A 62,302-nucleotide genomic window follows, 5' to 3' on the forward strand; every position below is an offset into this window, starting at 1 on the left:
TTCATGAGTTACAAGTAGATAAAAGTATCCAGATCCAATTGTTCCAAGATCTCGGTTCTACTATTGATGTATAGTAACAGAAAATTTGGAAAAGTATAGCTTCTAATATCTTATGCACGATGTTAGACAGACAGCTGAACTTTACACCGAATTTAGTAAGTTTTTATGTGACTCCTACATCCAATGAGTCCCAGACAATATAAATTACAACATCATGCACAATAAATGTAAGGAGTCCAGCCAAATCTACACCATGGGGAATCATATACTTACAAATTATGCGATTATCATCAATTAAATACGGAAGAAGTTATAATGATCGCGTTAAATAACTCGTACTTTCTTTAGAATCAGAGTTTAGAAAAAAATCAAGTTACAGTTTTCGAGAAAACTCCCACATCCACAAACAACCACAATGACACCTTTTTTATGCAACAACTTCAGAATGTGTAAAAGTGAGACATTGTTTATCATCTGAGATGTCATACTTTATTAACACTAGTAATGGGTGAAAAAAGAATCTAATTCACTCTTGCTAATACCAAACACCTAAGTTGTGTTATTGATTATCCCTTTCCAACTAAGGCATCTCCTCACAGACACACACAAATATAACATATTATAAACACACATGTATCTCTCTCTCTCTCTCTCTGTGTGTATATAAAGGTTTGTAAAAATAGACACTAATAGTCTAATATATATTTAAGTGAAAATCATGCACTAAATGGAGTGATCCCACGAGTGTAATTATAAAGCTAGGCTTCTTTTGTTCCCCAGTTTCTGAGTTTACCTTTTTAACTGTCCAGCTCTAAATCAACTACTTTATACAAACTTATGGACCAAATATAGTAGAAAATGCACAATATATTTGGGTAAAGAGAGTGATCAAAGCATATTAGTATACCTAAATTTAAGTACCTTCTCTCTTGAATTCTATGGCACTAACCAAGATGGATCCTGATTGCGGGGTAACCCTTTCACAAGCACATCCGGAGACGATGGATTTTCTTTCACTTGCTTGGTGCAACTTCGCTGTTCAAGCTTTTGAACATGAGATACAAGATCGATCACTTGTTGTTCAAGACAGCCCCATAAGGACGTTTGAGAACGATTCCAAACTTCCTCCAATGGTAAGTTGATTGTTGTCCTTCACCATAATTGGATGAACACCTACACACACGGGAAAAAAAAAGTCATTTAATGAGAGACTTAAACTTGCAGGGGATGGACAAGAGTGTGAAGATAGATGATGGAGAGAATTTTGTGCCTCCTTGGAAAACCAATGATTTAAAGGTAACTTAATGTTATTGACACGAAGTTAAAATAGTTCATCATAGTATTATGTACTGCATCGCCAAATCTGTAATACACGTGTTTGTGAGGCCAAGACAGGATTTTGACTTTCGGAAACGCCGAACAGAAAAACTTAAGAATTTTTCAAACACTATGTTGTATAGAAATACACACGGGCTATAGAACATTTAGAAGGAAGGTGCGACTATCCCAATAGCCACCCCTTCCCATTGACACTGAACGATGGAACAACAATTTTAGATGCACTTATACACAACACAGATATTATCCTTGGCAACAATTAACTGACAACTCTTCAGTCATGGATATGGATGCAACAAGCAATGCACCCAGAATTGAACTACAGCAGCTACTTCAAGAGGAAATGGGTAAGTTCTCATCTAAACTAACATTATATATTTATATCTGATATACAGATTCGACATATAACAATATGAATGCAGATGCCATGGAAAATCATGCCATTTAAAAATGTCCCAATAAAAAAATGGCTGAAAGATATAAAACAGAGGCGAAAAGAGGAGAAGAGGTTACAAAAGGCAGAGGTTCATGCAGCGCTATCTGTCGCAGGGGTCGCAGCTGCTCTTGCGGCAATAGCTGCCGAAAAGTCGCAAAATTACATAGAGAACACTGCGAAGGAGTCGGCTGTGGCTTCGGCAACCGCCTTAATTGCAGCACAGTGCGCAAAAGTGGCCGAGGCCATGGGAGCAAAGAGAGAACAGATCAGCAGTGTAATAAATTCAGCTATTAGCAGCACAAGTGCAAGTGAAATAGTTACTCTCACGGCTGCGGCAGCAACATGTAATAAACTAAAAAGTTAAAGTATCAGTTCTTAAGTTTTTTCTTAAGATCATGATTTTTTACACTTTATCGCTAAAATAGATATCTCATTATCAAATAATGGCTGACTTTGTTTCAGCAATAAGAGGCTCAGATACTCTGAAAGCACGATCAGGGTACAAAAACAGATTCAATGAAAGCTCCCCAGTGCTACCGCTCGAGGATAACCATGACCACGATTTCAACTTCGAGAAGTGCAGATCAATTCTAGCCAAAGGTGCAGAGCTCAAAATTGAGGGAACAGATGGTATGAAGAACCACAACATCATTCAAAATTATTATTGATTCATGAGTTTTCTTTATGCTGTATCTGCTGGTGTTCTAACAGGAAGGTATTTGCTGCAATTAGTAGTGGTGATCCTAAATAATGAAGCAAAGGTATTAAAATTAGTTTCGTCATAAAAATAAATCCAAGAAAGTTTACCAATAAAAGTATCCTTGGTTATTAAACCATTATCCGTTCCCTTCGAAAATTGATTAAGCTCCTATCGTTGCATTACACAGGTCATCATCAAAACCAAAAAGCCCAACATGCTAAATGTCTTCGCAAGACAAAAAGAAAGTAAGTAATTTCACTAACCAGGTCTTCAGCCCGAACATTCAATACTCACAAATAAAAATATCAAACATACATGATCAATGTAGAAGAATCACTTATGAATTTCACAACCATCTATGTAAATACAAATAAACATTTGACGTTATTTTCAGGTGTCATTCTTGACTTGCACACTGAGCTATACAGGGATTCAGAATTCAGGGACGCGGAGGCTGGTTACCTCGTTGTACTAACGACGGATAAGGGGATAATCAAGCTAGACATGAAGAATGATTATGAGCGTTACTGGACATGGTCCTCGACTATAAATCACATGCTAATGCTCTCAACTTCATTCACAAAGTATGAGCTCCAATTCCAAAGAAGCTGAGGTCTATATAGATTCAGTCTGTGTTCAAGTGCTATGCTATTTCATGTCTTGAATATTGTCATTCCGTGCTTGCCGAATTGAGTTACATACAAAAAACGAATTTGACTGTTTAATCTTTTATATTTATTGATTCTGAGATAATAAAACTAAAACAGAGTTGCAATCACCCCAGCTCAAGGTTTAAACTTGAAAGAGTAAAAATGTACTAGATGGAGGACACGAAAATGCAGATAGTTCACTCAGTTCTAGAGGAGCCAATTATCGTATTTCTTGTTCCTCACTTCCTCTCAAGTTGTTCTAAATAACCACCCACTTTCTTTAGACAGAATCTCTTAAATGGGCGTTCAAAATTATCATCAACGAAAAATTTTCGGAATATATATATCGAAAATTAAAACTTTGATTTCATTAGTATCTCACCCAATATGGACTACGAGCATCTGCGATTATGGGTCAGTTAAAAAAATAGGAGTGAGATAGAAAGTATTTAAAAAATAAGGACTCTGACTTTTTTTTTTAAGAAAAAAGGAGTTGACTTTTGATTATTACATTAACTACGATTAAATTTTTTAACTTAATTAATTCTCTCTTTTTTTTTTCTTCTCAGTCGACACACATCTTACCTCAATTAAAATTTACGATTCTCCAAATCGAGATATTGAGTAACACAACAATCAACAATGGTCGACCCTCAAATGATCGACCATTGTTTGGTTGACAATTTGGTCGACCAACAATATGGTCGATGGTCGACCAAATTGCTTTGGTCTACCATGAATGGGTCGACCAAAGCACAATTCATGGCAGACCAAAGCACTTTGGTCTACCATGCATGGTAGACCAAAGCACTTTGGTCGACCATATTGTTGGTCGACCAAATTGCTTTGGTCTTTGACCAAAGTTGGTCGACCAAAAATTGTTGGTCGACCAGTTTTGGTCTTTGTTTGGTCGACCAAACAATTGTTGGTCGACCAAATTGCTGTGGTCTGGTCGATCATCGGTCGACCAAACAATAGTCGATTCATGTTTGGGTCGACCAAAACGTGGTCGAAATTTTCTTCTTAAAATAAATGTATATATGTAATCAAATTTAATGATGTATTTATACTTAAAACACAAGGACATTTAAATAAATTGAGTTATGGATCTTTTTTTTAAAATATTTCACAATGCACTCCCTTCTCCCCAAATTTCCCCTGCGATTATCAAGAAGAGTTCTTGAGGGGGTGGTGATTTCAGATTTGACGGGCGAAGGAGATTGCCCACTGTCCACTATGGGTCGGGGATGCATAATATGGGCTCCATTAAGGTCCAGCCCATCAACCCGTGGCCCAATGAGAAACCCCTATCCTTCTCATCAAAACCAACATATTGATTTTCGGGTTTTCATATTTATCTTCCTTATATTTAGATAATATTTGTAAATACTTAAAAAAATATTATCATGTACTTTTCTTTTAAGATTTTTTTTTTACAAATTTATAAAGGAAAAATCACATTTTAAAACAGTTCCTTAATGTATGTGACATTTAATTCTTTTTGTATGCAAAAATGGTAATATGTAAATCTCAAATGCATAGGAGATGAATGTAAAAGATACATTAATATTTCGACGTTCAAAATACAAATGTACAATATATGTAGAAGCGAAATATTTTAAAAATAATGAATCGAATGTTTTGTCAATGACTAACTGTATTTTGTTCAATCATGATGTTTAGTGCGTCTAATTTTTAATAATTTGTACAAACAAAACTTGTCTGAGCAAAATGTATCACGATTTGAAATAGCAAAGTAAACAATTCACGTCTCCCAAAAACCCTAAAAAAAAGTCATTACCATGTGCAAAATCAACATCCTTGGGTAATTAATAAGAAAACTTTTATTATTCTATTTTTTTAAGGAAAAGTAAAACAAAAATGGATGGTTGTGCATTAAATTGCCAAAAAAGTGGATATAGCCCAAATTGTTCACTCACCTGGGAAAAACGCTCATACACGTTACTTGCGCAGAGATTGCATTAATTTCACGTCGTCTGGTCTACTGCTAATGTTCTCGTGCATGCATGGCAGAATCTTATGTTTTAATTAAATTTGATTCTTAAAATATGATATGACAGATCATAATTAATTTGGGCAAAAATTTGTGTGAGATGGTATCACGGGTCGTATTTTGTGAGACGAATATCTTATTTAGGTCATCCATGAAAAAGTATTACTTTTTATGTTAAGAATATTACTTTTTATTATGAATATCGGTAGGATTAACCCGTCTCACAGATAAAGATTCGTGAGATCGTCTCTACTCATTAATTTAATGATCATGAATTACCATTAAACAGATATATTACTTTGTGATAAGGTGTTTAGAAACTGAACTAAACTGTTAAATTATACCAAACTGTATGATTAAATAAACCAAACCGATTACATTAATATAAAAATTATGTAATACATTTTGTTAATTTGGTATTATTTTTCTTAGATTTACTCAACTTTTATATAAGGGTCAAAATTTCTTTTTTTCCTGGATTATAATATTTCATAGATTGATTCAATATTAAATTCATAATTTAAAATGAATTATCCAAATCAGATCAGATCAAATCGAAGTTGATGGTTTTGCTATAAAAAATTCATGATTTATTTTAGTTTGAAATTTTGTGAAAACGATATAATTTAGTTTTCCATGAAATAAATATTTAAACAATTCAAGTTAATTATGGGTCATGGTGATTGAAACCCAAAACAAGTCAAACACTCAATCAAAGATTGGAAAATAAACATAAAACGAAACAAAAACAAAATCGGAGAAAATCATGATGTTAAAAGAACATAAACACAACATATTCAAGCATAATTAGTTTAGTTCGTTCATCTTTTAGATTTAATACATATTTCAACTTCATCGTCTTTCAAAAATGTTGTTTTCAATTCTTACAAGAATGTGTTTTCCTTATTCTTCTATTATATTGGTTAAATTTCGATTAAATTGTATCCAAATCTGATAAAGTTAGAACTGACGATGTCTGATTAGAAATAAGGATAAAAATGTGGCTTGTTTAACCCATATCTTGTATTTAACATGTCCCTAACGGGAAGAGAGTCAGACCCGGTTAAGCAGATCTTGCGATTTAGTGGACCCGTCCTAAACCCGTCAGCAACTATTTATTTATACTAGTAAAAGATGCACACGCTTTGTATGTGTTATTATTATTATTCATTTGATCAAATAATACTAAACAATTAACACGAAATTATTTTCAAATTAAAAGAGTTGTTCGATTTAAAAGAAAAGTTTTGTTTAGATTTTTTTCTATATAAAATATGGAGTGACTTGAGGAGTTTTTTTTATTGAGGTAAGAAAGATAATTTATGAAATTAAATATTTTTATTATTAAAAATATATATATATTTTTTATTTTATTGAATAATGTATACATTAATACCTAATCTTAACTCATAATTTTTTTAGGATTGAAATATTTTTATTTTATAATGATATGTTTAATTAATATGAATATATATTGTTAAGTCATTTATACTCAAAACCTATTGAGCTACACATTGATTGATATGAAGACATTCTCCGCGTATAACAGGTACTCTCAGAGTTTAAAATTTAACATGATCAGAAATGATAAATTTTATATCTCTATAACATAATTAAAGAGCTGTTAGCTACCATATCTAGTTAGTGCCAAAGGGAATTTATTGCTTAGTACTATATTTGAAAATACCAAAGGACACGTGTCATTCTCTGAAGATTTGTTGGCTATCCAGTATAATTGTGAGCACCGTTCAAATTTATAAACGTTGAAGCCATGATCTATAAAAATATTAATGCATCAGTATGGGGACGATGACTGAAATTTTTAATCATTGCATCAAGAGCATTTTCTGAATTTCTATCATCACCTCCGAAAGAGTTATTATATCAAGATGATTTGTACACACTAAAAGTATATCAGATCGATTAAGTATAATTTTGTGAACATTTTTTTATTCTCACTTATCTTTGTATACTCGAGCTGATTTTCGTAGTGAGTAATACGTAACTGTCAGAAACTCATTTATTGACAGATAGAAGTTGTAGTGCATTTACTATATGTTTCAGCTCAATAGGGTTCTTGAACAGAGCTGGAGTGAGTTTTGTACAAATATTTGTATTCATCAAATTTTCTAATAGAATCCTTCTGGAAAAAAAAGGAACACATAGAAGCTTTGTCTTACAACTTTCATAAACAAACTCTTGACTCATTTTATTTTATGTCATTTATTTATTTGTTTATATTTTGTGTATAACTAGTTCACTAAGTGTGTCGACCATTTTCCTCACTTTAAATCTTTTTAGTTGCTCAAAACACGTAGTTTGATCGAGAAAATTAATTCAAGCTGCCAACCAAACGTGATTTGAAAAATCATCTAAAAAATTTTATTCATCTTCTCTAAAAAAAAAAAATTATTCTAACAAGTGGTATTTGAGATGGTTTTTTCGATCTCCGAACCTTGATATATACAAACGATATCTTTAACAAAATTCTTATGTTTTTTTAAAGAAAAATATGATGATTGAAAATTTTTTATACATGCACATTTGTCAGCGCAAGATGATGACACGTGGTATGTCATAACTGATGGATCCATGAAGATCATGAAGGTCAATGCTCTTGTAGCCATATCAGATGGAGCTCCACAGATGATCGAGAAATAAAGAATGAAGTGGACTGCCAAGGAAAAAAAAGAAAGCTAATCTAGATAATATGGCCAAATATATACTTTATAAAACTCTTGATTTATGAAGGGAATGATCAGACCAGAGAGAACAAGTTGATTGTGGTCATTCAGAAATTTGATAATATCGAGATGAAGGCTGAAGAAACCATGAATGATTTTTATGAGAGATTCAACAGCATTGTGATTGAGTTTGTTGTTCTTGGAAAGAAGTATAGTAACCCAGAAGTTGCACTAAATGTGATGAGAACTCTTATAAGAGAATCGTATTGTAAGACCATAGCCATGCAATAATCAAAAGATCTGAATATGCTCGAGCTGCATGACCTATTCGCTTATCTGAAGGATTATAAGTTCGAGTTAGGAACAATAATTGAGGAAGAACGCTCCATATCCCAAGCAACAAAAGCTCTTGTTGTAACCGAGAATCTCCATCAAAGTCCGTTCAACAATTGAGCAATGATGCCACATACCTTTTTGTAAAGAATTTTTGAAGCCAAAATAATTTTAAAATATAATGTTTTTTGTCTGTGTATATTCTAGATAGTAGCAGACTAGATAACATGTTTTTTGTCTTTATATATGCTAGATTTCAAGCAAACCCTAAACATCACATTACATTCCAGCCAAATGTTTTTTTTAAAATATCTAAAAGACACTCAAAATGTCAGAATCTAATATAAAAAAGATTCTGGTTTCAATTTAATTGGATATTTAGATGCTTATTATGCAGGTTGTAAGATACATAGGACAATACAAGTAGAACTTGTAAGTTCTTGGGAGACCGACTAATCTATAGATTCAACAAAAAAGCAAACCTTCATAGCCACATCAACGGTAAAAACTGAGTATTTGGCAGTTGTAAGTTATTGTGCACAACTACCTTGGATTCAATAACAACTAAGATATTATGGAGTTCAAGCAGTTGAATCCTCTATCTTATGTGAAAACACAAGTGTCATAACAATCACCTACAATCTAGTGTTGCACTCAAGAACCAAGCATGCAGACATCAGACATAATTTGATTAAAGACCATGTTATGAAGAAAAACATCGTTTGGAGCATGTCTCAATAGATCAACAAGTTGATCATATCTTCATTAAACCTCTACCGAATAGTAAGTTTTTTACTTTATAAATTCTAATAACCAAGCGAAAGCCGCGTATAATATATGAATATTGTCATTTTTAGAAAAATAAACGAATGAATAAGATTAAAGTTTCTAGAATTAGCAAATTAGAAAAACTAAAAATAAAATAAATATAGACTATATGGAATGAAAGTTGAGTAATTTTAATATTTGTTAGAAGTTATAACTATTAGTGGAGTAAAATTTGAAATAATATATATTTTTTTTACATTTTTGTCCATAAATTGTTAGTTAGCAATAATTATTTTGAGGGTTATATATGAAATTTTACATTTGTGTAACCAAGTCGGACCAAATAGTTTCTATAACATACTAAAGCTTTATAATATATATAATAATACATATACTTGGTCTTGTTGATTTAAGTTGGTTATTTATACATTAACTTTGGAGAATGTCAGGTCGAGCTAATAAGATAATAGTTAGACATATTAAGCTCAAGCTGATGGTCAGTTCAAGATTATGATCTGTCTGATCTTGTCTTATAGCTCTGATTGATGGCATCCGATTTGATTGAAGCAATCAGTTAAGAATACTCAATTTTTTTTAAAAAATTTTAAACATTTAAATTCTAAGTTAATTATTTTATTTGATTTTGACAAATTGAAGTTTCAAATTTATTTTACGCGCAAATTTACTCACAATCTTACTGAACAATTCAATTTTTTGAATTTTCAAATTTTCTCAGAAAACATGCTGACACATGGCTCGACATGTTTGTCCTTATGAGACCATATATATTATTATAATTTTCCATCGTTTCAATTTACCGTTCTTAATTTGTTTTTCAATCTCATTTCCTTGCAGTTTTTGCACAAATTTATCTTGCACTCACTAATTTACTTTGAAACTTTAACATGTCTTCAATCACCAAATTAAAGATCAATTAGCTACTACATCTAGCTAGTGTCTAAGAAAATTTAATTCTTAGTGCTATATTTGGAAATGCAACAAGGACACGTGACATTCTTTGCAAGATTTGTTGGATATCCATTACAATTGTGAGTACCGTTTAAATTTATTAATGTTGGAGCCATTATCTATAAAAATAGGAATGCATCAGTATGTGGATAATAACTGAAAATTTGGATCCTTGCATAATCAAGAGAATTTTATGAATTTCTTTCACCACCTCTAAAAAGGTTATTATATCAAGATCATTTGCACACGCAAAAAGTCTATCAGATCTACTAAGGATAATTTTGTGAACTGCTTTATTCTCGCTTAATATTTGTATACTCGAGCTGATTTGCATAGCGAGAAGTTTGTAACTGTCAGAAATTCATTTATGAACAAATAAAAGTTTTTGTGCATTTGTTAAGAGTTTCAGCTCAATAGGGTTGTTGAACTGAGCTAAAGTGTGTTTTGTACAAATGGTTGTACTAATCAAATCTTCTAGTACATAAAAAAAAAGACATAAAAGCTTTGTCTACGAACTTTCATAAACAAAGTCTCGACTTATTTTACTTTATGTTATTTATTCCTATGCGTTTATATTTTTTGTATACTTAGTTCACTAATTGTGTCGAGCTGTTTCTGTAATTTATATCTTTTTATTTGCTCGAAACACATGCTTTGATCTAGAAAATTAACTCGAGCTGCCAACCTAGCTTGATTTGCAAAATCGTATACAGAATTTTAAAATTGTTTATTCAACCGCTCTAAATACATTTCCGATACTAACATATATAATTACTATTAGATTGAAAATATCATAAGTTTTGGTGATCACAAATAGTTTCGAGTTGTTTCAGGATATAGCTTCTATTGACATGTATTCTTAGAATTCTAGCTGGTCGCCTTGAACTCAAGCCGATATGTACTGATTATATCAAGCCGTTCCATTTCAAGCTGCTATTCAACCTAATTAACCACTTCGATAAGATCATGCCGCAGACTGATCTACCAGACAAAATACAATGGCAGATCATGAACAATATCATACCAACTCCCGATTAATAGAAATGTTTCCTAATATGTCAAGACAAAATCAAATTTTCAAAAGCCAAAGTAACAGAAGTCGTAAAAATCAAAGAAGCAATTAATGGACATTAAATGCAATGTATTATGAAGAAAAGTTGACAATGTCATCTTATCATATGTTAGTACATATGATCATTGAAAAGTTTTCGGCCACTGGAATTGTTCTAAATATAAATATACAGATTCAAGATTGAAGAAGACACGCTACTGAAGTTTTTGCAATTTGCAACATAAAAGATTTCAAGCACTCTTATTCTTTCAAATATCAAATTGCTCACTAGCACACAATTTGTTTTCATATCAGATTATCAATGATCAAATTTTGTTACTTCACAAACTCTAGTCGTTCAAAGTTATCCATTGAAGAGTTGTGTTGTATATGTCTGAACCAAGAACCAAGGGTTCCATAGACAATCAGATTCATTTGTTGTGTTTTTTTGAGTTTTCATTAAGAGTTTCTATTTGGACAATATTAAATCTTAAAAGAAGTGGGTTGTACAAAAATTGTATAAATCAAAGTTTTTTTTTATTGGATTTTATCTTAAGCCGAAGAAGATATGACGTATGAGTTGTTAATATCCGAACATCCATAAATATTGTGTCTTATTTATTCATGCTTTATATTTCAGTTTGCTTCATTATCCTTATTTAGCCTCTTTGTTACACACTTGCCTATATTAAATATATTGTATCACTAGTCTAGGGCCGTTAATTTCCATACTCAAAATCTTCTAAGTGGTCCCGTTACGTCTAGACATTCAAGAAAATATATTAACAACTAATAACTGTTAATTTCAGCTCGAGTTGAATATGTCGTTTTACACCATAGAAATCCAAAATGCAATTTAACCATAACCTTTAATACTTCCTACCAACCCAAATTCTGCGTATTCGCACTTTTATTTACCTACACGAGTTTCATGTTAGTTAAACTAGCTAGAGTGTTACATTACATAGAAAATGTTTGAAACCATCCGAATGAATAGTGGTACTTGTTCAACAAGTGGCTCAGACACAGGGCAATTTGTTCTTTCAGATATTAAATTAAAGGAATTGCATTTATGAGGTACAGATCTGATAGGATACAAAAATAAATATATAGATAACAGCAGAGGTCTGCGGCTATTGGAATAATTGCCTTAAAACCATATTTACTGCTACTTTGATAGTAACAACACGAAATATGAATTAACAACACAAAACCCGATTTTTATTTATTTATTATTTTTTATGTACGTACGTATTGTTTTTCTTGCACTCTACGTAGATCAGAAAAAGGGAATTCGAAATTTTGTACTTGGAAATTTAATTAAATAAAAACCTTTTCACATCATGCATGGATATTTCCTATCCAATATTTTTTCAAGGTAAATGCATTTAGCATACCCTTTTAATATATCTAAAAAAAAGTACAAAACTCTTATACAAAATTATAGGTATTTTGAAACCCTGTGTATTTACAAATTTTCACCATTTACAGAAGTTTGACGCTTCTCTTTTTATAAATCACACAATTTTAAAAGATCATTGATTTCATATAAAAATTACGTGTTTTTATTTGGGCTTTTCACTGGTGACTAAAAGAAATACAACATATTAATATAGTTTCATCACCAAATATAGATTGTTTAGGATATATATATATATATATATATATATTATCGAAATAAATATAATAAACTACGGAAAGCAACAGTGCATGGCAGAAGCCTATATATATATATATATATATATATATATATATNAAAATAAAATATTTCTGTATTTCTTAAATTCACATTTATTTTTTTTGGATTAAAATCAATATAAAATATTAAAATGTGATATTGATATATGATATTTGAATATCAGTTGTTTCAGATTTAATACTTATATATGATTTTTGAGTACCCAAACATCTTTAAAAAATATTGATATTAATGACATGTCTTTTCGGATGAAAATAGGTATAAAATATTAAAAATATGATATTAATATATAGTATTTGGATACAAACTATTTAAATCTGATACAAAAGATAAGATTTTGAGTATAAAATTAGAGCACTTTTATTAATGCCAAAATTTGCTACACATATTTAAGCACATAAAAATCATATATTAATATCATAATTGAAACAGTTAGTACACAAATAGCATATATTAATATCATGTTTTCAATGTTTTGTACCGATTTTATCCGAAAAGACAAATATGTAATTAATACCAGTATTTTCTATACATGTTTGCATACTCAAAAATCATATATTAATATCATATCCAAAATATTTAGTACTCAAATATCATATATTAGTATCGTATTTTTAATGTTTTGTACTTATTTTCATAAAAAATAAATAAATATATACTTAAAGAGTACAACCACATTTTATTATAGATCAGATAATATAAAAAATAAATTTTTTTAACATAAACTGACAAATAATTTATGTTAAAACTCAAGGAGTGTAGAATAATTTAACCCATATTCCTTTTTTCAGATGCATAACGTAAGTAAGGAGATAAAAGATGTGTTCTTGCCGGACTTGAGAGACAGATGCTATTTCTTTAGTTTTGTTAGGTTCACTTTTCATTTCACTGCCATTTTTTGTTTTTTAATTCTTTATTACAATAGTAAATGTAATTTAAAAAATAATTTTTTTTTATTATATACTTTTTTGTGCTAGAAAAGAAAATCCAACCTACAAAACACATATTTTATAATTTTTTCATATCGAAAAGTTATGTTTTTTTTATGGAAAGCAAGTATTTTTTTGCCAAATTACCCTTTCTCATTTAATTATGTTCAACCGTAAAGCTATAATCAAAAAATTTAAAATTTTTATTGACAGTAATGTTCTTTTTTTTTAAAATTTTTTTTCCCAAACATAAAATATTCATATCCATGTACTTTTTTTTAATAAAAAAATCAATATATAAGATTCACCTGTTACAAAAACTCATTTTAATAATAACTAAAATTATATAAAATATATTTCATTCAATTTTGATTTAATTTAAGTAATTTCACTTGCAACAAATTTTCGTTAAAATTATATTTTGAAAATGGAATAAGCACTTTCTTTTCCTATTAGCTTTGTATTTGTTTCTTTTGGACTCCATCCCCTCTATATATAAACTAATCAGGGGCATCGATTTCTTTCGAAGTCACAGTACTCTTATTTGCCATCTTTCTATCATTCGACAACACACCTTTTTCTCTTCATGGCTGTCTTTTCTAGGTCACCTGGAGTTTATCCATCGATTAATCCTGTTACCATGCGACTATCTATCCTGGATAAACATTCCATGGATTTCTTTTGGCCGAGAACCCGACCATCCGCGATGAACAGACTGTGCGAAAGATTAGAACATTGGTGATCTTGTTACGGTGCTATCCTCACTGAGCTTAAAAATAATATAATTTTTTTTAAAAAAATTATATTATTTTTTCTTGATCTTGCAAGATTTCTTTTGTCTAGTTTTTATTTTTTCATTTTGAAAAAATTATAATATTTTTTCTTGACCTTGCAAGACTTTTCTTTTGTCTAGTTTTTATTTTTTCATTTTGTCCGTTTTTAATAATTATATGATTTTATTTTTATTCTGTTCAAACCTTCCACTTCTTTTTGGATTGACTACCCTCCTGAGCTTTTATGGTACTCTTCGTCTTTTTGTTAAACGATATGTATTTTGCTAATTTTTTTATTAATGTAAATATTGTAAATTATTGCCCCTTTCATGAGCAATTATTGAAATTAATTGGAATGGGCGATTTTACTACTTGTTTTTGTTTTGTGCAATGCGGTTAGAACATTGAATATGGAAAAATATTGTTTTTGTTTTGTGCAATGAAATTATATGTTGAATATTGAAAAATATTCGGTGTAATATTGAATAGAAACAAGAAGCATCAAGCATGGATTATTCAGGCGTTATTTGATTTCCTAATTCCAATATACATATTTTATTTGTCAAGGACAGAGTAAAAAGTTGACGTTGAAATCATATTTGAGTTACACTAAATTAGTTGTAGATCTACTCTAGACTTTTGGTTAATTTTGTAATAAAAACATATAGGAAAATAAATCCGAAATTTCTTTTTTTAAAAAATTATTACATTATGGTAATTAGTGCGCATCAATGTTTGGCTTACAAGGTGGCTACGTTAAACTCCCATTGTTTGAACGTTGTTACATGAGTGTCCATTCATGAATTTCAGGTAAAGATTGTCGTAATTTATAATTGACCCACAAATTTAATTTTTTAGATAAAATAATATAGTTTTGCTAGCTGACCCCTATGGTTAATCAAGTGGGTCAATTATTTTATCTAAAAAATTAAATTTGTGGGTCAATTTAACCATAGATAAAATAACTGAAACCATAGGGGTCAGATAGCAAAACTGTATTTACAAATTATATGTTAAAAAAATGTACTCTATATTCATTAATTTCTGTCCGAAGAGAAAGTTCATATATAACACATCTAAAGATAAGTCTTTATTACACAAGTTATAATTAAGTCGTATCTTGAAAGAAAATTGGTCATGTTTTACACATTACACCGTGTCATATGTAAGGAAAATTATCCATAGAAAGTTAAAAGTCCAACTCTAGTATCGATTTTACCATATTTTATCGACGAACATGTACATACAATCCATAATATAATTTGCTCTGTTATGTCCAGTTGGTAAACACTTGAAACGCACGCTGCCGACTCTCTAGCACTCAACCTCGTTCTTGTCTTATTGCAAACAAAAATAATAACAAAAAATTATGGATCTTTGCACAACTTGACTTTAACGAAGATTTTGGAATGAGGGTTTGATCCAAAATAGGATTCTAACCTCTTTAGTTGTATACAAAATAATTTTTCATCAAATTTCATGCATATAATTAAAAATCACATTATTATTTTTGTTTAATTTTAGTTGAGTTGTGTTATTTTTAATGACAATTTTTTTCGTACATTCAAATACGTAATATGTGAATTACATATTGTCCTAATTATTAAAATGTGTACATCTAAAATTATGAAATTGAGGTTATTTGAGCTTCTTTAATTTTTAAAAAAACATAAAGAGTTAAATGCCTATTTATTTTTCACAGGGGCATCAGCTATTTTGAAATTAAACAAATGATTCTATGCAATTTACCCTTAGGGACAATTTTGGCATGATATATGGATTATGAAAATTGTTTTTCATAATCAACGGCTCGTAAATTATAATATATATATCCCATTACACATAAGTAATTAAGGAGTTTCATGCGATACTCGATGCTACTTAATTAAGGAAGAAAATAGTTTGTAACGTTTTTTTTAACATTTTGGCAAAAGATGTTGTAAACCTTATTTTTGAAAAATAATTCTTCTCAAATATATTTGAGTGTATAAAATAATAATATAAGATAATTTCTTTTAAAAAATGTTTGATCAATGTTATTTTGTTAATTATCTCATATTTGAGAACTATCCCATATTAAATCTGTATGACTAACACCTAGTAGAACTAAATTGTCTTTTAAATCCTAATTAGTTCATATAGGTGCACTTAGTATTCCAACAAATTCCTTTGGAAACATAAGAAAAAGAAGTAACCTATAAGGTTTATTTTTGGGGAAGTTGGTGAAAAATCCTCAATCAAAATATTTATTTGGGTTCACTCCCTACCCACAAAATTGTGGTACTATGTCATACAAAATGTGGTACACTTCATGTGGAAATGTGGTACTAAAAAAGTACCCAGGAACTGAACACAAAAAAAATCGACGGCTGGAGACTGAAGGTCAATTTCCCGTTTATTTTTCAAGTTGTCCACTGAACTATTTATTGACACTCTCTTTTAAACATCTCCACTAATGCTAACAAGGTATCTACCCGAAAAAGTGAGTCATTGTACTAAGAATTCATTCTTTTGCACCTCTAACGAATAAAAGTATATCTAATGTAAATAGGGATATGTAGAGGTGGGGGAAATCAAATTTCAAGTGTGATGATCATAAAGAAAGTCATTCAGGAATTATTAGGGAAATATTTCTAAAGATATAACTATTGTTAATGATTTCCTTAAGGATATTGAAAAGAGGGTTGTAGGGTGAATTTTTATGTGCTCTTGACAAGTCTATCTTCAATGAGTTTTTTATGTGGAAAAAAAGGGCACAATAAAAGCATGTTTTTAAATTTGATGTTATGAGGTTAATTTATCTTTGGTATCTAGACACATGTAGTAGATAGATTTTGATGCTCATATACATTTCTTGCAATGTAATTTCGTCAATTTACGATTTAATCATCTATGTTATCAAATTTCAGAATTACTCGTGTATTTTCCGATTTTTGATAATTTTATTCATTTTTCATCAGGATTGTTGATGTGACAATATACACGTCAAAACCAAATCGACGTACATTGTATTGGTCTCACGTCAACAGAGATTTGGAAATGATTAAAATTTCCAAAAACAACATATAACTAACTAAAACTGAAATTTGATAACATAAAGAACCAAAATCGCAAATAGACAATAATACCGGACCAAAAAAGCATTATTCTCTCTAAAATATAAGCTTATCAATTTTTTACATTTACTTGGTCTTTGTTTTCATATATGTTTTAAGGTTATTTTTAGTTTTTTTTTTTAAAAAAAATTGAAGAATGATTAATTATAAATCAAAGGAACATTTGACCGAGGTCATTTTTCAAACTGTCCTCCTTTGAGGTGGAAGAGCATCAAAAGCTTGAGTTTTATGCACCTCAACTGCCTCAATCGACTTTAATTTCTTCTTGTCTTAACCGATTTGACATAGTTTTGGTATCAAATATATTTGTGTAAAATGATTTTGATTTCTTCTTTTGTTATTTATAGAGGAGTTGTCAATTTTTTGTACTTTGCTCCTCTTTTCTTAGCGAAAGAAAATTATTTCTTCTTAAAAAAACATTTCTCCTTCGTTACATTGCTCTATTCAGATAAGTTGAGTTTCTCAAATCGGGTCAATTATATATCGTGCCGTTATTTATTTAATGTGATTTTTTATTTTTTTTTTGTTTTAATTGATTTGGTTTTTTGTGTCCGAGATTTTATAATCTTGTAATTTGTTTATTTGACTCGTGGACTTTGTTTTAACCAATTCACTAATAGTTATTTCTTGCATCTGTTAGTATTTAAATATTTAAATTTGTTTTGTGACAAAAATCATTATTATTTATGCATCTTTATTTTAATAATTATTATTTTGTTTGTATTATACATATATTCATTTATGACTCGAGAGATTAAGCCTAGAGAGTTAATTCATTAAGTTTTTTTTTTATTTTATTTTATATGTCTCATTTAAATAATTTAATAAATGTACGTAGCATATTGGATATTTGTGATAACTATGTGTATTTAATTATCAGCTCATATTTAATAAAAAAAAATTATATAAGACCTTCTCCTAAAATATAGCCTAGGAGACGGCTGACGGCCCTGCCATGAACGGATCCAGAATTCAATAAAACCAATATTTTCATAACAAAATATGTCTTTAAATTCTTCAACCGATAAACTAAAACAAGAGTAGTTTTCTTGTGAGACGGTCTCACGAAAATCTTATCTGTGAGACGGGTCAACCATACCGATATTCACAATAAAAAGTAATACTCTTAGCATAAAAAGTAATACTTTTTTATAGATGACCTAAATAAGAGATCTGTCTCACAAAATACGATCCGTGAGACCGTTTCACACAAGTTTTTGCCCTAAAACAAAGTGTGAGGAAGCTTTAGTTTTTTCCCTAAAAAACATAGAAAATCCTAATTACTTGGAATAAAATTGAATTTAAAAGACCGATCAATTGTTACACTGCAGCTTCATTTGTTATTCAATTTTTTTTAATATATTTTCAATTAAAAAAAGTTTCATCTTGACTTCATGATAATTGTCCTAAAATTTCTGTAAATATATATGTGTGTGTGTTTTCGAAATATATATTTTCGAAATCCACAATCACATTCTTATTTGTCGAATTTGTTTCTCTTGAAATCATTTAAATAATTTGGTACCAAAGGTAGGCTTAAATTTGGACACATAAACAAGCGAATGTGATTGTTTTATTTATGAAGAAAGTATTACAAGGAGAAGACAGTACTAATTTCTATCTTCAATTCGGTCATTTATTCAACGTTCGGACATATATATTTGTTCTCTCTTGAAACTTCCATATTATGACCTGCAATTTAATACAAAACGAATATCATCAATAAAAAAATAAACTCTGATCAAATTAAAATAAAGACAAAGAAATTCAATGATGATTATAACTATATTAGTATAATATTAAATTAGCAGCTCACGGGGTATAATCGATTAGGATCTTTCCGGCGTTAAGGTCTGCGATAGTAGAGAAAGCTTCTTGAGAAAGGTCAAGCTGATTATCGACGCATCCCGGGCAAAGATCGACGATTTTAACCCGGACTACACCGTCCTTGCATGGCTGTAGTACACCTAGGTTGGTGCGACCGGTGCATCGGACGTTATAGAATTTTCCACATGCGGCACCATTGTTGTAAAGGGCTCTATTAGCAGCTGCTACCAGTACCCCCTGGTCCTGATATCCATAGCATGCAGATGCTGCAACCATTTACAAAGAGTAGCGAGTTTATGATTATATAAAAAGCTCGAACAATTATGATGATATGCAGTTGAACCCTAACATCAACCAAGAATAGCGTATCTTTAAATATGCAATATATATATATATATATATACCCCACGTTAAAATTTTGAAACTTCTAGAAAATTTATTGAGTTGGGGTTAAGGCTTTGTTATTTTCACAACTTGTACGCAAATTTTCATAAGAGCAATATATAAGACAACCCTATAACCTCTTTAACTCCGAAGCAGAAATTAAAGAAACTGAGCTAAGAAAAAGGTACTTACGAACATAAACAGTGTAGTAAGATGCAGTTCCAGCGATAGCAGACGCCACAGAGATTAAACTAGTGGCGATTAGCGCCAAGATTATAACTCGTTCGATCGCCATCGGAAGATATATGAAATTTATGCTAACTAGTTGTGTGTATATGTTTGATCTTATAGAAATGTGGCAATGTTTTGTGTGCTAATACATAGAAATACTGTCCTATTTATAGCAACTTCAGCTCGTGAAACCACCCAGTTAACAGTCCCCGCACGTTGTCTTGGTTTTTCCCTTTAATAATATTGTGAACTTTTAACAGGTATTCAACGTTGAATATTTTTATTCCTTGCAAAGGCAAAGAGTTATTTTGCAAAATATTCATTTTTTTCCTTTTTGGGTTAACAGAATCAGCCTGCATGGTATGATTTGAAAAGGAGAAAAAGCATCAGTGCCCTCTTTTTCCGGGAATAAATCTGCTTAAATTGATTCAAAGAGGATTGATTATTCAACTAGAATTTTCAGGTCTAGAATTTGCACATGATATCGTGGTGAAAATTCAACTATGAATGGCGAGAAAAGGGGCATATTTGTTTTTAATCGGTAAATTTGTGTTGTGAGCGTACAAGAAAGGGATAGAATAATAGATTATAAAATAATCTATGTTGATAGATATGACCCTGAAATATTTTACTTTTTGGCAATTGTTTTATATGTATGTTCGAATGAATGCATGATGTCTATTATTGAAATTATTTTCATCTTATTAAATAATTTCAGCTAACAGTTGAAAATAACTTTAATATATTTTATTACTAGTTAAATTAAATATCTATGCAATGAAAATGAGAACTTAGTCATCGTAAATGTTAGTAAATGTCATTATAGCTAATGATATATTGATATAATCCTCTCAAACAAGAGAAAATTGTGGGTTCAAACTAAAGTTAAAACAAAAATATCTCAAATGTAACAGAATTTTTTTTAAGGTTCCGTTTGGACAAGTTTGATAAAACATTTTTATAGATTTTTTTTTTACAAAAATTTATAAAATATTTTAAAAGTTTTTTTAAGAATAAATATGTGTTTGAAAAACTATTAAAAACATTTTTAGAGTTCAAAAGTTATGGACATTGGCTCTGTTGGAACATTTTAAGTTTTGGTGATTGAATAAAGTTGTTGATCCAATGGATAATTACAGAACCTAATCGAACTGAATTGAAAACTTAATTTTCATAAGAAAAAGTTTCCTAAGAAGCCTAACTGATTACAAAGCCATATAGCTAAAACATAATAAGAATACTGATAGTCAAACTGATTCAAGGTTGACTGATAAAGCCCAATTGTTAGTCTATTTAGTCGATCAGTCAATCAAAATCTATACATTCCCTGAAGAATCAATGTAACCACTGATTAAAGATCATAGTCCAACTGAAATGGCAGATAAAACTTTTCGTACTAACAGTAACTAAACCTTAAAAAAATGTCAGGCTTCGACGCACTACCAGAACATGTCATAAAGGACGATGACATGACAACAACGACATCTGTATTTGGAAACAGATATATTTTGAAAAGATTACTGTTGTAGATTAAACTATATATAGATAGATCAATTGAACAATCTCTGAAGGTTACACAGCTAAACCATATATATCTGGATTATCAAAAAAAAAACTGATCTTCTCTGAAAAAGCTTTCTGTGAGCCAAACTGAAATGGCCAGCACACGATGATAAATAATTATCCGATCATTTTGAGGATCAAATTTGTGTTTAAAATTTCTCTGTAAAATCTGTGTAATTGAGAGTAGGAATTCTTACTGCTCAAAGTGTTTATGTGAACTATATGTAATTGAGAGTAAGAATTATTATTGCTCAAAGTGTTTAGATTGAAATTTTATTAAGAGTTTCAGTTAGGCAGTGTTAAGTCCTACTGAGTAGGTAATTTCAAATTTTTTGCAATTACCAAAATCTTTTAGTGCAAACGTTCCATGAAGAAGAAGAGGTGACGTAGAAGTTTTGAAATTTTCGAACATCTAAAAACAATATTGTGCTTATTTATTTTTCAGTCTACCTACCTTTCTGCTTATCAGCAAACCCAACTGATTTTCTTGATAAGTCATTTGTTCAACCATTTTCAATAACCCAACCGAAAATTTTTTGAGATAATGTATTCACCACCCCCCTCTAAATCTATTTTTGATCATAACAAATGGTATCAGAGCAGTTTATTCTTGTCTTTGAACACAATATTCTACATGGAATCATTCAGCAAAATCTCAATGTTCTCTAAAGAAGATTTTTATGACTGAGAGATCAGGATGTAGACCCATGTAACTGCTCAAGACGATGATATGTAGTATGTCATCATAGACGGATCAATGAGGATAGTGAGCAAAAAATAGCTATGCGAGATTCAAAAGACCTTAACAAGCTTGAACTCCACGATCTGTTTGCAGATCTCAAATCATATGAATTCGAATTGGAAACAAGAACTGATGGTGAATCCTCAATAAAACAGATAAAGGCTCTGGTTGCCGCAACTGCAGAACAAAGTGCCTCAAAAGAGAATTTAGTTGAGCAATTCAGTGATGCAATGTCATTATTTGTAAAGAAATTTTGGAAGTTCTTAAGAAAGAATCAGGGTAACTTTCAAAGCCTAATCAGACGCAATTCATTGAGGACAACACATGTTTCAACTGTAGGAAAGACAGACATTTCATAGCCTACTATCTCAAGCCAAAGAAGGATGTGAGTAGGCCAACTAACAAAGAAGGTCGACTTCATGACAAGAAGAAAAAGTCCAAGGATGACAAGAGGTCATTCAAAAAGAAAGGAAATCAGAAAAATTATTGTTGAAGATAGCAAAGCCAAGTGAGTTGATTATGAGATTGACTCATCAGAGTCATACTGCTCCATCGGTGAAAGTGATGAAGAGATGGTACAGTGCCTCATGGCTAATGCTGAGCTTGAATCTATAGGTGATGAGGTATTTGACTTTAGCTCAAATGATTTTATACAAAATGATCTCATCAATGCACTCAATGACATGGTAATAGAGTTCAAGAGACTTTCTCAATCATTTGAGGAAGTGAAAACAAAGCAAGTAAGACAAACTGACAATGACGTTGAGCCTAAGTGGGACAGTCAGGTGAAGTATTAGTTCTTAAGGCAAAAATTGAAAAGATAAAAACTGATAATGAAATAATACTGAATGAGCATCAGCAGCTTATTTCTGAAAATAAGAAACTAACTTAACTAATTAACATTTGGAATAGGTCGTTAGTAAATCTTGTGTTCGGATCCAGCGCTTACAATTAAGTCTAAAGCTATAGCTATTAGCTAAGGCGTAACTTTATTTTCTTATACTTGTGGCAGCAGAGAGTGCACTTACTTGGGTGGTAATGGGTCGGGCTGCTAGGCTCATGGGTCCAGGGAGGTGCGTGTCTATCTGTTGGTGCTGTCTCATATTTCTTAGAGATTAACCTAACCATTTCCCTACTGTCGGCCTTGTCTCCAGAAGAGACAGTATTACCTATTAATATCAAATGTCACTCTTTTACGGCCCACTTAGTCAACCAGATCAAGCGACGCAACGTCAGCAGCTTGTGGCAGTGCAGAGTGCACCTACTTGTGTGCTAATGGGTCGGGTTGTTAGGTCCATTAGTCCAAGGAGGTGCGTGTCTATCTGCGGTGCTATCTAATATCCCTTAAAGATCAGTCTTACCATTTCCCTACCGTCAGCTTTGTCCCCAGCAGATACAGTATTACCCGTTAAGATCTAGTGTCACTCTTTTACGGCGCACTTAGCCAACCAGACCAAGCTGCGCAATGTCAAATGTTTGACGCATGAGATCTTCTCAGGAGGTCATCCATCTCAGTACTACTTTCACTCATGCATGCTTAACCCATCTTGAAAAAATGCAAGAGCTGCAGAAGCACTCAGGAGACAAAACTAGTCACGGCTTCAGCGATAATGATAGCAATCCTACTTAATGTAGTACCCAATTGAAACTGAACATGTGCAAAAGGAAGTACATTCAATTTGTAAAGTCCAGTACGATAAACAAACATCAGAAGCCAACTGATCAAGTTGAGAAACCTATCGAACTAATGAAGAAAGACAAAAAGTTTGGTATTGGGTATACATCAGAGACTTCATTTTTCAAGCCCAACTTGTATGATCACAGATTCAGTCAGGCAAGACACAACTCAAAAATGGCTAAACCTTATCAATACTACAACTGCAAGCCTGTTCCAAAGAGTTACAAGGAACATAAAGATTGAACAGCATTCCATTTACACACACACCAAGCATTGCACACACATGTTTATGCACAAGCCTTTCAGAACAAACTACGAGTCCAAGTTATAAAACTGATCTAAGTGTGGGTTCCCAAGGGCCTAAACCCGTTTGGACCCAAATAGTAATGGGTACCAGTTGATTTAATTTGTGTATGCAGAACAATGAAAGAGATGAACTAAAAAAATTCAGTTTGGTACCTGGACAGTAGATATTAAAAGCACATGACTAGTCAAGACAAACTGCTATCTAACTTAATCAACTATGAAGGACCCAACATCACTTTTGGAGAAAATACTAAGGATAAGACCATGGGTAAGGGTAAGATTGCCCATGAAAATGTGAAAATTAATGATAATTTATTGGTTGAAAATTTGTGCTATAATTTGATTGGTATTAATCAACTCTGTGATAATAGCTATTTAGTTGAATTTCGTTAAAACAATTGCTTAATCAAGGATGCTAATAATCAAATATTATTAACTAAAATTAGTAACGGTAACACTTACAAAAGTGATTGGAATAGTAATTATTTAGTCTTATCGGCCTGTTTTGCTGCTATTAATGATGATAAATAGTGGCTTTGACATAAAAGACTTAATCATCTCAATTTCAGATCCATTTATAGTCTGCGTAAATTGAACCTTACTGATTGGTTACCTAGCATTGAATTTGTTAAAAATTATGTTTGCTCACCAAGTTAGTTAGGTAGCAGATTCGATCAATTTTTAAAGAATAAAAGTAGTAAACTGACTAATACATGCTTAGAACTGATGCATATGGACTTGTTTGGGCCAATAGATGTAATCAGTTTGGGATGAATGAGATATACACTTGTGATTATTGATGATTTCTCTCGATTTACTTGGGTGATATTTCTTAGTGGTAAAAATCATACTGGTACCCAACTGATTAAATTTCTTAAGGGTGTTCAAAATGAGAAATCAACCTCAGTAATCAAGATCAGTAGTGATCGAGGTACTGAGTTCATTACAAATATTTGGATTAGTACATATCAGATCAAGGAATTCAGCATGAATACTTTGTAGCAAAAACACATCAACATAATAGAGTTGCTGAAAGAAAGAACAAGACTCTGAAAAAAGCTGTATGGACGATGATTGCTGATTCTAGTGTGTCACAAATATTTTAGACAGAAACAATCAATACATGTTATACACAGAACAAATCTATGATAAAAAAAAGAGCTGGTAAAACACCATATGGATATGAAATGAGAGTAAGTCTAACTTACCATATTGTCACGCTTTTGGCTGTAAATGTTACATTCATAATATTGGAAAAACTCATCTTTCTGCTTTTGATGTTAAATATGATGTTGAAATATTTCTTGGCTATTCAGCTGTCAATAAGGTTTTCCGCGTATTCAATAAAAATACTTAAAATGTTCAAGAAATTGTTCGTGTGGTTTTTGATGAAACTAAGTTTATCAATGATAAAACTAATCTAGATTATTTTAGCAATTATATGAAATTTATTGATATGACATTTGACAACGAAGAAGAAATCAATGTAAATAAGAGGATTCATTAGTCACCTGAACCAGAAATCTCAGATCAATCAGATATACAAAGGAATGAAGAACTGACGACCAAAACTAATCTAAACCAAGCGGATGTGAACCAGACTGTTGTTATCCAAGATGATGATAATCAAACCATTTAGAACCTAGCTGAATGGAACCGGAATGAGAAGAATCTAACTGGATTCTATTCCATTCAGTAGCGACAATAATCCACTTGGACCAAAATTATAAATGGAGTAAGACTCGTCCACCTTCATTGTTGATCGGTAACACTTCCGCACCTCTCAAAACTAGACAACAAATTATTAATGAATTATTGCATGCTGCTTTTATTTCACAGATAGAACCTAAGAAAATTGATGAAACTTATAAGATAATAATTGAATTGAAGCTATATAGGATGAGTTAAATAAGTTCCACAAGAACAAGGTTTTGTACTGGGTACCCAGACAGTCTCGTCAGACAGCAATTGGAACCCGGTAGGTTTACAGAAACAAACTTGATGAAAATGATATTGTAATCAGGAACAAAGGTAGACCCATTAAACAAGGTTTCAGACAAGAAGATGGATTTATTAAGACGAGACATTTGCTCCAGTGGCCAGATTAGAGGTTATTCGAATCTTTCTTGCTTATGTTTCTCATAAAAAATTTAAAGTATTTTAGATGGATGTGAAGAGTGTCTTCCTTAATGGAATTTAGCTGGAGGAAGTATAAATGGAACAACCTCCAGGTTTTATTAATCATGTTTTACTTGATCATGTGTTTAAATTAAATAAAGTCTTGTATGTATTAAAACAAGCACTACGTGTCAGGTATGACACTCTTTCACAATTCTTACTTGATCATGCTTTTATGATAGGCTCATTGAATAAGACTTTATTCACATTTATTAAAAATGATCATACTTTGTTAGTTCACATTTATGTTCATGATATCATATTTAAATCCACTAACTCAAATCTCTAGGAGAAATTTGCTAAACTAATGCAGGATAAGTTCGAGATGAGCGTGATAGGTGAACTGAACTTCTTTCTAGGACTGCAAGTTAATCAGTTTGATATTGGAATCTTTGTCAGTCAGACAATGTACACCAAAGAACCACTTAAAAATTTCAAAATGCAGTCGTGTTCAACAGCAGCAACCCTCATGAGCTCATCAGCTAAGCTTGATGAAGAGGAAGGAGAAATATCATTCAAGGTAACATTGTATCTAGGTTTGATATGTTCACTATTCTATTTAACTGTCAGTCGACATGATATCATGTTTGCAGTTTGTATGTGTGCATGTTTTTAGTCTGATCCTAAACAATTTCATTACTCAGCCGCAAAAAGAATTCTTAAATCTCTAAAAGGAACTCAAAATTTTGGATTAATCTAGTTGGATATTCTGATGCAAACTATGCACACTGTAGGTTTTATAGAAAGAGTACAATCGGATCATTTTATTTTCTTGGAGACCGAATGATTTCTTGGTTCAGTAAGAAGCAAACATCAATTGGCACATCTACTGCAGCAGCTGAATAACTAGCTGCTGGGAGTTGTAGTGCTCAACTGTTGTGGACTCAACAACAATTGAAAGATTATGGAATTGGTGTCAAGGAGTCACCAATTTTCTGCGACTGTACAAGTGCAATGGTCATCACATACAATCCAATTTTGCACTCTCGGGCTAAGCATATTCACATTCGTCATCACATCATGTATTGAAGAAGGATATTAAATTTGGAATAAATCTCAACTGAACAACAAGCAGCGGATATTTTCACCAAATTAATATTAGAGAATAAGTTTTCATATTTTAGAAATATGTTATGACTTATTGATTTATCATATATGCATGAATCTAGGGGGAATACTGAATCACAAAGCTCTAATGTTGTGAGTTAGTCTTTGAGTGTTAAACAAATAGTTAGCCTCAGAACCGAACTGATAGAAAGTTCTGTCAATCTTATTGATCTTACCATTTAGTAGTTTCTTTAATAATTAATTTAAATTTGTTTATTAACCATTATGAGTGACTTAATTACTCGCTTTTTTTTTAAAAAAAAATCATAAAATGTACTAACTATATATTTTTTTTTCAAAAAAATTCTTATCAACAGTGTGACATTTGTCCCATCTGTTACAAGATCAAAAGTTTCACATGTTAAATAATTTAAATCCCTAAATCTTTCAGTTTATCTTTGCATCTTCACATTCAAAGCATATCTGCTCTCAAACTTCTTGCTCTGTTTCACCTCAAAAATAATCTAATTTCTATCTCTAAGAACTTATTTCAGAGATGGCCGCTCCAGGAACTCCTTCCTATATCATGAAAGCTCTTGCAGTCGATTTCAAAGAAATTTATTCTATGGAAGATGTTGTTGTCACTCAAGTCTTCAAAGCTTTCAAGTCATCTGGACTCAGGATTTTTCTTAGTTCATCTTGGATATCTATGTGGATGATCATGGATCATTTGGATAAACCTCCAAACCAGAAACTTGTAAGTTGCAAATGGATTTTCAAGAAGAATGAGGGCTTACCAGGCGTAGAGGCAATGAGATACATGGCAAGATTAGTGTCCAAGGGATTTACACAAAAAGAGAGAGTGGATTTTAATGGAATATGTTCTTACGTGGTAAAGAAAAATTCCATCCTAATTACATTGACAATGATTGCACAGTTAGACATGGAATTGGACCAAATGGATGTCAAGACGACGTTCTTACATGGTGAACTTGAGGAAAGCATTTATATGAGACAACTGGAAGGAATTGAACAGGGTAAATCAAATCAAGTGTGTCTACTCAAGAAATCCCTTTATGAATTAAAACCATCTCCAAGGCAATGATATTTGTGGTTTGACAAGTACATGGAACAAATCAATTTTGAAAGATCTAAATATGATAGTTGTCTCTACTCTAAGAAACCAAAGCTTCAAGCCAAGTCTATTTATTATTATATGTTGACGACATACTAATAGCCAGTAAATTCAGATTGGATATAAATGAGCTCAAGAAAAAACTCAAGGAAGAGTTCAAAATGAAAGATATGGGAGCTGCGAGGAAAATGTTGGGCAACAGAGCTAGGGAAGAGTTGTTTCTGACACTAACATCATATACTTGTAAAGTACTAAATAAATACGTTTGGCATGACAGAGGCTAAAATAGTGAGTACACCGATTGGACAACATTTTAAGCTCTCTTCCTATCAATCTGTGAATAACACTTTAGAAGTGGAATACATGGAAAAAGTTCCCTATGCAAATGTTGTAGGGTGCATCATGTATTGTATGGTTTGTACAAGACCAGACTTGTCCTATGCAGTTAGCTTGGTTTGTAGGTTTATGGCTAAACCATGCAAGGCGCATTGGTAAGCACTAAAGTGGATTTTGCGGTACTTAAGTGGATCAACTGATACCGTGTTATGTTATAGGGGTATACACATTTCATGAAGAGTTGTAGAAGGATTTGTTGATTCAGATTATGTAAAGTGTTTATATTCCAGGAAGTCTCTTTCGGGATATATGTTCACATCATATTATGAAGCTATTAGTTGGAAAGCTAGCCTACAAATTTGTTTGGCACTCTTGACGACAGAGGCTGAATGTATAGCCATGTCTGAAGCCATAAAAGAAGGAATTTGGCTACAAAAGTTCATAAAAGAACATCACTACAAGAAATTTAATAATCAACAACACCCATACGACAATGATTTTCACTAAAACCGTTGTTAAAAAACTTTTTAACAACGGTTTTAGTGAAAACTGTTGTCGTATGTCGTTTTTTTAAGCAAAAGACAACGGTTTATAAAACCGTAGTCTTTGAGCGTTTATGAACCGTTGTCGATTAGCGTGTTTTTTGGACAAACAACAATGATTTGTCATATTTAGCGATGATTTTAGCAAAATCGTCGCTAATTTCAAAATTACGACATTTTTTCTTTAAACCGTTGCTACATTTAGCGACGGTTTTCAATCCGTCGCTAATTTTAGAGATGGTTTAAAGTAAAACCGTCACTAAATAGAGACGGATTAAAAACCGTCGCTAAATTTAGCGACGAGTTAAAGAAAAACCATCACAAATTTGACATCAGCGACGCTTATGTTATAACCGTCGCTAAAATTAGCGACAGTTAATCTCTAACCGTCGCTATCACTACTAAAAAAAAGGCAAAAGACAACGGTTAAAAATTGTTGTCGTAGGTCAAATAAAATCGTTGTTAAAAGCCATGTGGTTAAAGGGTGTGTTTAAAGACAACGGTGAAAAACCGTTGTCGTAGACGTCTAAAGACGACGGTGAAAAACCGTTGTCGTAGGTATATAAAACCGTTGTTAAAGGTCCTGTGGTTAAAGCATTCGCTAAAAGACAACGGTTTTGGAGTGATGTGGTAATTACAATTTGCGACGGTTTTTAAAAAACCGTCGCAAATTAATTCGCGACGGACATCATAGTTTGTAGCGACGGTCGTAATTTAAACGATCGCTAAACAGCGACAGTTTAATACACCGTCGCTAAATTTAGCGACGGTGTTTTATAAACTTCGTCGCTAATTTTAGCGACGGTTTGGTATACTCTCCGTCGCTAATTTTTTCAGTAAAATAAAAAAAATTTCACTTTTAATATTTTAATAAATATACAAAAAAACTCACAATCTACTATGCTAATTATATTCTTGATTTACCGTCGAAAATACTATATTCTTGATTTTAAAAATTTATTAAACTTTAAAGAGAAAATCGAAACTAAAATTGTGTAAGGGAGAAAAATTTTAAGTGTTGTGAAGTGGTATGGTAGAAAATAGACCGAGGGTGGGGATATTTATAGACAGTTTGTGACAGTTTTGACTTTAACCGTCTCAAATAGCGACGGTTATTTTTCTAACTGTCGTCGATTTAAAATTAGCGACGCTTTTAAAAGAACCGTCGCTATATTTAGCAACGGTTATTAAAAACTGTCGCGAAATATAGCGACGGTTAAGTCTAAACTGTCGCTACTTATAGATCGGCGACGGTATTACCAAAACTGTCGCTAAAATTAGCGACGGTTATACAAAAACCGTCGCTAAATTTAGCGACACTTTTTACAAAACCGTCGCTATATTTACATCGGCGACGGTTTTGCTTAAAACCGTCGCTAACTTTAGCGACAGTTATATTTTAACCGTCGCAAGTTTTAAATTAGTGACGGTAAAGTATAACCGTCGCTAATTTTAGCGACAGATTTTACTTAAACGGTCGCAAAATGTAATATTGACAAAAAAATTTATAAAAAAACCAGTTGAAAGACAACGGTTTTTTACAAACCGTTGTCGTAGCTTGAAGAAAAACGCTAATAGACAACAGTTTAAAAACCGTTGTCGTAGCCTGAAAAAAAAACGCTCATAGACAACGGTTTTTAAAAACCGTTGATACATTTAAAATTTTTCTTTCGATTTAGGATAAATTTTTTCACTTTAATTTTTGATACATTTTTAAATGTTAGTTAAGATAATGAATATTGTTAGCATAGTCAAATTGTAAGTTTTTTTAGATTTATTAAATTATTAAAAGTAATTTTTTTTTTATTTAATTAAAAAAATTAGCAACGGAAATCATGAAAAAAAACGTCGCTAAACTGTAACTACAACAACGGTGAAAAACCGTTGTCTTTAAGCGAATCCTTTAACAATAGGTGCTTTAACAACGGTTTTTAACCGTTGTCGTAGGGCTTTTTTTTGTAGTGCATGAATCAACCAAAACCAAGGTGGAGATTGATGGACATTGTCTCTCTTCCTGGGTTAAAAAACACTTGTTGAGGGAACAAGGAGGCAACTTATTTTAGTTAGATGAGATATGGTTGTGCATATGTGTGTGGAGTTGGTTAAGGGAAGTTAAAGGCCATCAACTTCCCAGATCTATAAATATGTTAGCAAAGGGAATGTATTGTAACTTTATTCATTTTTCTCTCGTAGAAGAATTTATCTTGTTGTTGTCATGGATGAAGATTCTCCAAGAATCGAACCACGTAAATCTGGTGCAGTAGTTTCTTTTGGGTTCTGATTGCTTTCACGTTCAATAATCTGTTCTGAATGCTTAAACTTCTTCTGAGAATTTTGTTCGCTCACTTCCAAGCGTTATGTTTGTTCTCCATTTCGACACGTTAACATTCTTGATCGATTGAATAATCTTAATTGGTAAAATCATAACAAAAAAGTTTTTGGACAAATATTTAAAAAAAAAATTATACTTAAAAATAATTAAGAAGGCTTTTTGACAACTTTCTTATAAAAAATTTTAAATTCTCGTTTAAGCTGTGTTATCTTATTCTAAAAATATAAAAACATATTTCTCAATTGTTCTTTAAAAATTATACTTAGATAAGGGTGGTATATCCTACTGTATAATACTACAAATTACGATATAAGAAACTTTTATACCGATATCGTAGCGAAATTTTCGGTATACCGATAAACTAGCATACCGATTATACTGAAATTGTACGATATACCGAGATTTCGGTATGGTATCGGTATATGTCGTTTTATACCCAATTAATTTTCAAGTTAGTGAGTATTGAAATTAATAAAAATAAAACTTTGATCGTCACTCGATCGATTTTTTAGAAATTTTTAATGTGTACGGTTCTTTGATATAACCGTGACTTAATTGAACTTTGACAGTTTTTAGCTTTGATTCATTTATTGACTTCGATTTTTTTGTAGAATCCAACCTCATCGATCACTACACTTATAAGTTCTCTTATATTTTCATTTATTGACTTCGATTTTTTGTAGAATCCAACCTCATCGATCACTACACTTATACATAGAAAATTCATATATGTTCTCTTTTTCCCTAAATGAACAATATACTAAATCATCAACTCCAAAAAAAATACAATACAATACAATACCCTAAATCGCAAACCATTTTCGAAATCCACAATCACATTTTTTTTATGTCGAATGTGTTCCTCTCTTGAATCATATAGGATACACTTGGGGAGATGGCCGGATTTGAAATTCATTGGTTTCAATTATAATTTTATTGTTTACAATTAAACAATTATCAAATCTTAAATCAACACATTACTTGTTTATACATTAATAGTAATACAAAGTAGAATAGATTTCAAATTCCACAATTATGGAGTGAACTTGAAATCCATAATAATTAACATGAAATATTATATAAATATGTAAGATGTAGATTTTAAGTTCATGGTATTACTTCATTAAACAATAAAAATACATTCAACTTTAATAATTTTGCACCAAGCGTCGGCTTAAATTTGGGCACATAAACAAGCAAATGTGATTATTAATTTTATTTATGAAGAAAGTATTACAAGGCGAAGACAGTACTGATTTCTATCTTCGGTCATTTATTCAACGTGCGGACATATATATTCGTTCTCTCTTATAACTTCCATATTATGACCTGCAATTTAATACAAAACGAATATCATCAATAAAAAATAAATAAACTCTGATCAAATTAAAATAAAGACAAATGATGATTATAACTATATTAGTATAGAATTAAATTAGCAGCTCACGGGGTATAATCGATTAGGATCTTTCCAGCGTTAAGGTCAGCGATTGTAGAGAAAGCTTCTTGAGAAAGGTCAAGCTGATTATCGACGCATCCCGGGCAAAGATCGACAATTTTAACCCGGACTACAGTACCGTCCTTGCATGGTTGTGGTACACCTAGATTGGTGCCACCGGTGCATCGGACGTTATAGTAATTTCCACATGCGGCACCATTGTTGTAAAGGGCTCTATTAGCAGCTGCTACCAGTACGCCCTGGTCCTGATATCCATAGCATGCAGATGCTGCAACCATTTGCTATAAAAAGTGAGTTCTACGAGTATACGGAGATTAAGATTTGAGTGAAAGATTCAGACGATCGACCGACAAAAAGTAGGAGAGGAAGAAATACTAAAAGATTACGAGTTGTTAATTAGATCAATTATTATGTTACGTCACTTCTACTCTATTGAAAGATTTTAAGACTGCCCAACATCCTAGCTATAAACAGAAAGAAACCGAGAAACAATTACTCACGAACATAAACAGTGTAGTAAGTTGCAGTTCCAGAGATGGCAGACGCCACTGAGATTAAACTAGCGGCGATTAGCGCCAAGATTATAACTCGTTCAATCGCCATAGGAAGATATATGAAATTTATGCTAGCTAGTTGTGTGTATATGTTTGATCTTACAGATATGTGGCAATGTTTTGTGTGCTAATACATAGAAATACTGTCCTATTTATAGCAAGTTCAGCTCGTGAAACCACCCAGTTAACAGTCCCCGCACGTTGTCTAGGTCTTTGTTTTTAAATTAATGAAAATATTAATTGTGAATTGCTTTGAATCAAACACCATGTTTCAATCACGTATGCTCGAAAAACTATATCTTGAAATTTAGTAAGTGGTCACATGTCATTCTGCATCTATAAACAAAGAGGCCTAATTAAAATTTTTTGGGGGTAACGAATTAGTGCATGATAGGGTCGCATATATGTTCAAAAGGCGTAGACGTCACATGATATATAGGAATTGCAGAATTAATAGGAAATTCTAGTATTATTAAGACATTTTATATATGATGTTCAATATTTTATAGTCTTCAATTTTTTTTATTTTTATAACTTGGGAACCAGCAGATGTTATCTTTCGGTGTGCTCTAATTAAACCCTCATATTAACGCAATAGCATGTAAATAATGTTAGTCAAGTAAACCAAACTGGATAAACCATGTATGACAAGCTCGTCTAAGAAGGTGTTGGTAGGAAAAATCGAATTCTTGACCACTTGTTATGGCATCAAACGTTCATTTACTCTACCAACTCGGACACCACTTTGAGGCAAATGATAAATTAGGTAAATGAACTTTATTTTGTTTATGCATGTATTCAAAACTTAAGAGTTGATTACGTACACATTTTTTCATTTTCATTTCCGTTTCCCTTTCGGGTTCATAGAATAAGCCGGTGCTATTCAATAGCAGCCTGCATGGTATGATATGAAAAGAAGAAAAAGCCACCAGTGCCCGAGCGCAGAATACTTTGCGTGTAGAATTCTCGGATGAAAAGGATTTGAAGAGGACTATTCAACTAGAATTTTCAGGTCTAGAATTGCGATTAAACTAAAATTTTCAAGTCTAGAATTGCACATCAAATCGCGGTGAAAATTCAACAACGAATGCCAAGAAAAGGGAGGGGGTGCACGTGTTATAAATTGGTACATATGTGTTGTGAGCGTACAAAAAAAAAAGAAGATAAAATGATAGATTATAAAATAAATCCTTTAAAAAAACCATCATTAGATGTCTGGTCAATTTTGTTAGATGAATATTATATCTGATCCGACCCATAAAAATATATCATTTTTATTTCAAAAATATTACTTTTCATTCAAATATGACTCGTTTCATAACAGACCTCCTCTTAATTCTTTATTTGAAATAAGGGCAAACTCATGAATATATTGTCACAAACTTATAATTTGCAGGCTTCCGTGGGATTGAGATTTACCTTATGTTGGAACATAGATCCAATTGTTACGCTTATATATAAATAATTATATGTTGTGCGTTGTCAAATAAAGTAGCCTATAAGGTTTAGGATTATTTGAGCTTTAAAATATATAATAAGGTGTGGTATTTAATGTGCAAGACTGGTGAGATTTTCTATTTGATTGATGAGCTTAAATAGAAAAACTACATATAAATATAGGATCATGGTCTCCGGATCACATGACGAATTCATTCTATGCAATATTCCATCAGCAGTTAGAGAGCGTGAGAGAAAATAAGACTCTTAAGGCAAATCGAGTTGATCTTGAAAGTCATATTATACAGATATCCAAATATATCAGTTATTATGCATTCAGATATGGTTCAACTTATCAATTTAAATTTTTTGATTATTTAACATGAGATCCTTGGATTTAGAGTTGTATAAAAGCCGTTCATGTCGAATCGTTGAGAATTTATTTTTGTTAATAAATTTTCACGAATTTGGTGAAAAAAATTTAGTTTTAAATTTAAAATATGAATAATATAATTGGTTTATTATATATGATTTTGGATTTGAATTTGAAATATGTTTTATGAATTAATATGATATATATTAATTAATTTTGGGTTCGGTAAATTGTTAATTTAGTTTGTCGATAGCTATTTAATGGAATTACTTCATAGATTAGATTTTATCTATATATGAAAAATGGTGGGATAATCAAGAAAAAGGAAATTTTGATATTCTGGAATCTTAAAATAAAAATAATCAGTTAAAGAAATTGATGTGTGCTTTGTTCAGGTAATTAAGTTTGACCCAATTTTATTAAATTTTTTTTCATTTGAATTAAGGTGTTAATTTTTTTCCTTGGGCTAACATTAATGATCCGAATATGATTTTATTGGAATTTTCAGAATCCTAGGGTTTGGCTCGGAGTATTTTGAACTTGGCTCATGAAATTAACTTTTTATTTTAGTGTGAAAATATATGGATGATAGAGGATATCAACATTTGACTTTGACCAAAAAAACTTAATTTTTATTTAAGAAAATAATCTATTTGGTTTATATTAAATTCAAATAATGGAATAGTTAAGGTATATATATTTTGAGATAAATTAATTGAAGCAACAAAGTAGCCAAAGTGACCTTTATTAAAGAAATTAATTTGTTTTGAAATATAAACGGTTTTTTGTGTGTAACATATGTGAATAATTAATCGACTCAAAAGAAGATAATTATTTAACATAATTATATTTCCACATATGGTAATAAATATGTGATGCTTATTCGGTTACCTATGAAGTGTAAATTAGCCCAAAAGAAAATTTATTGTTTGACATGTTTTTATTATCAATATTTGATTACTATAATAAGATATCACTTACAAATTAATATCGTATCAGATAAATATTAATGGAGTACCTGATATCTTGAGATGAGGATTTACCTTTATTTGAATTTATTGTTGCTGCCAACATCAACTATATTCTTATGTTAAAAATGGATCTGATTTCCAAGTTATGGAAAAGATAATATTTTGATAGTTTTTGGGATCTAAAGACTTTCTCTTCTACACCTGTGACAGATAAAAGTACTTCTAATGAAAAGAGAGATATGGAAAGATTAGAGAAATCAAATTTCAAGTGTGATGTTCAAAAAGAAAGACATTAAAGAATCATTAGTGCAATGTGTCTAAAGATATAACTACAATTAAGGATTTCCTTGAGGATATTGCAAAACAGGTTTGTCACTAATGAAAAGGGTGAATTTTTTATATGCTCTTAAGTCTAACTTCAATGAGATATAAATATAAAGAATTGAGGATGTAAGTTGCAGATATAGCACCTCAAAAGAAGACAAATGAATCGGAAAGTAGTATTTTTTTATGTGGAGCTTAAGGGAATAAGAAAATCATGTTTCTTAATTTGGTTTGTTCCGAGGTTAGTTTATTTTCTGTGTCTAGACACATGTGGTGGACAGATTTTGGTGTTCATATCAGTGTGGCTATGTAGGGTTCTTAATATTGTCGAACTCTAAATGATGATAGAATATTCATCTGTATGAGTGATGGCAAAACAACTGAAGTTGAAATAATTGAAAATTTTATATTATTGTTAAGCATTGGAATTTATTTGGATCTTGTTGAGATATTTATTGTACCATCTTCTAGATAGAATTTGAGTTTCATTCTGCTTTTAATAATCCGGTTTCTCTTGTTCATTTAGAATGAGAAATTTAATTTGTTTCAATATTCAAAATTGGATGGTTCCAGTTTTTTATCATGTTACAATAATCTTTATTCAATTGATACAATTGTTTTATTTAATGAATCACTGCAATTGAATTGATAAAGTACAAAGAGAAAATTAACAAGTGAGAATTAAGTTACATGAGGCACATGACAATATATCATATTTTCAAATAGAGAATAAAGAGACTTGTATGAAATGAAATTCTAAATCCTTTAAATTTCACATATCTTGATATTTGTGTTAACTGAATAAAAGAAAAACAAACCAATTAAAGGAGATTTGAAGCCAACATGAATTTGAACATATTAGACCTAATAAACATGATATTTGTGGGTTATTCTCTATGGTTTTTTGGAATGGTCAACAATATTTAGCAGTTGTTATAGATTATTATTATAGATATGGCTACTTATATCTCATTAATGGAAAAACACTATGGACTCCAATATATATCCTAAACAGAGTTATGAGGGGTAAAAGTTTTGTAATCCCACAATTAAGTCAATTTTTAAGTTAGAAAATGCTTAGTTCTTTGAGGATATTGATTTTGCATGGGAAGGTTGATGAGATAGGGTTTGAGATTTTTTATTTTGAAGAAAAATATATTGATATTCTCACATGTGTCATTTACATTGATTGGGATTCTATTTTTTGGCTTTGTTCAAAACACAATATAGTAAAACAATATCGAAGGACCTCTCATTCAAGAAAACAATCCAGAAGAACAAACTCTAACATCTCAATAACCTACGCGATTAAGGAAATCCACCTTAGAGAAGGAGAAGCGTAGCACCAGATGATTATATTGTAATTCTCTAAGAACATAAAATAAACATTGAAGTTCTAGAAACTGATTTAATAAATTTCTGTCAGCCCGTGGAATGTTCTAACTCACAAAAGTGATGCATTTCAAACAATAAATGGTATTTATGTTTCATCTCATCTCATTTGGTTTTGATATGAAATTGGTAGATGATTATGCATATCGTAAGGTCTATGGGAGACTGGGAGTAAATATATTTTGGGTATATATTGAATGTCACGCCCCGAAACTCGGGATTGACACCGACGTTGTTTAACAATCACCCGACCGATAACAACAAGCCTTTGTAGCACAGTATACATCAAACCAGTTTATAATTCATAATATAAACGTAACAACAACTGTCTTTACATTAACGAAATCCAAACGAAATAGTAATTAATGCGGAAGCGTCTTACAATTCATTAAATCGTAAAATTCGAAATAAAATCTATTACTAATCTTGCGAATCACCAGCCCCAAAATTGTTCAGACTCCTCATTCTCAACCTGTTCTTCGGACTTATCTGGGAAGGGAGAGTAAGGGGGATGAGTATTTTGGGAAATACTCAGTAAATGGGGGCGTTTTGAACACAACATAAAATTTTCCATCATTTTCGAAATTTACATATAAATACAGCATGCTTTTCATAATCTTAACATCATATCATAACATAATAACACTACGATTTTTCACCTTTAACGGTTTACTGACGTCAGTCCCTAAGTTTTAATCGTCTAAGGGGGCGAGACCATAAAACGGTTCTATCCCACCGTGAAAGGCCATATGTTGGAATTCCACACATTTCAGAGAATCTTCACAGTGTCAACACAAAAAACGTACCAAAATTTCATTAAAAAAACGTATAGACGGGAGACGGAGCTCGACCGAATTTTTAAAACCAAACCGAAATTTCATAGGCATAAAACCGAAATTTAAAATTTTAAAACAAGCACACTTACTGCGTTTATTGATGCTAAAAACGTAGGTGCTTGGCTTCTCGAAGTGGATCGTTCCTTACTCTTCACTCGGTGGCATTTCGGATTGGCTTTCTAGGACTGATTTTGAGTAGAACTTCGGCTAGGACAAGGTGTTGGAATTTCGAAATTTTCAGCTCTAGGATTTCAAAATTTGGGGTGGAGAATGAGTAGAGATGGTGTGGTATTTATAGGTGAGGGAGATGAATCTAAATATGGCACTAAAATCCTACCAAAATTTGCTCCAAATCTCTCAAAATTTGGCTCCAATCCCCTTGCTTAATTTCGAAAATATGGTTCCCTAATTTGTGAGATTTCTTGATCTCATGACCCTTGATTTGGCTTGAAAATATGGTGGCTAGACCCAACGGTTTTGGTGCAAAGTTTTGATGATTTCTTTCCAATTAATCAAGTATCTAATCCTCACAAAATCTTGGCATGTAATATGGTTGGATTTTCGAAAATTCCTAGCAAATAATCATGCCTTAATCCTTTTAATTTGCATGATACTCAAATCTTGCAAGACTCCCTTCCAAATTTTCGAAATTGCATGCCTTAATATGAATATTGTTGGCTTGATAATTAAGATTTTCAATAATAAAATATCCAATACAAGGATTTCGAATAAAAGAATCTTATGCTAATAAAATTTCCTTCCAAATATTAATTATTCCAAGATTTTCGGTTCTCACATCCATCCCTCCTTATGAGAAGTTTCGTCCTCGAAACTGGAGTTGGCTTGGTCTCCAAATATGTAGGGATATTCCTTTTGCATCTTCTCTTCAACTTCCCAAGTTGCTTCTCGCTCTGTGTGGTTGGACCACTGCACTTTGACGTAGGGAATGATGAGTCGTCTGGGGACTTGTTCCTTGGTGTCCACGATTCTGATAGGGACTTCTTCGTATTTCAGTCCTTCTCCCAAGTTTCCTTCGGTCAAGAGTGGTCCTACTTCCAATACGTGACTTGGGTCTGGAATGTACCTTCTCAGTTGGGATACGTGAAACACGTTGTGGATTTTTGACATGCTTGGTGGTAGTGCCAATCTGCATGCTAGCGTGCCCACTTTTTCCAAGATTTCGAATGGTCCAACATATCGAGGGTTCAGTTTCCTGGCCTTACTGAATCGGACAACTCCTCTCATAGGCGAGACTTTCACATAAGACTTCTTGCCCACGTTGAACTCTACAGGCCTTCTTTTAAGATCTGCCCAGCTCTTCTGTCGGTCTTGAGCTGTCTTGAGTTTTTCTCGGACAATTTTACCCTTTTCCACTGTCATATGTACTAGCTCGGGTCCCACCACGGATTTCTCTCCCACTTCATCCCAGTAAAGTGGTGACCGACATTTCCTTCCATAAAGAGCTTCGTATGGAGCCATTCCGATGCTGCTGTGATAGCTGTTGTTGTAAGCGAACTCAATTAAGGGTAGATGAGTGCTCCAGTTGCTACTGAATTCAAGGGTGCATGCCCTCAGCATATCCTCTAAGGTTTGTATGGTTCTCTCAGTTTGCCCATCGGTTTGCGGCTGATAGGCCGTACTTAGGGTCGCTTTCGTGCCCATGGCCTCTTGAAAGCTCTTCCAAAAGCGTGAGACGATCGGTCTCTATCAGATAGGATGCTCACTGGCACTCCATGCAGTCTCACAATATTATCCATGTACAGTGAAGCCAACTTTTCGAGATTGTAATTCATGCGGACGGGTAGGAAGTGTGCGGTCTTCGTGAGTCTATCGACGATCACCCATATACCGTCGTGGCTTTGCCTAGACTTTGGCAATCCTACCACAAAGTCCATGGAAATATGCTCCCATTTCCAATCGGGGATTTCCAGAGGTTGCAGTAACCCTCCAGGTCGCTGGTGTTCCGCTTTGACTTGCTGACATACTTGACATCTGGAGACGAATTCGGCTACATCTCTTTTCATGCCATTCCTCCAGAAATTATTCTTGAGATCCCTGTACATTTTCGTACTGCCTGGATGGATTGAGAATTTAGACTTGTGCGCCTCTGCCATTATCTCTTGGCGAAGGTTATCACTGTCGGGTACACACACTCTCCATTTCATCCACAAGATTCCTTTTTCATCAATCTGATGATCCTGAGATTTTCCGTTTCTGACTTGATCCTTAAGTTTGGTCAGTACTGAGTCTCGATCTTGGTTTAGCTTGACGGTCTCTTGCAGACATGGCTGGGCCGAAAGAGAAGCTAGAGTCACCTAGCCTAGGCCCTTCCAACTTAGCGCATCAGCCACTTTGTTTGCTTTCCCCGGATGGTAGCTTATGATCAAGTCATAGTCCTTCAGAAGTTCGATCCATCGTCTTTGCCTCATATTCAGCTCCTTTTGGGTGAACAAGTACTTGAGGCTCTGATGGTCCGTGAAGATTTCACATTTAGCACCATAGAGGTAGTGCCTCCAAATCTTTAAGGTGAAGACAACCGCTGCTAGTTCCAGATCGTGCGTAGGGTAGTTCTGCTCGTGCGGTTTCAATTGCCTTGATGCGTAGGCGATCTCTCTCCCTTCTTGCATGAGTACGCACCCTAGACCTTCCTTAGATACGTCACTGTAGATAGTGAAATCTTTATTTTCTGCGGGCAGGATCAATACTGGCGTGGATGCGAGTTTCTCTTTTAATGTCTGGAAACTCTTCTCACAACTTTCATTCCAGATGAATTTAGAATTCTTCTGTGTGAGTTTCGTCAGTGGTACGGCTATGGAGGAGAACCCTTCAACAAACTTTCGGTAGTAACCTGCCAATCCAAGGAAGCTCAATCCAAGGAAGCTTCAGATGTCGGTGGCGTTCTTAGGTCTCGACCACTCTGTAATTGCCTGTACCTTCCTTGGATCCACCGATACTCCTTCTCTCGAGATCACGTGCCCTAGAAATGACACACTCCTTAGCCAGAATTCACACTTGCTGAACTTAGCATAGAGCTTATTTTCTCTTAAGGTTTGTAGAGTAAGGTGAAGGTGCTCTTCATGGCTCGTCTCGTCAGGAGAATAGACGAGGATATCGTTGATGAATACCACTATGAACTGATCCAGGAATGGCTTGAATACTCTGTTCATCAGATCCATGAATGCTGCCGGTACGTTTGTCAGACCAAAAGGCATCACTGTTAATTCATAATGCCCATACCTGGTTCGAAAGGCTGTCTTGGGGATATCTTCAGCCCTGACCTTCAACTGGTGATAACCTGTCCTCAAATCCAGTTTAGAAAATACGGAAACTCCTTTAAGCTGATCAAACAGATCGTCTATCCGAGGTAGAGGGTATCTGTTCTTGATTGTGATCTTGTTTAGTTCTCTGTAGTCGATGCACAATCTCATACTCTCATCTTTCTTCTTAACGAAGAGTATTGGAGCTCCCCACGGGGACACACTCGGTCGAATTTCCTTTTATCTAGCAATTCTTGGAGTTGTTCTTTCAGCTCCTTGAGTTCGACTGGTGCCATTCTGTAAGGTGCTTTAGAGATTGGTGCAGCACCAGGGACCAAGTTGATTTCGAACTCAATTTCACGGTCCGGGACCGTCCCAGAGAGTTCTTCTGGAAAAATATCTGGGAACTCTCTCACTGTCGGGATGTCCTCCAGTTTCCGCTCGACTTCTTCTTTTATTTTGCTGACCATTGCTAGGTAGATGTCTTCTCCGGATTTCATGCCTCTCCAAGCTTGAGAGGCAGAAAGCAGTGACTTCCGCTCCTTGGATTTACCATGAAAAACGACTTCCTCCTGACCTGGGGTCCGGAGTTTGACTCTCTTTCCCTTACAATCTACTATCGCACTGTTTCTTGCTAACCAATCCATCCCTAAGATGATGTCAAAATTGACCATGATCAATTGTATCAGGTCAACACCAAAAATCTGCTCACCGATACTGATTATACAATCCCTGTAGATTTCGTCAGTTTCAATGGCCCTACTGGTAGGTGTGGCTATTCGAAAAGGTTCAGTTAGCTTATCAGGCTTACGTCCTAACTTCTTAGCAAACCTCTTAGACATAAAAGAGTGTGTGGCACCACAGTCAAATAACACATAAGCATGTACTGATTGAATTAGAATGGTACCTGACACGACTTCAGTTTCGTCGTCGGCCTCTTCCTGAATCATGGCAAAGACCCTGGCATTAGCTTTGTCCTCCTTTGGTTTACTAGGGCCTGTTCCCGCATTTGGCCTTGTTCCTCTGTTCGTCCCTGCTGGTCGGTTGGCGGCGGTAGGACACTCTGCAATTCTGTGCCCCGATTTCCCTTATACAAAGCATACACCGTTGGCCCTACGACATTCTCCCAGGTGTCGTAAGTGGCAAGTTGGGCAAGGCTTAATAGATTGGTAGTTAGTGGCAGGCGAAGGCCCTTTAGATGGTCCACTGGACTGGTTAGGCTTCTTGAAAGTCTGGCTGTCATGCGAGGACTGACTGTTCATAGGCCTTTTGTTTTTAAATTCCTTCTCCATGTGTTGTATATCAGTTTCAGCTCGGATAGCCTCGCCCATCAAGTTTGAAAAGTTCGTTGGTTGGTAGACTGCTAGGGCTGATTGAATCTTGCTGTTCAAACCCTTATTAAAGCGGTGCAATTTCAAAACTTCATCCGCCATGATTGTCGGAGCATAAGATCCTAGGACATTGAACTGGGAGGAGTATTCCACAACTGACATGTCTGGACCTTGACTGAAATTTTCAAACTCACTCAGTTTCTGCAGTCTGACCTCGGCTGGATAATACTGTTTCAGAAAAGCTTCTCTAAAATGCTGCCAAGTGATTGGTCCTGCAGCTGTCATGGTTGGTGAGATTGCTTCCCACCACTTGCCTGCTCTATCCTCCAGGAAAGGTACAACTACGTCCACTTTCAGTGCCTCTGGGACTTCCAACAGTCGCAGTTGAGTCTCCACACTTTTCAGCCAACTCTGGCTAACTTCAGGGTCGGCAGCGCCACTGAAAGTTGGACACCTGTTCTTGCGCAGTGATTCATAATGGAACTTGACTCCGTGCTGTGGTGGAGGTGGTGGTGGTTGATTGGCGTTCGGGTTCACTAACCCTTGCAGTGTCGTTGCCACGATCGTGGCTATGGCCATCAGGTCGGCCTGGTTAAGACTGAACCCAGGTGGCGGTCCATTGTCCTCTTCGTTGGCATTGTTGTTGTTTGCATAACGGGCATTACGATTTCGCCTTGGAGGTCTACCGGCCATTTCCTACAATTAAACGTTTCTAATAATTTTTTGCGCATAGCGACATGATTGAATAAATAAGTTATGCTGCAACAACTGAAGTTAATAAATAAACATAACTTTTATTAATTTTTGAATACGGAACAACTAAATGCAACAAATAGTACTGAATGGAAACAAATCGTATGGACTGAAATAAAATAGCAACAATGGAAATATAAACTCTTAGTACTAAGGAAAGGTCATCAAGGTACTCTAGTCCTCTATCTCTCCATCTCCTACGGCAGCTATAGGCTCATCTATCTTTATCGGCCTTTCCTCTTCCGGTTCCTCCTCTGGCTCTTCCTCTTGCAGTATCTCCACCATGTGGGTGAGCTGGGCATTCTCTTCCGTTAGCTGGGCCACTTGTGCCTTAAGTTCCTGTCTCTCCGCATCAGCCATGTCCATCTCGTCATTCCAATGTTGCTGATACTGCAGATGGTACTGTTTCTTATGCTTGATTTGGTCCTTTAGAACTTCAACTTGCTGGACCAGACGTTGGTTCACATAGGCAAGGCTGTTCATGGCATCACCTGAATTTTCCAGTCTCCTCTTACCTTTGGCATTCTGCTTTTTCTCTTCCTCCAACTCCTTGCGATAACACTCCACATCCTCTCGTAACTTTCCATGTTGATACTTGCACTGTTCTATGACATCTCTGAGGTCCATGTTATCGCTCCTAACTAGCTCACCCTGATAGATCGACTATGTAAGGCGGACATGAATCTCCTCTTTCTCAGCGGCTAAGGTCTCGATCTCCCTCTTCCTCTCACTCAGTCGGGCTCTAAGTTGCTGAATCTGACGGGACTGAAAGTGAAGGGCAAGCTCCTTCATACGAATGGCAGCTTGGGCATGGGTGCTGGGTCGCATGGGAGTAGATGAAGCTATTTCTTGAAATCAAAAAGGGAAATGCTCAGAATCATAAAGAGACAATATAGAACGAGGGACAATATGCAATATACATGTAATTTTCGAAAATATATAAATATTCTATTTTTTCCAAAAATGGAAAGTTTTGAGATAGACACATGGATTTGAAGCATATGTTGAGAAGATTCCAAAACAATTGACGGAATCGAATTCGGAATTTTCTACACAAAGTTATAGGGTCTACGAATATTTTCTAAAACGGCAAAAACAACGTTTCGGAGGCCTAAACGAAGGAATTTCGCGATTTCAGCCCCTACCTCACAACAAAGTGGTGAAAATCGCTCGTTGGGCCGTTTCGGAGGGGATAGCATTAGCCGATTCTTGAAATCTCACCAAAAATTTTTCCGAAAATTTTTCGTCCCCAGCCGGATTATGAACCTGGCGGCTCTGATACCACTTAAATGTCATGCCCCGAAACTCGAGATTGACACCGGCGTTGTTTAACAATCACACGGTCGATAACAACAAGCTTTTGTAGCACAGTATACACCAAACCAGTTTATAATTCATAATATAAACGTAACAACAACTGTCTTTACATTAACAAAATCCAAACGAAATAGTAATTAATGCGGAAGCGTCTTACAATTCATTAAATTGTAAAATTCGAAATAAAATCTATTACTAATCTTGCGAATCACCAGCCCCAAAATTGTTTAGACTCCTCATCCTCAACCTGTTCTTCGGACTTATCTGGGAGGGGAGAGTAAGGGGGATGGGTATTTTGGGAAATACTCAGTAAATGGGGGCGTTTTGAACACAACATAAAATTTTCCATCATTTTCGAAATTTACATATAAATACAGCATGCTTTTCATAATCTTAACATCATATCATAACATAATAACACTGCGATTTTTCACCTTTAACGGTTTACTGACGTCAGTCCCTAAGTTTTAATCGTCTAAGGGGGCGAGGCCATAAAACGGTTCTATCCCACCGTGAAGGGCCATATGTTGGAATTCCACACATTTCAGGGAATCTTCACAGTGTCAACACAAAAAACGTACCAAAATTTCATTAAAAAAACGTATAGACGGGAGACGGAGCTCGACCGAATTTTTAAAACCAAACCGAAATTTCATATGCATAAAACTGAAATTTAAAATTTTAAAACAAGCCCACTTACTGCGTTTATTGATGCTAAAAACGTAGGTGCTTGGCTTTTCGAAGTGGATCGTTCCTTACTCTTAACTCGACGGCATTTCGGCATGGCTTTCTAGGACGGATTTTGAGTAGAACTTCGGCTAGGACAAGGTGCTGGAATTTTGAAATTTTCAGCTCTAGGATTTCGAAATTTGGGGGTGGAGAATGAGTAGAGATGGTGTGGTATTTATAGGTGAGGGAGATGGATCTAAATTTGGCACTAAAATCCTACCAAAATTTGCTCCAAATCTCTCAAAATTTGGCTCCAATCCCCTTGCTTAATTTCGAAAATATGGTTCCCTAATTTGTGAGATTTCTTGATCTCATGACCCTTGATTTGGCTTGAAAATATGGTGGCTAGATCCAATGGTTTTGGTACAAAGTTTTAATGATTTCCTTCCAATTAATCAAGCATCTAATCCTCACAAAATCTTGGAATGTAATATGGTTGGATTTTTGAAAATTCCTAGCAAATAATCATGCGTTAATCCTTTTAATTTGCATGATACTCAAATCTTGCAAGACTCCCTTCCAAATTTTCGAAATTGCATGCCTTAATATGAATATTGTTGGCTTGATAATTAAGATTTTCAATAATAAAATCTCCAATACAAGGATTTCAAATAAAAGAATCTTATGCTAATAAAATTTGCCTTCCAAATATTCATTATTGCAAAATTTTCGGTTCTCACATTGAAAACCAGGTGATACTACTGTAGCTAAGGGAGAAAATATTAGTCTTGATCAATGCATTAAAAATGATTTTTTTAAATAAAAAAAGATGCAAAATATTTTATATGCCTTAGCAGTGTGGAATATAATACATTTCTCAAGTTTATACACTTCAAGATATTATCTACATACTGATATGTTGACAGATATGTAATTCAGCCTTCAGGAGTTGACTATTGGATAATAATAAAATAGGTATCATGGTATCTACTGAAAATAAAGGATTACATGGTTACGTATCAGATGTCATATCAGTCTGAGATCATTCGGTGTACCGATTATGATTTTTTTGGGGACACCAAGATAATGTGAAAATTATGTTGGGCTATATGCATCTGCTGGCAGAAGTTTTCGTCTTGCAGAAGATTGCTAAAATGTCACATATTTTAACCTATTATGTCATGACAGCAGATCTTATAGCAAGTTGTGAAACATCCAATCAAGTTCTTGGCTGTTAAAGTAAGAGTCCAAAGTCGATATTCATTTATAAAGCACAAGATGAAAGTCATTATATACTATATTCCATCACTGACTCTAATTTTTTTAGGACGCTAAGATAGTGTGAAAACTATGTTGGGCTATATGCATATGCTGGCAGGAAATTGCGTCTTATAGAAAAGGACTAAAATGTTATTTATTATAGTCTGTTATATCATGACAACATATCTTATAGCATGTTGTGAGAAATCCATTCAAGTTCTTGGTTTTTAAAGTAAGAGTCTAGAGTGGATAGTCGTTTATAAAGCACAAGATGAAGTTATTATAAACTACATTATAGCAAATAGTTAGAGAGTATGAGAGAAAACAAAGGACTCTCAAGGTTAAACGTGTTTATCTAGAAATTCATACCGTTCAAATATACAAAGATATAAGTTATTATGTGTTCAAGTACGCTTCTACTTATTAATTTAAATTTCTTGATGATTTTGATGGAGTACCATTTTCTCGCACCCAAAACGTATCGGAAGTTCAAAAATTTTTGTTCGACGTTCGAAACATTTCTTGGGTGTCGTATGAACTAAAACATTCATTTGATATTTAGATCTATTTGCCATTGCATATTTAACGTTGGCTCCAAACTATCCCGGATTCTATGTGGAGATAGTCGATCTTGTAAATCCTTTCAGACATATCTCTCTCATTTCATTATAATATCATGTCCACAATCGTAGACATGATTTCTTACTTAGATCACACTAGAGATCTAGGAAAACTTTCCGTCGAGATTGGATCGCCACAATTTCAGAAATCTAGAGGTGATAGGGGGCGCACGGTGGAAGAAGTGTTTGGCCGAAATTTTTTCCAAAATTTAAGAGTTGGCCAAAAACTTAGTTGAGAGAAGAGAGAAAAAACTGTCTCATTTCATATAATATTTAATGAAATATTTATATGCTTTAATTCCTGATCACATCAGGAGTTCTTATCCTATTATGGTTCATAATCGTATATATATATATATTAATACATCTATACATACATATACATATGCACATGTATAGACATATATGTAAATTAGATAACACTTATTTAATTTCTTAATTATTTGTCAATTAAGTAATCAATTCCAGACCCCTTTAGAATATTGCATAAGAATCATGTACATATAATAGTAGCCACAATACTAACATGATTATTAAATTAATATATTTTAAATTTACTAAATAAATAATATTAACTTATTATAACATCGTTCGACGATAAGACAATGTAATATATCAATTATAGAAATATTGTTCATATAATGAAAATTATAAATTTCGGAAGTCAAAATTTCAAATGATCCATTTTTTGCATCTGCCAATTTTGTGAACTCCTTCACCAAAACAGAAAGTTTCACTCTCCGTACTCAATTAGCAGTTAAGTTAACTTTCACATATTTCATTATTGGAATAAACTTATAAACTCCTATATAAATATTCTGTTTGATCTTCATCAAACTACATTCATCAATTCAACTCATTAAACTTGATTATCTCAACGAGAACACAGAATTCAATACTTTTGTGACCCTTAATGGTTCATGTATACAGGTAGTTGTGGGTTCACAACTTCATGTGATTCAAAATAACATTTATTCTTATTAGGCTTACCCTACACAACTACATGTGATTCAAAATAACATTTATTCTTATTAAGCTTACCCTAATTAGCATAATTCTTTTCAACAACACCTTGATCAAGAATGTCATAACTCAATTCTGATTGCACTCATCGGATCATGGTAAGAACATCTAGTAGCATCGCCCCGTGATCTCTTAGATATCACTGATGATGCCTGCAAGAACCTTAAGTTATGGTTAGCGTCCAGTACAGTCTCTTCAACTTATATATCCCGATCTAATCTGCAACCATTAGTATATCGAAAGTTGCATATAAATTCGATAAAGATATGATGTATCTTTGAGTAATAGTAATATCGTATGTGCAACTAGAAAAACACTTATCCCTGAAACACATTTCTTGCTCTGGTCAGAGATTCTTTGTACTATTAACTCATCATATCACATAGGATATCTTCACCCGTAGGTAAACGGTGAATCCCCGGCTACAATGCATTTGCTCCTATGTATTTCGAAACTCCACTCAACATTATCACCCGATGACCCTTAATGGAGTTGATAAATAAATCAAAGTACATGATAGTACGCAGAGACTCTATGTTATCGCGGATCAAAAGACTAATGGTATACAACCATAACCGCGGACTATTCCACTCGATAAGTGATAATTACTTGGACAGTCTGAAGGAGGGTTGTTCAGTGCATCATCAAATGATCACTGATATGTAAGAATTGACATTTTCATACTCTTATCAATGAAATCTGACGTTTATATCACATATGTTAGCCTCAAGTTCAAGCGATTTTTATCTTTATTTTAGACGGCTGATTCAACTAGGAACCTATTTAGAATATGCGGCACACTTTCTAATGAGTTTCGTGATCTTAATTACATGGCGAGGCGAGCTTCATGGTACCTTTTGCATATTCAAAAACTTTATTTATGCAGCTTGTACGGGTATACAGATAAAGTAAATGTCATAATTGGATAAAACTGTAAATTATTATTAAAATAAATATTATTTTTGCATAAGAGTCAATAAAGCTCAAACCACAAATTGGCTCACTGGATACCTACTCAAACAAATTTAACACAAAATCCTCATATTTAGAGCACCTCCAGTTTGAATCTCTCCATCCCAAATCTCAAAAAGAAAAAAAAAGTTTAACTGAGCTCCAATCTTTTTTATAATGATTGAGCTCCCTGAAATGAGAGACGGATCTATAGTAAGGGGTTAAGTGATATTTTTTATGGATGACTCAAATAAGATATCCGTCTCACAAAATACGACCCGTGAGACCGTTTCACACAAGTTTTTGCCTTAGTTGATAGAGTTTGATATTTAAACTTATAGTTAATTAGATATATGTCTTCTGAGGTTTATCAAAATTATAGAAAGAACCAACTGTCTTTGAAAATTATGTATATCTTCTCTTCGATTTGTGTTAAGCTTTAAAATACAAAAAAAATTGTGAGACGATCTCACGAGTCAATTTTATAATACGGATATTTTATTTGAGTCACTCATGAAAAAATATTATTTTTTATGTCAAAATCATTACTTATTATTGTAAATATGAGTAGAGTTGACTCGTCTCATAGAGAAAAAAACCAAAAGTTTTTTTCATTTGCTTTACAATTACCCCCTCTTGTACATAATATTAAAAATATGAACCTTTAAAATTAATTTAAGAAAATAAATTACAAAAAAAAAATAATATTATAATAAAATTAAACCAAAATGAAATTTTATATTTATTATAGTTTATTCGAATTTTAAAGCTAAACTCGATAAAACTAAAACAAAATATATTTATAATTTGATTATTTTATTTGTTGTTTGCTTTTATTTTAGATTTTTGTTTAACTTTTCAATTAAATATATTAAAATAAAACTAAATTGAACATATTTCTTGAATACTCATTTGAGGGTAATCACATATATCTCAAGAGAGATTTTAAAATTAATGATAATAAATGTAAGTTTGATACACATTTGAGAGGAGATATATGTATTATTTAAATTAGCTGAATTTTTTTTTATAATTATGACAAATCTCAACATATATATCTATATTAAATTATTAAGTGTGAGACCTCTAGAGTAACTAACTTAGAGGATACCCAAAAATATTTAATTCCATAATCATCATTCTTATCCTACTAAAAACTTCTTCAAATCACTCCATATTTTACAAAGACGAAATCTAAACAAAAATTTCCTTTTAAATCGAACAACTCTTTTAAATTGAAAATAATTTTGTGTTCATTGTTTAGGATTATTTATTAAAATTAAAAATAATAATAACACATACAAAGCATATACATTTTTTACTAATATACAAAATTTAATCCTAAACTTAAATAAAAACGGACTCATACCCTCGTTGAACCCAAGCCCAAAATAATTTCTTTTCGGACTTTTGGGCCGAGTTTGAAACTTATGATACGAATAAAACTTGAACTACTAGTTTATCTAGCTAACATTATTTAACTCTTAGATTAGTAAATGATTTTATAATTAAAAAAACAAACAAACAAATAATTTGGAATTATAATAAGGACAATCTTACATTTTTTGAGAAATGAATTTACGTAACGTCTTATTATATATCATTTTTATTTTATTTTAGAATAGATATATTGTAAGCTGATATCCGTGAGGCGAGTAAACCTGGTCAAGATCGATTGAAAGTAATACTTTTGATATAAAAATTAATATTTTTCAATTGTTGGTCTGTTAGGAAATATGTGTCATAAAATCGACCCATGAGACAGTTTTATAAGAATTTTAATATTTATTTTAATAAAAGTTTGTCTTTAATATTAATATTATTTGTAAATGGAGAAAGGATGTGTATTTTTTTCTATAAAATATGCTCGATTCATTTAAATACATTGATTCTGAGATTTGAATAATAGTTATAGTATTTGACTAAAAGTCTATAATATATGTACAATTTGTTAAACCACAATTTGCAAATCTTAATATGCGATTATTGACACCTTTAGTTCATATCAACGTATACACGACAACAATTAGTCTCTATAACAACTATTACAAAAATATTATCTCAAACTGATGTAGAACTCTATTGTAATTCATTATAAACCATTTCAAATATTATTTTTTCTGACTCATGAGCTAACAAATATGGGTTTATTCGTATTATAATCTGAATTTTAAATAATTTTCTTCTAAATAATCTATACACCNGGATTTTCTAGTATGGGTAAAAATTGGACAGCTGACTAAATTTGAACTATCAAGATCTGAGTCGCCTCCATCCCTTGCCCATTTTTTGTTTTCGTCACCGGAATTCCCAAAAAGCCGGCCCTAATGCCAACGTCCGCCCATCGCCTTGGCGAACCGCCGGGAGTTAGGAGTACAAATTTGAGAAAATTCTTCCTCTTCCTCCTGAAATGTGTAATTATGGTGGTTATATTCTCCATCTTTCTCTTCTTCTTGGGCTTTGCTGCCATCGTCCTCTTGCACTTCCTCTTCATGTCCAACACCTTCCACCGCCGCTGCACCCGCTTCTTCCACCCCACTGACTCCGCCTCCCGTTCCATCGTATTCACTACCCCCACTGCCTTCGACTCACATCATATGCAGGTCCAACTCGTAAACGTAGTTTATAGTGCTGCAGCTCTTCAAAGAACCAGAGACTGTGCAATTTGCTTGGATTCTTTTCAAGAAGGAGACAATTGCAGCAGCCTTCCTGTTTGCAAGCACTTGTTTCACGCGAAATGTGTGGATAGGTGGATTCGGAAGAGGCCCAATTGCCCCATTTGCCGAACTGGGGTAGATTTGGCTTCTGGTTTACCCTGTTCAAGTATCAGTGGTGATGATACCTGGAAGAGGCTTTGGCCGATTGGTTTTGAGCAAGGCAATTCTCATTAGTAAAGTTTTTCTGTGGTGAAGGCTAAAAAGGGAAGAACTTTATGGTCCTTTTCTGCTAAAGAATTAGTATTGGTAAGTCCTGAATTTATTTGATATTAGTCTCTTTTTGTGTGATCTTTTCTTGTGTGTTTGTACATATGTTTCCTCCACCGAAATGATGACAGTTTGATTAGCTGAATGATGGTCTAGTTCAATAAAATACTATCGGAATCTTGCATACAAGTTCCTCTATCTGTTTATAATCTGAATGTGGTATTCAACTTAGAAACTGCTCGTTTTTTTATTGCTCCTTCATTAACCATAATCAGTAGCATTATGGGGGGGAATTTTTTCCCCTCATAATAGAAAACTTGTCAAACGGTCTGGTGATTTGATAGTTTTCTTATTAAATATCATCTTAATTTGTTAACTTGAACATGTTGCAACTGCCTGTGACAGAACCTTTAGTTTGTGAACCGAAACACAACCGAGGGATGATCACAAGCGTGGTGTGGTGCCACTAGTGATCATGTAAAAATGCGCGAGCAATCAAGATCAACTTCACGTTTTGTTGCTCAGAAATGTGTTTCCACCGGTCTTCATTGGCTTCTGATGTGTTTTTCAATGATAAAATTTCTCGGCTTCCATATCCTATCTTTCAGATTCTTTTCATAGCATGTTTTACTTCAAATGGCGCAGATTGGGTACAGAGACATAGCATTATGCATCAAGTAAATATGCCAATAGACATTATTGATGCAATGTGTTGAATCCGAATTTGTTTAGAAAGGTAGATAAAGGAAATATTGATATGTATAGAGCAATATAAAATCTTTTAGCTTGAATTTGATTTTTGGAACAAATCGCACAATCATTTGATTTACAAGTTCCATAGTATTTGGCAAGAAGAAATTTTGTTTTCGATCACTTCCTTGATAGCTAATATTCTTTTGGGGTGCTTGAAATGATAATATTTAATGTGCCTTTCTTACAATTTTAGAAATGTGAAATACTTGCCGCAGCATCTTAAATGAATGTACATTATACATGTTACTGTAGAGGATCCATATTGGTAGTTGGAGGAAATTCTGAATAACTCGGTTACAAGTGCAGTATTCTTACCTAGGAGCCTTTGTATTAACACCTTTTAGTTTATATTACATGCTAGAGTTGGCCTAAAGCTCCGTACCTGGAAGTTTCGGTTGACAATGAATTATCCGGCTTCTTTATTATTCTAAACAATCCATCATATTTATTTACTAGAATGAGAAACTCGTAGCAGTGTGGCCGCATTTTCAAGACTTCTGACTTGAATCTTCTTGTCATTTGGTTACTCCCTTGGTAGCTGATATATTTGTCACTTTCAAGCAATCTGTACTCCTTGATTCTTCCTCTTTATAGTTTGTATATGTCTGATCCAATTTCTTTTGATACATATGATTTTAGATTGTTTACACCACTGCATCCCAACTCAAATCACTGCCCAACTCGGCCATCTGAGACAAGATTGGGCATTCTTGCTTTTGTTCATATTGATTTCTTTCTTTTCTCTTGCGTAGCACCAATTACAGTACTTCCCATGCCGTAAAATGGCAAGAACTTATCATAAAATATTTAATTTCAAGAACTGTGAATCAAGGACTAGGCCTATCGAATATAATTATTAATTTCTGTATCTTAGATCTCTGAATTGGGTATTGTGGGTTAGTTCCAGGCACGGATCTAGGATTTCGACTACGTGGGGTCGCTTATAAAATACATAGAAAATATTAAAAGAGAAAATATAAAAATTTCATTGGTTATATTCAACTAAACATAAACAGTACGTTTTTAAAAACAATATTTCTAACTAAAAGGAATTTGACTTTCTTTGAAATTTTCAAGGTTTTCAATAATAGCATCTATACAAATATTTTTAGTGATTTTTCTTTCAATAAATATCATCAATACATTCGAGAGAAAATCATTATCTATTTTGCTCCGAAGTCTAGTTTTGACAATATTCATAGCTGAGAATGACAATTATGTATTAGCGGTAGAAATTGGAAGAGTCAGCACAATCACGATCACTCTAAAACAAGGTCATATGTAGCAGCTTTTTTAGTCTTCACCAACCATCAACACAACTCGGAAATGATTGAAAGACTTTTGAGTATGACCCTTTGAATACATTATGCTCGTAGTGCTTCAACTGCATATCTAGCCGTTCTTTTTTGTCACTGGTAAAATCTTGTGGATAACAATTTTCACCAATTTTCTTATATCCGGATATCTCAATGAATCACTTGCATTTTGAGGATTTAAGGCAGAACTAAGCATGAATAACCACATCACATCTTCACTAAATGCACATTAATTTCTTGCATTTGTGAATCTATCGTGGCATAAAAAAGTCTACTTGATAATGATACTCAATGGTGAAATTGCCTTGATGACGATGGGCTCGACTTCACCTATCAACAAACTGAGTACTAAAATCAGGAACATCAATATTACGAGCCATACAAAAAGATTTCACTTTTTCAAGCAAATCATCCCATTTCTCATCCTTTAGATCTTGAAATAACTTCTTTCTTCTTTTTTTTTTTTGTAGATGACACTAGCTTGAGACTTACTTTGCAATATTTGACAAAGCACATATGTGATCTCCATAATCTTGTGCATTAGATGCAATATAAATTGCAAAATCAAATGAATTAATTTCATCATAAACAAACGTTGCATCTGCTTTTTGGGAAGGAAGTTCATCTTCCATAACTTTGAGCAATACAGTACATGTAGCACTAAACATATTGATCAAGCCTGATAATGATATAAAATGAGAACTCCAACGTGTATCAACTGCTCGTTGTAAAGTACATATCTGATTAAGTCCACACACAGTCTGGAGTTCATTCTGTGTGAGCTTCATGCAATTCATCATTACGCTTGCACGGAGCACCAACCATATTAACTATGAAAGTCAATTTATCAAAAAACTGATGAATGAGAGTTACATTACTTGCTACCGCAACAAGAGCCAACTGCAATCGATGGGCAAAGTAATGAACATAATAAGCAATCTTACAATCTTTTAGAATCTAAGCTTGCGATCCATTGAACTCACCCCTCATGTTGCTAACATCGTCTTTACCTTGACCTCCAAAATAATAATTTGGACATCCAAATTGTAATGACTCAAAGAAGAATATTTAGCATTATTTAATTTCAAAGTTGTCGTATCTAACACATGAACAAGCCCAAAAAAATGTTCGAGTATGCATCCATTTTTATCCACGAACCTCAACACTATAGACATTTGTTCTCTGTTTGACTCATCACGAGCTTCATCGATGACTATGTGATACTTGCTAGCTAAAATTTCTTCACAATTTACATTTTTTACTCTCACTGAGAACATGTGAAATATTTGCTTTTGAATATTATGGCATATGTACTTGGAATTTTTCTAAATTTTTTCTATTGCATCTGAAAGCTCATCATTATACAAGGCCACCACATTAAGAAATTCAAGAAAGTTTCCACGATTTGATGAATTAGAGCTCTCATCTAAAGGAATGCCCTGGAGCGCAAGCAACCGAACTACATGTATGGTTATAGAGATATTATCGAAACTAAATGAATTTGATCGTGTTTATTACAATTTTTATATCGAAATGTTGACTTGACGTCGGAAAATGATATTACTTCAGCACTACACTGAAAATGACCGAAATTACGAAAAAGTGCAAATTTTGAAGTCCACGTCAGACTTCGCCGTCAAGTCAGAAATTAATGTACAAATTAGTTACTCTGACGTAAATAATATTGGACAAAAACCATACTTTGATTAGATAAATGACCAAAATATCAATTCCGTCTAAATTACATTATCAAAATGACTATTTTTCTTATATTAAATTTCTTACTTCCGGAATTGTCTTATTACAGGCCTTGAATTGATCTTTTCCACTTGAAGAATGATAATGTATTATTTGTTGATCCCACGTACAATAATTTGAAATAATAAATATGAAAATAAAGAATAAATTAAACACCGAGATTTACGTGGAAAACTCCTAAGAATAATTAAGGTAAAAACCACGGGTAAGATGAAAAGAATTCAACTATAATATTTTACGGTGTGCAACCACTCACTATGTTTTCAAAGAGAACACACAGTCTCTGAATACAAGAGAACAAACATCTCACAAATATTATAGAACTAATAAGAGAAATAAGAAAACTCAAGATGAAACTTGAGAATAAGATGATCTCAACTGATGGAGGAGAGCTCTATTTATAGAGCTTCACTGACTTGTGAATGTGAGAAATCAAATATCAATTGTATTTGCCTTCATCCAAATTTGACAAGTAATGCATCACGTTTTCTTTGCTGCCTCATTAATATTTTTTCTTGATTATGTACCTAGCTGGCCCCATTTTGCCGACATAATTCCCACCCGATGATAAGAAAATCATAAGAATTTTTTAATCACAAAGTTTTTAAAAAGATTTAATATGGAAAAAAAAAAGTTCAACATTTTTGGTTAAAAAATATGTTTGTTGCAGCTGTACTAATTTGAGAATGACGAATTTCTCAACGCTGTTAGTTATCTCGAGAGAGAAACGATGAAACAATAATCTACTTATCAATTTACGGTTTTAATCTACTTATTTGCACTTTATATATATATATCAATTCATTGGTGTTAGGCACATCAGCAATTCCCGATTACGCTTCATCATTTTTGTGTTACATCAGTACTACAATGAAAAGTTGCCTAACTCCAATGAACAAATTATTAATTTTTTTTAAAAAAACGTGCAAATCAGTGGATTGGGACTTTGAATTAATCTATAAGTTGATCATAAATTTTAAAAAAAATAAAATGTATAAGTTATATGACAAAAATGTAATTTTGTGCCAAATTATCGGACTTTGACCTCACAGGTGTTACATGTGAATGTTTCTTTTTCGTCCCTATTGCATTAAATTTATTCGATGTTTCCCGTATGATCGATTTAATATGTGAGATTAAAATTTAATCCACCCGGTTACAAAAATATACTTCCAACTGTGAGTATATAATTATTTGAATCATCTTTATATGAATCACAAAAATCGTCTCATAGGTTAATTTTGTGAAACATAACTCCTACACGATCCTACCCATGAAAAAAATATTGTTTTTATGCAAAAAAAAATATATTACTTTTCATTCTAAATATAGATCAAGTCAACTCATCTCACGAATATAAATTCATAAGATTGTCTCACATTATGCCTAGTATATGTCGTACTTCTTATGTCGTACTTCTTAACGGGTACCTGGCCCGATATGGCCCCAACTACTCAACTTTCTATGAGTTTTAGGCCTGACTAAAACTTGACCAGCTTTACCTGGCCCATGCTTGTTTTCGGCCTCCATTGATGAAAAGTTGGCCCGAAGTATATTTTTGTCTTCATTTTTGCCAAGCAAATTATTGGGCCTAGGTCAATCTATTCACTGGTTAGAATTCTGGTCCAACTTGACGACAACTTGTATCAAGGAAATATTTGAGAGAGTGTACCAAAATATGACATAATGTACATTTGGTTTATTTCTTGATTTTAATTTAATGTTAATACAATTACTTAAGCTAATTACAATGGGTATCATGGATATTACAAAAACTCATAGTCTATGAAGGACAAGAACTTAACACCAACGAGCTTTACGACGCCGTTCAATCGGGTCGAATCGATATCCATCCCCTTCAAGTTTTTAAAATTTTCGTTTAAAAAGAAAAAAAAGGGTCCCTTGAGTTGTGCACTTTTGAGGTGAGCCTGCATGCAAGAATTTGCTTTGCAAAAAGATGTTTAGTTTCTTTGTTTCTCAATTCTTTTCCTTAAAAACAAAATCATTCAATGTTATCTCTAACTCTTTAATCTTCCCGGATGACTTGCTTTTGATCCTCTACAATTTTTTCTTTCCCCTCTTTTGGATCGATGTGTGCCTTTTGATCCCGGAATAATTTGGAATCAAGGTTCCTTTTATGTATTTAGGATATGAAAAGACAAATTAATAGGTCCCCTTTGAAACTAATTGATCAATAATATGCAAAAGTAAACCAATGAAATTAAACTTTATTTTACTTTTGCATCCTCAAATATATTAAATCACATCAATCAAAAACAAATAGTTTGTCGTATAAATATCGAGAACCGACTGATGTTTAAGAATCAGCGGATGAGAAACGAAACTCATGCAAGCTAGTTTCAGCTCAAGTAGAGATTAATATCATTAACTTATCATATATTATTAATTTATATACATCATTAAGTCAAGAGATAATTTTAAATTTTTTTTATAAAAAAAAGTTAACCCACTTGCTTGAAAAAAAAAAACTAACACGTAATTCATCAAGATTGGAACTCTATCCCCAAATATTAGTACCATATTCTTACCTTGTAATGAGAGATACAACTTTATCCTACGCACTTATCCATTTCACGTGGAGATATATAGCTAGCAATCTACGGTTAGGATACCGACCAAATTATCTCTTCTCAATTCTAACATTAAATTATAGACATCTTTCAGTCTACGACAAATTATTTATCTATCTTCGACATTACATCACATGGATTTCTATTATATTGGTGAAATATTTGATATGCATGTCACATATTTATAAACTAAGCATGTCGCTAAGATACAATTATGAGAGCAATCGACACGTGACAGTTGTACTGTTTTACGGTTTAAAAGATTGGATTTGCAAATTTATCAATAACTATAGGTTTTGGTAAAACGACAAGTGATATATCATAATAAACAAACTTTTCAAGTAGATTCCTCAATTATATCCAGATATCGTTCAACGCTGCCAAGGAAGAAATAATATCTGATAAACATTGAAATTTTTTTATTATGATAGCCATGAGACTTTAGGTCCACCTTTCAAATCAAATTATCTGTCAATTTGGATAATTATTCTTAGATTTGTTATCCCATCAAACCTTGCAAAGTTGCAATAAAATACATGAAATATGGGCAACAATTTTAATTAATGGAGTCTGAAATGTCTGTTTGCTTGGATTGGAGTCAACATACCTTACCTAATTAGTGGGACATATTCTGTTGAAAATGAACGAACGATCTCTTCTGGGATTAGAAAATTCTCGATAATTGATCTTTTCTAAGTTTTGGGTTTAAACTTTACCTTTTAATTTTGAGTAGGTCTCTTGTGAACCGGTATCACGAATCTTTATCTGTGAGACGGGTAAACCCTATCGATATTCACAATAAAAAGTAGCACTCTCAGCATAAAAAGTAATACTTTTTCATGAATGACCCAAATAAGAGATCTGTCACACAAAATACGACCTATGAGACCGTCTCACACAAGTTTTTGCTTTTAATTTTATTCCTCTTCATTGAAAAAATATTGATAAAGAAATTGTGTCCTTAATTAGATATCTAATTTCTGACTTCTTTTATTGGATAAATTTTATTTTATAAAATGGTTCCCAAGCGGAGGCAGCTTCCTAGGAAAGAGCATTGAACAAACAAAAGACTTTGATAAGGATCGAACATTATAATAATATATAAAAATGAATTTTCAAAGAAATAATAATATAAAAATATCAAGAAAAGTAGGTGTGGTTGACCCAAAACCCTAAAACGTGGCGAGGATTATTTCCATCCAATTTCCACACAATTCATTGAGAAAAAAAGAGAGATATGGAGATAGGTGGGAAGTCGCTATTGAGATGAATCACGAGATAGGTGTGTACAAAAAGGACAACATGTCATTATCCTCGTAAAGTTGCATAGCCGATAATGCGTCGAGAAAGCCGATAATTTGATTCGGTCCAAAAACAAATTTTGGCTTGTTTAGGTCCGAATTCATTAAATCGAATCGGTTATTTTGACGATTTTTATTTTTATTTTTATTTTTAATATATATGATCATTGAAAAACTGTTTTTAGTAGGATATACTCAAACATCAAGCGCTTGATTATTGTAATATAGTGCATTATTAGCGATGGTAGTTAAGCGGGATAGGGACGGGTTTAACATCCTCATCATCGCTTCCAAATTATATCATCATCCTCATCTCGCTTCTAGTTAATCAGGAAATCCTCGTTCACGAACCCGTATGAATTAAATCATCGTCCACATTCTCATCTTCATTCTCATCTCTGCTTCAGATACTCATTGAGTTGACCAATTAGTATTTTTTTTTATTATTGATTGTTATTATTATCATTATTATCGGAGTGAGTTCGTAGATGGGGATAACACCAATACTCGTCCCAATTTTTTGCGTGGATTTAAATGTCCTCGAATCCAAACTCATGATATCCGATAACACTCCTCCGAACATGTTCTATTTCAAGGTTTATGTGAAGATCGTGAAAATCCACTTGAATGTAACCCTAAAATTTGAGATTTTAAGGAACCCATATTCAGCCAAAAAAATTCATCGAAGCAAATTGAAGGCATGATGGGCCAAATTGTAACAGCCAATTTGACAATCATTATCAGCAATGTAATGGCTGATTTAGAGCTATAAAAATGGCTTAATGACTGATTAAACATGGCTTTATGACACTTATTGGTGTGCCTTCCGTGGCTGATCAAATGTGATATAATGGCTTATTAAAAATGGGAACATGACACTTAGGGTATGTTTGGTGTGGGTGATAAAAGGGTGATTGATGAATAATCACTCCTCATCACATGTTTGGTATAAGTATTGGTACTCCCAATTATCTTGTGGGCTATCACATGACCCGCACTATACATATTACATGGGAGATTAACTATCACATCTTGTCCAAATAATTCTTTATACAAACCAAGGAAAATAATATATAATCTTGTTTTACCCTTTAATAACAAGTATGAACTAAATTTATACATATGATTTAATAATATTTATGATAAGAATTCGAGATAAATATTAAAATATAAAAGTTTATGCAATAAAATATAATTGTACAATCTTAAAAATCGTCTTAATCCCAGCTTATGGATTTACTACTCATTATTTAATTTTTAATTATTTTTCAAATTATATAATTCAAATTAACAATAATAATAAATAAATAAATAATAAGATGTAAAATAATAATAATAATAAATGAGAAGATACAAATTAATATCAATATT

At 32.9% G+C, this 62,302-nt stretch overlaps 5 protein-coding genes and 1 long non-coding RNA gene across 6 annotated transcripts in view; 2 read left to right on the forward strand and 4 right to left on the reverse strand.

The window, feature by feature from the left end:
• The window catches only part of LOC140990956 (uncharacterized), a 2,850-nt gene extending 136 nt beyond the window's left edge, over positions 1-2,714 (reverse strand). Inside the window, exons 1-3 of the long non-coding RNA XR_012177738.1 lie at positions 2,582-2,714; positions 1,852-1,981; positions 1-1,173 (exon numbers count right to left, since the gene is read on the reverse strand). The exon at positions 1-1,173 is cut by the window's left edge and continues 37 nt beyond it. This is a non-coding gene — a long non-coding RNA (uncharacterized lncRNA). The remainder of the gene's footprint in view (positions 1,174-1,851; positions 1,982-2,581) is intronic.
• LOC140990955 (VAN3-binding protein) lies at positions 939-3,252 on the forward strand. Its single transcript, XM_073460848.1, has 8 exons — positions 939-1,133; positions 1,225-1,296; positions 1,617-1,685; positions 1,761-2,118; positions 2,237-2,404; positions 2,486-2,535; positions 2,662-2,719; positions 2,869-3,252. Exons 1-8 carry the CDS (start codon positions 939-941, stop codon positions 3,084-3,086), a joined length of 1,188 nt encoding a protein of 395 aa, XP_073316949.1. The 3' UTR covers positions 3,087-3,252.
• A 15,761-nt stretch (positions 3,253-19,013) lies between these two features.
• LOC140991762 (EG45-like domain containing protein) lies at positions 19,014-20,131 on the reverse strand. Its single transcript, XM_073461911.1, has 3 exons — positions 19,864-20,131; positions 19,277-19,553; positions 19,014-19,152 (listed from the first exon to the last, which is right to left on the reverse strand). Exons 1-3 carry the CDS (start codon positions 19,964-19,966, stop codon positions 19,146-19,148), a joined length of 387 nt encoding a protein of 128 aa, XP_073318012.1. The 5' UTR covers positions 19,967-20,131; the 3' UTR covers positions 19,014-19,145.
• Positions 20,132-32,950: 12,819 nt separating this feature from the next.
• LOC140991837 (EG45-like domain containing protein) lies at positions 32,951-33,912 on the reverse strand. Its single transcript, XM_073461995.1, has 3 exons — positions 33,721-33,912; positions 33,209-33,488; positions 32,951-33,090 (listed from the first exon to the last, which is right to left on the reverse strand). The coding sequence occupies exons 1-3, from the start codon at positions 33,821-33,823 to the stop codon at positions 33,084-33,086; spliced, it is 390 nt and encodes a 129-aa protein (XP_073318096.1). The 5' UTR covers positions 33,824-33,912; the 3' UTR covers positions 32,951-33,083.
• Positions 33,913-41,916: 8,004 nt separating this feature from the next.
• LOC140991261 (uncharacterized) lies at positions 41,917-44,388 on the reverse strand. Its single transcript, XM_073461194.1, has 4 exons — positions 43,470-44,388; positions 42,693-43,427; positions 42,041-42,402; positions 41,917-41,955 (listed from the first exon to the last, which is right to left on the reverse strand). Exons 1-4 carry the CDS (start codon positions 44,386-44,388, stop codon positions 41,917-41,919), a joined length of 2,055 nt encoding a protein of 684 aa, XP_073317295.1.
• Positions 44,389-52,528: 8,140 nt separating this feature from the next.
• LOC140991678 (RING-H2 finger protein ATL2-like) lies at positions 52,529-53,419 on the forward strand. Its single transcript, XM_073461770.1, has one exon. It carries the CDS (start codon positions 52,616-52,618, stop codon positions 53,177-53,179), a length of 564 nt encoding a protein of 187 aa, XP_073317871.1. The 5' UTR covers positions 52,529-52,615; the 3' UTR covers positions 53,180-53,419.
• Positions 53,420-62,302: the final 8,883 nt, after the last annotated feature.

The sequence above is a fragment of the Primulina huaijiensis genome, chromosome 13 (assembly GCF_012295235.1).
Source record: "Primulina huaijiensis isolate GDHJ02 chromosome 13, ASM1229523v2, whole genome shotgun sequence".
NCBI lineage: Eukaryota > Viridiplantae > Streptophyta > Magnoliopsida > Lamiales > Gesneriaceae > Primulina > Primulina huaijiensis.

Bases quoted from the DNA above. Each gene is read 5' to 3' on its own strand.
- LOC140990955 (XM_073460848.1), top strand. From the start codon at position 939: ATGGCACTAACCAAGATGGATCCTGATTGCGGGGTAACCCTTTCACAA. The intron at 2,536-2,661 runs GTATTAAAATTA...TGCATTACACAG, and splicing joins TCCTAAATAATGAAGCAAAG to GTCATCATCAAAACCAAAAA. The intron at 2,720-2,868 runs GTAAGTAATTTC...CGTTATTTTCAG, and splicing joins CTTCGCAAGACAAAAAGAAA to GTGTCATTCTTGACTTGCAC.
- LOC140991762 (XM_073461911.1), bottom strand. From the start codon at position 19,966: ATGGCGATCGAACGAGTTATAATCTTGGCGCTAATCGCCACTAGTTTA. The intron at 19,554-19,863 runs GTAAGTACCTTT...AAATGGTTGCAG, and splicing joins TTACTACACTGTTTATGTTC to CATCTGCATGCTATGGATAT.
- LOC140991837 (XM_073461995.1), bottom strand. From the start codon at position 33,823: ATGGCGATTGAACGAGTTATAATCTTGGCGCTAATCGCCGCTAGTTTA. The intron at 33,489-33,720 runs GTGAGTAATTGT...AAATGGTTGCAG, and splicing joins TTACTACACTGTTTATGTTC to CATCTGCATGCTATGGATAT.
- LOC140991261 (XM_073461194.1), bottom strand. From the start codon at position 44,388: ATGGCCGGTAGACCTCCAAGGCGAAATCGTAATGCCCGTTATGCAAAC. The intron at 43,428-43,469 runs GTGTATGCTTTG...ACAGAATTGCAG, and splicing joins AGAATGTCGTAGGGCCAACG to AGTGTCCTACCGCCGCCAAC. The intron at 42,403-42,692 runs GTGCTGCACCAA...ATTTGAGGACAG, and splicing joins CGAAATCAACTTGGTCCCTG to GTTATCACCAGTTGAAGGTC.
- LOC140991678 (XM_073461770.1), top strand. From the start codon at position 52,616: ATGCCAACGTCCGCCCATCGCCTTGGCGAACCGCCGGGAGTTAGGAGT.